The following is a 72,089-nucleotide window of genomic DNA, read 5'->3' on the forward strand; positions in this document are numbered from 1 at the left end:
ATTTATGAATAATTTTTAGAAGTATATGCCTTTTTCATTTTTCCAATGTCGTGCTAACACATCTAAAATATCTTTTAGTTTCTTTGCAATAAGAAGCCAAAAGTAGAAAACCTATGTTCAGTAATTAATGTTTTAGTATTTTATCTTATTTGGAAATGATCTGGATATTTAAAGAACTTAACTTATCATTTGACCTCATTCAGAAAAACTTTTAAGGTTTTAGGTTGCCCAAAAAGCTTTAGGAAAGCTATTTAAGTAGACATAAATATTGCTGAAAAGTTCCTTTTTAAACTTTTCTTGCTAACTTTTACTTAATTCACTTCTGTTCAGTAATTATGTTTAGATTACCTACAAAAACTTCATTCAACATTAGACAACTTCAGCCATTATCCTAAACTATTAATTTTTTGTTGACAAATCTTTTTTTTTATAATTTATTTATTTTTTTAAATTTACATCCAAGTTAGTTAGCATATAGTACAACAATGATTTCAGGAGTAGATTCCTTAATTCCACCCCTTACCCATTTAGTCCATTCCCCCTCCCACATGTTTATAAATCTTGTATGAGACAACATGAGCTTATTTGGCTAGTAAATTCAGGTAGAATAAAATTTTTGTATTTAATGCTGATAACTCTAAAGACATGTCTGTTTTAATTAAACCATCAACCTTAAACTAGCTTTACATATCAAATAATTTCCCAGGTCACATGCACTTGAAAAAAATTGGGGTTAATTTCTATCTTTTTGTGTATTTTAAATTGCCCAGTCATTACAAGTGCTTGTCCTCAAACCCACTGAATAGAGCTCTTTTTGAAATTAGTTTTAGCAATATCATCTGGGGGTAGAACAGTACCTCACATTTGTAACATAAACACAAACACACAGGCGCAAAGACCTCATAGTTACTAATATTTGTGGAGAAGATTTTTAAGATTTGTATTTGTCCCTGAAATTAATGTTAAGGGACCTGTGCTAGAGTTTGGGAACAAGTACCCTTTTAGCGGTTTGTATTTTTAAAAAAGGCCTCCTTCTCTTCTTTCTTTTAGTCTCAGGTGATTGTGGGCTATGTTTACATTTCAAAGACATGATAAGATGTTTAACTTCAAGGAACAATGAAAGAATGTAAGTTTCTGTAAGGAGGACTTTGGTTTCCTAAGGCCAATGATTTACTAACCTTTTAAGATGAACAAAAGGAAGTTTGGGGATTGGTAAGAAATAGATAAATTTAGAATTGCCTCTGGAGCTGATTTTTGTTTTCCAAAAGATTTGTAAGATAAGGACAGTTGCTCTTACTTAAAGAATTGAATTGTCACTTGAATGACATAGGTTGATCTACCTTTCCTACTATATTATCATCAATTTGTTTCTTTCCCTCTGAGTATGTAATTAGAATTTTAAATCTTTTTAGCGGTATTGAGTACCCCTCCCCCTCGCCCTGCTTGGGTGTAAGACAGGTCCTCAAAGAGGGTGCAAAGGATATTACCTTCCCCAAACTCCCAAAGACAGACAAAAGAAAGACCGGATGACTGGGGCTGTCCCAGGCAGGCAGAAAGCCAAGCCCAGTTATGCAAAATGAGTCAAGCAAGAAAGCAACTGCTATCTCTGGGAGAGAGAGTGATGCAGGCTGCCTGGGTAGGAGGACCCAGTAGGGGATCTGCAGGACCAGCCAAAAGGGCCCTTGGCTTTGCACGGAATAGAAATCCAACTCCCAGGGAAAGTGAGAGCAGAGTTGGCATAATAGTCTAAGTGATGGGGCGTAGCAGATGGAGCATCTGGGAGACACAGAGAGGATAGGACACTCTTGTTTCTGCTGGGGGTCTGGGGTTTTTATTGAGGATGCTGGTCTTGTGAATGTGTCCTCTCAGACATCTAGGAATGGTCAAAACAAGGACAAGTGCTCAGGCGTCCTCCATAAGTCACTGATGGCCTGGAGCCGTGGGTATTGGTGTCTAGGTGTGTGGAGTCAGTGGTATTGGGAAATGGTACCTGAGGACTCTGCCTGGTCATTCCTTAGATGTTATCTATTGTTCTGGAAGACTCCAAAGAAATCATTAATTTCTTGACCTTTACAAAGAGGACATACAGTATCTGAACTATAAGGCATGTGAAAAGTTGGGGTGCAGGTCCTAGCAAGAATAGTAGCAGGAAAAGGAGCAAAAAAAAAAAAAAAAGTGTTTTTCATGGGGTCCTTCAGTTTCCCTGTCCCAAAAGGATCAATAACCAATGGGTCTGGATTTGGAAAGGCAGGGGCAGTGTGAAATTTTATTTTCGTCTCTTGACTGAGCACTACAGACAGAGATTCAGAAGAACTGATTCTGTTAAGAGTTTTCATCCTTTACTGGCTTCTGCCAATTTTTCCAGGATCTCCTCTGCAGGCTCTAGTATCTCTGAGTCTCCCCAAAATGTCTCAGTGTCGTGAACTCTGAGGGGCCCATATTGGGGGGGGGCTCCTTTGAAGGTAGATATGGGGGTATCTGTAAGGCCATTGACTTGCAAGCATTTTGTTTATATTGTGTAGTCTTTTCAGGGTGGAAAAATAATTCAGATTAGGATGAGTACTCAAAGGAAGAAAAAAGAAAGCAATAGTTCTGTCAGTCTTATAGTCTTTTAGGTACCTCCCACATCTTTAATTTTTCATTAGCTTTTTGCAACAAAACTTTCAATGAAATGATTTTGGAATTTTGAAACCTTTCGGAGGTTTTGCTTGCCAACTAAAATGGGTACACTGTTCAGTTGAATTGGAGAACGCTTTCTCTCAAATGAACTTCTCAAATGAACGATTTTGTCTAATTGGAATATTCCCCATAATGGTCATTGTGATTCCAGTTTGCTTTTAGTAAAATTTTGCCATTTTTATAGATATTCACAGCTCCCTGCCTCAGTTTTTGGACATAAGATGACTTCCAGGTGTGCTGGGAGGCGCTGTGCCAGACTCTTTTTTTTTGTTTTGTTTTTGTTTTTTAAGTTTATCTGTTCATATTGAGAGAGAGAGAGAACATGAGCAGGGGAGAGGCACAGAGAGAGGGAGAAAGAGAATCCCAAGAAGGCTCTGTGCTCTTAGCACTGAGCCTGATGTAGTGCTCGATCCTATGAACTGTGAGATCATGACCTGAGCTGAAATCAAGAGTCAGACACTCAACCGACTGAGCCACCCAGGAACCCCTGCACCAGACTCTTTAGAATTTAAGGATCCCATTAGCTAAGACTTCATTTACACAATACAAGAAAAACAAACATATGCACCTTAACACACCAGCAGTAACCAAAAGATGTTATTGCAGACTGGCCAAGAGAAGGTTGTGTGCACCATCAGCAATTTCCAGAATAGACTAAGTCGGCAAAGTCCAGCAAATACAGAATACAGGTGGGAACTGGGGAAGGGACTCCAGTGTGGAACTGTGGACTGAACCAAGGGCCAAGGGCAGGTGCTCTGTTAGAGGCTCCTATCAGTCTCCACTGACCCGTTAACCTTAGACTGGAAAGCCAATTAAGTTGGTAGCTTGAATTCAAAAAGAGCAGAGCTCAAACCAAGAGGGACTCACCATTGGCCCTCAGAGATGGTGAAAAAGACCGTGAACTCAAAAGGGTTTGCAAGGCATCATGTTTGTTTCTTATTGTCCCTGAATGCTGTCAAAAGTTCACTTTGGATCCCATCGTTGCCACCAAATCTGTTAAAAACCAAAACTGAACCAAGCAAATCTGACGGTCTAGTTGGTTTTATTAAACGACTCATGAATTAGGCAGCATTTCATCCAGCAAGCAGAGGGTAGCTCCAGTGAACTACACAAAAGGCAGAGAGAGGGCAAAACAAAAAGAAGGAAGGACTATATTAACAAGGAATGTGTTGCTTTGGGAAGGTTGCCCTCCTAAGGGGACCCAAAGGAGTGTTTCAGTAAATTCTCTAATATTCACCAGGGAATTAATTCCATCCTGACTGGTTAAAGGTTACATTCCTGGGGAAAGCTCGCATTAAGATATTACATTAGGTATTAAGATTAGGTTTTAAGGTTAGGTATTAAATCTCAGCTTACTGACCTGGGGTCTTAACCTAAGTGACACCATTTTGGGCCTGTGGTTTTCTCTTAAATACAAGCTTAAAGCTTGAAAACTAGAGTGTAATCTTCTCGTTTCACAGATGGACAGAGTGAGTCCCAGGGAGGTAAAGTGACTTGCATAAGGTTTCACAACTAATTCTAGACTGAAGGGCAGCAGAAATGTGACAGTAGTTCAGGACAGGCTATCCCAGTATGCTTTATTATGTTCATCATTGTGAGCTGTAGTCACTTGAAAAACGATACATGCAGGAAAAGGCTTTCCCTGATTTCCCCTTATCTGCCAGAGGACAGGTCAGGCAATAGGAACTGGGTTGTCCTCAAGCCCCTCCCTCCCTAGGAATGTCATTAACTGGGGAAGATTGATCACAGGAGAAGAGACTAGAAATTAATACCAACCCTAACAAACTTTGTCGCTGTCTTATCTCCCATCTATACGTCTTTCCCCCAAGAGTAAATGATCTGCCTCTCTCCCTCCTCTTTCCCTATTAAGATAGTACTTAATCCTGAGTTCTAAAGCCACCTCTGGGTCTTACTCATTTTCCTTGCATATCTCCTGTGAATGCATAAGGTATACATGCTAATGATATATTTCTCCTGTTAGTCTGCCTTTTATCTCAGCTTAGAACTCAGAAGGGTAGAGGGAAGATGGTGTATTTCTCCCCTAAAAGGCAGATCTAGATTTTTATTAAAAAACAAAACAAAAACAAAACCCTGGTGTGCCATTCTCTCCACAGATGGATGCATCCTCCATTGTAAGAGAAACCAACGCTGTCCCGTGTAGCACACCCGACCTCCACCTAGCGCGGGTCTTTGTGCCCGTGGCTCCCTCGGGAGGGGTTTTACCCTGGAACAGGTTGACAAAGAGATGGAATTTAAAATGGCCCTTGCTCTTGGGGGGGGGGGGGGGAGGGAAATGTGCTGTGCGGGGGGCTTCGGGTTGTTTGCCTGGAAGTGGCTTCCACGTAGCAGGAAGTTTCTTTGCCTTGCTGCCTCCTTCCCTGAACTCCAGATTCAGCCGCATTTATTTTTCCTCGGGGTCCTTTCAGTTTCTGCCTAATGAGACCGGTGGCAGCTGAGTGTGTGACTGACACTCGGTATGTACAGCTTGTATTCATCTTCCTGAGAAAGGGCATTGCACAATAAAGGATTGCCAAGGGCAACAGCGGTGGCATTTCGGAGAGCCCCAGCCGCCGCCGTGCACCGCCCCGGGGGAAGGAAACAGCGCGCGCAGAACCAGCGAGCGGCTGGAGGGAGGCGGGACTTCTAAAGTAATTAAAATATTCATATGCAGGGGGACCTTGAGTTCCTTTCTCTTTGCCCATTAGACCTCTTTACTTTTTACCCACAGACGGTTCTCCTGATTTCCAGGGCACAAAAGCCAAGTCGAGGCTGGAGGGAAATACTTTTGGAGTAAAATCAAATCAGTTGCAAATGAGTTACAACATCTCAATTGCCTTAATAGATCAAACAAAACTTCTCTGTGTTACTCCAGGCACCAGAACCGAAACTCTCCTTGGAGTTCCCCAGCTAAAAAACCCGTAAATCTTTGGCCTGCCTATAGCAAGGTCCCCAGCAATGCCCTTGAGGGCTCACCCAGGGCACAGTGACTTGGAAACAGAGTTTGCTGAGCACGTGGCCTGCCAGGATGGTGTAACTAGCAAACTAGCTGGAATGAGTGCGCCAGTTTCAGGCCAGTGAATTCTTCTGTCAGGCCAGAAGTAGATTTTACTTACTTTGCACCCCGTGTATTGCCTGGGGAGAGGGTGGGCAAGTGAAGCGGGTTTTTTTTGTGTGTGTGTTGGTAGCTCAATTGATAATTCCAGCCAGGCTGGCTGCCCGTACCCTCCCTGTTCCCCCATTCCACCTTCTCTCCCGGTTCTGTCTTCAGAACAGAATTCTGTGTACTGCACATAAACGAGCATCGGATAGGCACACACCTCCTTGCTTCAAGTGGGCCCCTTTTTAAAAAGAGCTGGCTGGTGCTTTAAAGTCTAACTTTAAAAACAGGTGGATTGAATTGAGATTTATAGATTTCAAGTTGAAAAAAACAAACTCAGTTTTATTGATAAAAGTAATTTACCAATTGGCATAAAATAAACTGCATGTACTTAAAGTATATAGTTTGGTAAGTTTAGACATATGTATACACCCATGAACTCATCACCATAATCAAGATAATGGACATATTCATCCCCTCCAAGAGTTTCTTCTTGCCCCTTTGGAACCCATCCCTCTCCCCTCTTCCTGGCCCCTGCCCACACCGCTCCTACACTTCAAGCAACCACAGATCTGCTTTCTTTCCTAATAGATTTGTTTTCATTTACTAGAAACTTATATAAATGGAATCACACATGTGTACTCTTTTTTGGTCTGGCTCCTTTTACTCAGCATGATTATTTTGAGATTTATCTATGTTGAGTGAACTTTTGTTTTGTTTTATGTCTGATCTTATTTATTTGTTACTCTTAGAAAATCTCATTTTTGACTAGACTCAACTTAGAGGTAGAAGCTTCCAGAAAGAACAGCCTCTGTGTCTTGGCAATCTGTTCCTGGTGTTTCTCTTTGGCTTTCTTCATTCTCTTGGTCAAAAGTTTAGTATATTTTGCAGCCTCTTCCTTTTTTTAACCTAGTATGCTATTTCTTCAGAGAGAAGATGTTTGTGTCACATGACATGTGGAGGAACAAGATGTTGAATCTTGGGCACTTTGTTTCTGGGTTTCTTACTGTCTTTGTTTAGGCTCTTTCTCACAATGTACTGGTAGACATAATCTTCTTTAGAGAGATTGAAAAGATTTCTGCTAGCTCTTTTGGGTCCCAGGAGACAAGGCACAGTAATATCAGTGAGTCTAGGAATATCGCCTCCCTGTTTTGTTTTGTTTTTTTTACAATAATCAAGTTGAGAACACTAAGATTGACATCCACAGTCCAACGTGGAAAAGATTTGCGCTTTCTTTCTTCAGTCCTCCTTGGTCTGTAATGGGAGTGCCCCTTACACAGTAGCAGGCAGACACAGTCATGGGTCAAGACACCATGCCTCAGGGAGAATCCTTGTCTACAGTTCCCACCACTGATTGGGACCATACAACCCTTCCATTCCTCAATCAGAGCATCAGCAGCAACTTCTGTGGTCATATGCTTCTCATAAAAGGTACGAAATTTGCATTTATTGTCCACTTTGATGAGTTTCTGGCAGCCAGTAGCTGGGAAAGAGAGGTTCAGCTTCACCCTGAAGCAGCCGACCACCTCTAAGGTGCCCTGAAAAAGAGCTGTGTTGGGGCGCCTGGGTGGCTCAGTCGGGAGGGCCTCATGACTTTGGTCGTGATCTCACAGTTCATGGGTTCGAGCCCTGCATCAGGCTCAGCGCTGACAGCTCAGAACCTGGAGCCTGCTGCAGATTCCATGGCTCCCTCTCTCTGTGTTCCTCCCCTTCCTGTGCTGTCTCTCAAAAAAAAATAAAAAAAAAAAAAAATAAATAAATAAATAAATAAATAAATAAAAAAAAAAAGAGCCATGTTGAGTGAACTTTATTAGTCTGTAACTTTCAAAGAATTGGTCCATTTTAAAGTTGTTAAATTTATTGGTATAAAATTTCTTGCTCATTTATTTTTTTAAGTTTATTTATTTATTTTGAAAGAAAGCACAGGTAGGGAGGGGAAGGGAGAGAGGGAGAGAGAGCAAATCCGAAGCAGGCTCTGCACTGAAAGTGCAGAACCTGATGTGGGGCTTATACTCATGAACCTTGAGATCATGACCTGAGTCGAAGTCAGACACTTAACTGACTGAGTCATGTGGACCTGGCATAATATTTGTAGAATTTAAGATACATTCACCTCTGTCATTTCTAATATTATTAGTTTTTGTTTTCTCTGTTTTTTTTTTTTTTTCTTGATAATTCTATTTGGAGGTTCTTCAGTGTTATTGATATTCTCAAGCAGCTTTTGGTTTCATTGATTTCCCGACTGTTATTCTGTCTTCTGTTCATTGATTTTTGCTCTGATATTTATTCCTTCCTTCCTTCTACTTTACTTTAATTCCTTGGTTTAATTTGCTTTTCTTTTTTTAAATTTCTTTAAGTGGAAGCTGAAGTCATTGATTTGAGAACTTTTTTCTTTCTAATATAGATAGTTACTACTATACATTTATCTCTAAGTACTGCTTTAGCTGCATCCCATATGTTTTGATGTTATTTTTCTTCTTCTTAATTAATTTTTTTTAATGTTTATTTATTTTTGAGAGAATGAGAGACAGAGCATGAGTGGGGGAGGGGTAGAGAGAGAGGGAGACACAGAATCCAAAGCAGGCTCCAGGCTCTGAGCTGTCAGCACAGAGCCTGATGTGGGGCTCGAACCCACAGACTGGGAGATCATGACCTGAGCCAAAGTCCGACACTTAACTGACTGAGCCACCCAGGCTCCCTATTCTTTTTAATTTTTAAATACTTCCTAATTTCTCTTTGATTTCTTTTTTGGCTCATAAGTTTAGAAGTTTATTACTTCTACACTTTAAATATATACAATTTTGTGTCAATTAAATAAAACTGTTAAAAATGTGTATTACTTAGTTTCCAAATATTTGGGAGTTTTCCAGATCTTGCTATTATTGGTTTCTAATTTAATTCCACTGTGGTCACATGAAAAGATGCTCAATGTTGCTCCTCATCAGGGAAATACAAATCAAAACCACACTCAGTTATCACCTCACACCAGTCAGAGTGGCCAAAATGAACAAATCAGGAGACTATAGATGCTGGAGAGGATGTGGAGAAACGGGAACCCTCTTGCACTGTTGGTGGGAATGCAAATTGGTGCAGCCACTCTGGAAAACAGTGTGGAGGTTCCTCAGAAAATTAAAAATAGACCTACCCTATGACCCAGCAATAGCACTGCTAGGAATTTACCCAAGGGATACAGGAGTACTGATGCATAGGGGCACTTGTACCCCAATGTTTATAGCAGCACTCTCAACAATAGCCAAATTATGGAAAGAGCCTAAATGTCCATCAACTGATGAATGGATAAAGAAATTATGGTTTATATACACAATGCAGTACTACATGGCAGTGAGAAAGAATGAAATATGGCCCTTTGTAGTAACGTGGATGGCACTGGAGAGTGTGATGCTAAGTGAAATAAGCCATACAGAGAAAGACAGATACCATATGTTTTCACTCTTATGTGGATCCTGAGAAACTTAACAGAAACCCATAGGGGAGGGGAAGGGAAAAAAAAAAAAAAAGAGGTTAGAGTGGGAGAGAGCCAAAGCATAAGAGACTGTTAAAAACTGAGAACAAACTGAGGGTTGATGGGGGTGGGAGGGAGGGAAGGGTGGGTGATGGGTATTGAGGAGGGCACCTTTTGGGATGAGCACTGGGTGTTGTATGGAAACCAATTTGACAATAAACTTCATATATTGAAAAAAATAATAATTCCACTGTGGTCAGAGAAATACTTTGTATGACATGAATCCTCTTAAATTGACACAGATTTGTTTTGTTCAGAATATGGTCTGTGTTCTGCATGCAATTGAAAAGAATGTGTAGTCTGTTGTTGTGTGGAATGTTCTAGAAATGTCAATTAGGTCAAGATGATAGTGTTATTCAAGATGTCTGTATCTTACCTGATTTTCTGTCTACTTTTCCTATCAATTATTGAGAGATAGATAGTGAAATCTGCAATTATAATTATAGATTTGGAAAATTTGTTCTAAAGTTCCATCAATTTTTTGTTTCATGCATTTTGAAGCTCTGTTATTGGATACATTCATTTTTGGAATTGTTATGTCTTCTAGAAGAATTGACAGACTCCTTTATCATTATGTAATGAGCTTCTCTAACCCTGGCAATATTCTTTACTTTAAAAACTGTCTGATATTAAAATAGTCACACTATCTTTGTTTTGATTAGTGTTAACATCGTACATCTTTTCCCATCTATATTAGTTTCCTATTGCTGCTATAACAAGTTACTACAAACTTAGTGGCTTTAAACAACACAAATTTGTTATGTTATAGTTCTGGAGGTCAGAAGTCCAAAATCAGGTTTGTTGGCCTAAAGTCAAGGTATCATCAGGTTTGGTTCCTTCTGGAAGCTCTGGGGAAGAATCCATTTCCCCGCCTTTTCTACTTTCAGGATGCTTTAACTTAGGGCCCCTTCCTCCATCCTTACAGCCAACAGCATAGCATCATTATATTCCCCTTAATTATCTCTGCTTCCATTGTCACATGGCTTCTCTGGCTCTGACCCTCTTGCCTCTCTCACATAAAGACTCCCATGATTACAATAGGACCACTTGGATAATTTCCTCATCTCAAGATCCTTAATCACATCAGTGAGATCCCTGTTTCCATGTAAGGTAATGTGAACACAGTTTCCAGGGATTAGGATGTGGTTATCTTTGGGGAACCATTATTCAGCCAACCATGCCATTCTTTTCCTTTTAACCTATTTGTATTTTAACCTACTTGTATTTAAAGTAGGTTTATGGTAGGCAGCAGGTTCTTTTTTTAAAAAATTCTTTTAATTATAGTGTTTAGGCAATTTATGTTTAATGTAACTATTGATAAAGTTGAGTTCAAATCTTCCCTTTGCCATGTTTTCTACTTGTCTCTTCTGTTCCTTGTTCTCTTTCTCTTCATTTGTGCCTTTAGTCTGCTATAACAAAATGTCACAGACTGGGTAGCTTATAAACAATACAAATTGACTTTCAATGATTCTGGAGATTGGAATTCTGAAATAGGGTGCCTGCATGACTGAGTGAAAGCCTTCTTTCCAGTTGAAGACTTCTTGTGTCCTTACCTGGTAGAAGTAGATAGAGATATCTCTAAAGTCTCTTTTCTAAGGGCACCAATCCCATTCATGAAGGCTCTGCCCTCATGATCTAATCATGTCTCAAAGGTCTTACCTGCCAATACCATCAACTTGGACATTAGGATTTCAACACATGAATTTTGGAGGGATACATTCAGACCATAGTATGCCCTTCTTTGGGATTAAGTATCTTTGATGATTGCATTTTAACTCTGGATTTGGATAATGGCTATAAATCTGTTGTATTTTTTTAGTGGTTGCTTTGTGGTTTATAGTAAACATCTTTAACTTACCACAATATATCTTCATGTGATATCATACCATTTCAAATACAGTATTAGAACCTGATTCTGGTGTACTTTCATTTCTTCCTCCTGATCTTTGCACAATTATTATTTACATTCTACTTTAAATACATTATAAACCTCACAACAGGTTTTTCCCCCCCTTAAAGTGAATTATCACTCAAAGAGGTTTAAATAATAAGGAAAAAATATTTGATTTATATTTACATAGTTACACTTTCTAGCACTCTTGTGCTGGTAATGTCTTCTTTCAGCTTTTATATCTCTGAAAAAAATAATTATTTCACACTTTTTAAAAAGATATTTTTGCTGGGTATAGAATTCCATTTCGTTACTTTGAATACATGCCCTAGTCCCTTCTGACTTGCATTCTTTTCACTAGGAGTCTGATATAATTATCTGATAAATTATCTTTGTTTTTTTGCAATAGGCCATATGATGATGTCCCTACATGCTTTTTTTAAAAGACTTTATTTATTTATTTATTTTGAGAGAGAGAGAGTGGCATGTGCACACAAATAGGAGGGGGGCAGAGAGAGAGGGAGAGAGAGAATCCCAAGCAGGCTTCAAGCCCTACCTGGGGCTCGATCTCACAACCAGAACTATGAGATTATGACCTGATCCAAAATCCAGAGTCTGATGCTTAACCAACTGACTTAATCATTTAATCATTTCTTCTTGTTTCTTATACTTGGATTTTGTTGAATTTCTTAGATCTGTGAGTTTATAGTTTTCATTAAATTTCTGACCATTATTTCCATTATTATTATTATTATTATTATTATTATTATTATTATTTCTTCTTCCTACTTCAGGAGCTCCAATTCCCTATATATCAGGCCGCTTGAAGTTGTCCCAGATCTCACTGATGCTCTGTTCGTCTTTTTCTTCAGTCTTTTCTCTATTTTTCATTTGAATACTTTCTATTATAATATCATTAAGTTTACTAATCTAACAGTATGATCCTTTTGGGTCTTTTAATTTTGTTAGGCAGGATCAGAGCAGTTTTTAGTTTAGGGCTAATTTTCCACCATTACTAAGGTAAAACTTTTGGATATATGCTAGCTGACAACTCTGAATTACAAGGTTTTCTTCTCTGGTTTGTGGAACCAGGAACTTTTTTTTGGCATTGTGTGACCTTTGGTTATTCCTTCTACTCTCATTGGATATCCCCTCCCCCCAACTTCAGCCTGCCTCAGGGTCATTTCCTGACATACAAATGTTGCTCAGCACTCTACTGAAGACTTGTGAGTCATCTGCAGATCTCAAGAGCTCTCTGAGTCCTGTTCTCTCCAGCAGTCTCCCATACAGTCTCTAGCTATGGGGAGACCAATCCTCTCAGACTCTCAGCTCTCCTCACTCAGGGATGATGCTGGCTCTAGTTAGGTTTTTCCTTTCTCTTCCACATCCTGGAAACTGCTCTAGGCAGTAAGATGGGACACATGTAGATTCATTTCATTTGTTTCTCCTCTTTTACTGTTCATTGTCTTTCAATACCTGATGTTTAATGTCTTGAAAACCATTGTGTCATGCATTTTGTCTGGGCTTTTTAGTTGTTTCAGGTGAGAGAATAATTTAGTTCATGACATTTCATCTCAAATCACAGAAGTTCTGCAACCCTTCACTTAATTTTTTTTAAAAACTATTGTGTTTATTCAAGTAGGGACTCTACAATTAGATTTTAAGTGTGTATTTCCTTGATTAAGGGCCTTTCAGAGAATCAGGTAGCTAGAACCTGAGAGGTAAAATAAAAGATATCATTTCCCAAAATGCAAGTGAAGTGCCTCTGAAATAAAAATGGAAGTCATTTAGAAATTAGAGTGCTGTTTATAAGAATTAATGTAGTCATCTACATTTATCTACCTATTACATAAATATTGAGAGATAATTATCTGATTCTCATGTTTCTGCATTTCTTTATTTTGGACTATCTTCTCAAAGATGTTTATGTAGCAAACAGCTTGGAAGTTAGAGATAGAATCTTGTAGAGCAGAAGACAAGATTGCCTATAAACCTGGTATAAAAAAGATTTCTCCCGCTGGAGCCAAGGTCAGACTTTTTGCTTTGTTTGCTTTTTGGCCATTATAAAGGATTCAGGTTCTGTAAACTCCTGTAAAGCAACCCAATGCAAGCGTGGGTGTCACTTGGTCATCTTTTCATTGCCTGTGGGAATTTGGGCCTGAAAGACTGGTACAAATATTTTGATGCTTATGCCCTTTGCTGTGCTGTGAGTAATAAAGTCTTTTGTCTCTGACCCAGGAATCTCATATCTTCTGCCAGCATCCATGGATCTGTGTAAGGTTAGTTTGTTTGCTTGCAAAGAGGGTAACATACCAGATTCTTTACAGAGTTGACAGTGATAAAGAGCATATTTACCTAGGCTGCTGGCAATTTGACTATGTTTCCTTATACCAACAAGAACCAAACTTACAGAAAGTGGCGGAGATGGAGGGACGAGGACTATATGGGAGGAATCAAGATGAGTGGCAGCTATGGTATGACCATGTTCTGTGGCTTATAAGAAGTAAAGCATCATAAAGAAGTAAAGTAAAACACCAGGTGGTGTTACTGTATTATACTTATTAAGGGATCTGAGGATATTCAGCTTGGAGAAGGGAAGACTAGGCAGAGCAAGATAGCCATAATCAACTATGTGAAGAATTTTGAAATAAAGAGTAGAAGTATGTTTACTTATTAGTGAGACCTAATCCTCTTTCTAATCTTAGGTGGGTGCTGCCCCTATAAGAGATGTAATCCACAGTTAGTGGGAAAGGAACTATTGCCAAAGACAAATCTCATGTGCATATCACCAATAGGCATTCTGTTTAGGATAAGAAAGATAAAAATGTACAAGTTCAAAGGAAAGAATCCCCAACCTTGGGCAAAGGGCCTTCCTTGGGGCTTCAAGGGGTTACTCCTGTTGTGCTGTCCTATCCCCTCTGGCCTTACAACTGCAGTGTCAGACTTCTTACATCCTAAGGCTTTCTTTCCTTAGGTGAGAAGTGCCTGAGGCTTTATTTAATCTCCTACACCCAGCAGTCTTCAACCATGACTGATGAAAACTCGTTCATAAATCTTCAGCTCCTTTGCATCTTGGGTTTGGTAGCTTCAAAGCACACGTTCTAAGTGATTCTTTGTGTTCCCAACTTTATGCTCCAGTTACTTCCAGCAGAAATGGACTCTATCATGCACTGTTTATTTGCTGCCTTCTTTTTCCTGTCTCATTTCCCATCTCTTTACTGGAATCACCTCTCCCCCGCCCCCTCCCCCCGAACTCCTTGTACTTGAATCTTTTTATCAGGATTTGTAACCAAACTAAGCAGGTAAAGGGAAGGGGATATGGACACACTGAAATAATTACATTTGACGAACCATCCCACTAAAATTTGTACATCAGAAAGTTGATAATCCCCTCAGTGAGGCTCTGCAGCTAAACTGTAATGCAGTTATTGGCAAGAGGAATGGGTTTTTTAAATGTCCCTTAGGACATGTCCCCTTTGAAGGAGAAAAATGTCCTGAAAACCGTGGTGCAATGCCTGCTCAGGAACATAAAACAGATGTCTTTAAAACCCTATCAGTGAGGTTGGGAGTCCAGAGGGCTTTGATGGCTCCAGCCTTGTGCTTTATTTGCTTGCAAGATATTTTACATTTGCCAGAGCTTCTGGGGTTGCCATAGTATTTGTAAACAAAACTCTGTGGTCAACAGACTCTGGGGTGGTACAACAATGCTAAGGGAAGTTTGGGGAAGGCAGGGTGCTCTTGCTGGGAAAGAGTCTTGAAAAATGACATCTTGAAAAGGTCATAGAACACAAAGCAATGGAACTGGCTGCCTCCAAGATTGGGATCAGTCACATCGACTTGGTTCACTCCCTTTCTTTCCTCTTCTGGGTTCTTCTCAGCAGATGCTTCCATAATGATGGGAAAGAAGTTAAAATCATATGAAGAAATTTCCCAGGTGCCATGGAGGGTGTGGCGAGAGAGACCTCTGGGTTTCTGATAATTAATAATCAAATCTCTGCTGAGGAGCTCATAACTGCCTGCTATTCTCTCTTCTTTGAAAGATATTAGTTGCACAAACATTTATCACACAATTGCAAAATGCTGAACTCTGCAACAGATAGTGGGGAATATAAAGATGATTAAGATACAGCTCCTGTCCTCAGGAGGCCCCTGACCAGCAGGGGACACTATAGGGTGATGAATACGATCACAGCAGCACCATTCACAGTGGTCAGCAGAGGAGAGAGTGGGTAACTTGGTGGTGGGTTGCATCCTCCTTGGAGGGCAGGGTGGGCCAGAGACCATAGGTTTTACTGAGTATTTACTATGTGCCAGGCACCATTCTAAGTATATACATGTATTAACTAATACCAAACTGCACAAGTACTTTTATCCCCAGATAAGTGAACTGAGAAGTTAAGTAACATGCTTAAGGTCACACAGCTACGCCAGAATTCAGTGCCCCAGACTTTACAGTCTTAACGACTACATGGTGCTGCAAAAAAACCATTTCCAGGGCTCAGCATAGGAAAAATTGATGTATATTAGTGATCTTTTTCTTTTTAAAGTTTATTTATTTATTTTTAGAGAAAGAGAGAGTGCATGCAGGCAGGGGAGGGGCACAGAGAGAGAGAGAGAGAGAGAGAGAGAGAATCCCAAGCAGGCTCCATCCACACTGCCAACACAGAGCCTGATGAAGGGCTTGATGTCATAAACCGTGAGATCATGACCTGAGTTGAAATCAAGAGTTGGACACCTAACCAGCTGAGTCACCCAGGCACCCCAAAGTTTGTGATCTTTAACACGTTTTACAGGTGCTCTGGTGGACTATAAACTAGAGTCCCAGATGTGAGACTAGGATCTAGGATTTCCCAGGGCATTAGAGTCCCTATCAGCAAAATGACCACAAAGTTCCTATTTCAGGAAACTGCTTCTAGAACCTGTTTAGAAATCCCTCTTCTCCCGGGGCGCCTGGGTGACTTTGTCAGTTGAGCGTCCAGCTCTTGATTTCAGCTTGAGTCATGATCTCAGGGTCATAAGATCAAGCCCCACATCAGGTTCTGCACTGGGCACGGAGCCTGTTTGGGATTCTCTCTCTCTCTCTCTCTTAAAAAAAAAAAAAAAAGGAAAGAAAGAAATCCCTCTTCTCCCAAAGATGGCGACTAGGGTTCAGGCAGGCTGCCAGAGGTTTATGCATTAAAATGCAAACACGACAGGATCCTGAGAGTATAAAGAACAGCTTTATACTGTTCTTTATACAGTATAGAGAACAGTCCATAAGTCTTCCCAGAGCCAGATCATTGTCATTATCTTGATCAAGATCATTATCTTGAAAACAGAGACCCTTAAGAGTTTTGGAGCAGAAGAGTCCCAAACAGGACCTAGTGTGCTAGGGCTGGCCTGAGGCAGAGCCAGAAAGAAGCCATTTTGCAGAAGGAAAAATGCCTAGAAAGAATGAACATATACGTAATCCAGAATAAGCTTTGTGATGATGGGGAGATTGGGTGGACCCCAGGCAAGAGGAGTCTCGATAAGAGCAAACAGAAATGACTAAGAAAAAATGGGCTTCTAATACCTAGGTGGTGAATACTCTGACTTGGCTGACTTTGGTTTCAATGAGGAGACCTGGGCCAGAGTGGGAAAGGGCCTTCTCCTTCAGGACCAGGAGGAGCTAGAGGAATGACCTCAGCCTTTGCTATAGGTATAGAACTCAGGTGTGCTGGACAGCAAGACAGTAACCTGGAGGGTAGAGGCCTTGTGCCTGGCAGGAAGAAGGAAGACAGAGAGAGCCTGGATGGACCTGTTTAAACTCTAGCCAAGCTACTGAGTAACATGCCACAGTGTTCAACTGTTCTCAGCGTGAAATTTCCTCATGCTGTGGCAGAGTTCATTTGGGATCTTGAGCTGACTGCATGTGCTAGACTTTGAAGGGCTAGATTCAGAGAGGAGAGGAAGAGGGGAAAACTGGCCCTGGACATGCTTGTTAATAGAGAATGCCTTCTACCCTCCTTCCTTCCCTACCTTAATTAAGAAAAAAAAAAAGTAGTAAAATGCACATAGTTTTAAAGGTCACAGAGGTCTATAAGATTAGTTAGGAGAGGGGCACCTGGATGGCTCAGTTGATTAAGCATCCAACTTCGACTCAGGTCATGATCTCACAGTTTGTGAGTTCGAACCCCGCGTCGGGCTCTGTGCTGACGGCTAGGAGCCTGGAGCCTGTTTCGGATTCTGTGTCTTCCTCTCTCTGTGCCCCTCCCCTGCTTGTGCTTTCTCTCAAAAATAAATAAACATTAAAGATTAGTTAGGAGAAAAGCAACAAATTGTATAACATGACTGTCCTGGGAGGGACGTTGGGGGTCTGGCTCTAAAATATAGTCTTCAACCAGTCCTGTTTATTTCAGCTACCCTGTCTAGCTCCCCTCCTTCTAGAGGTACGTGCTGCTAATTTCCAAAACTTTTGAGGATTTCTTGGTGCAAACCAAATTGTTTCTCAGCTTTCTGGTTTAGGGAATACATTCATGTATTTTCTGTCTTCCAAATTTTTGCTCTTAGTTCCTTCTATCATGGACTAGTGGCCTTTTAGATTTATTAAATTTTTTTAATGTATTTTTTAAATGTATTTCTGAGAGAGGGAGAGATGGCATGAGCAGGGGAAGGGCAGAGAGAGAGGGAGAAAGAGGATCCGAAGCAGGCTCTGTGCTGACAGTAGACAGCCTGATGCGGGGCTCAAAGTCACTAACTGTGAGAGATCATGACCTGAGCTGAAGCGAAAGCTCAACTGACTGAGTCACCCAGGAGCCCTGGCTTTTTAGATTTATGTCTTAAGAAAAAAATAACCCTTTATTGGCATTTTTAAGTGTATTTTGGGAGGAAAGTAGACAGTTGTGTTCCATCTGCGGATTTTGTCAGAAGTAACTTACTTCGATTTTTTAAATCTTTATTTGGTGACTATGAAAAATCAACTGTATGAGTCACTATGCGTGGGAGTCTCTCTAGTTGGTTAGTCAGTCAGTCAGTCAGTCTGTCCATCAGTGTCTTATCCCATGCCCAGGAATCCATCGTCTGTGTTATCACAATGCTTTTGGCTGATCTTGGTTTCAAAAGAGATATTAAATCAGATGGGAGGTGGGAGGGCAGAAATAAGATCACCTCATCATCTTTTAGGAGCAGATGGTAAATGCCTAGGCTCTCTTGTATTTTGAAGCAAGCCTTCCTCACTGATTATCTAGATCCATACCTGAAGATTCATATCATCAAAGAGACAAGCCATGGAATCTCCAGGATGTAGAGTAGTGGAGATAAAGCTATCCATTGGATAGATGCCTCCAGCTGGAGACCCAACAGGAATCTCCCTTCCCCAGGGCACCTGAGTGGCTCAGTTGGTTGGGCGTCCAACTCTGGATTTTGGTTTAGGTCATTATCTCACAGTTTGTGGGATGAAGCCCTGTAGCAGGGTCTGTGCTGTCAGCCTGCTTGGGATTCTCTCTCTCCCTCTTTCTGCCCCTCCCCTGTTCTCTCTCTCTCTCTTAAAATAGGTAAATAAACTTAAACAAAAAAAAAAGAACCTCCCTTCCCACATTGATAAACTGACTCTCTGTTATCACTTAGGCAAAGCCAATGAGTGGTGACAAGAAAGGGGAAGCTTTTGCTTCAATATATTGGAGAGAGCAGAAATTCTCATCTGTGTGCTGACAGGAACTTAGGGAAAGGAAGAAAATGCCTCTACTCTCACATTTTCCATTACCAATAGCTTCTTGTTTGGGGACACAAATATACTTGAGCGAGGACTACATTATGTGCCCTGAAGGGTCCTAGTCCATAGTGGACTCTTGGTGGTCAGTCTGCAGGTCCCGCAGGCATAGGATCCAAGAAGGTGGTGGGGGAGGGTGCGGAGAGTATAGATGCCAAAGGAAACTTGCCTAGCTTCCCAGGTGTGTTGACAACTGGCAGGACCTATTAGGTGTCCATAGTACCAGGGCAGGGAAGCTTTTCTTTGGGGCAGTGGCATATGTGATTTGATTCACAGCTTAAAGAAGTGGAACCCCAGGAAGCAGCACTTAGAATACAGCTTCTCTGGACACTAGTATTCCTTGGCTTGTCTTAGCCCCTCATGCCATGTGCCCCGCTTTAGAGCTTTCACTGCCAAGACTTGGAACAGCTTAGGATTGTCCCTTCTCAATGAGTCAGTCCTTCTCAACAGCCACCAGGAAGTTCAAGCAAGAGTGTTCATAGGAGCTGGAGTAACACTACCCGGGACTTATCCTCCATTCTCTGAGATCATTCCAGAGATTTGGGACAGCATTTCCCATGGAGTAGCAAGACTGGAGGAACAACGGAGGGTGCTAGTTAAAAGTGAATATGCCAGGACTCACCCCAGGTTTTCCAAATAGATAATTTCTTGAGTTAGAGGGGACACGCCTAGCCATATTCATTTCTTAGAAACAGAGTTCTCAGTTAATTCTTCTATACGCTAAACATTTGGGAAACTTTAGGCTGTTTTCCAACTTGATAAAAATCTCCTATGTTTTAGGCTTTTTCCCCCAAGATTTGATCCAGAGCATCTGGAATGGAGTGTGGGACTTCGTATTTCCAGCAGGTATCCCATGTGATTCTTACCAGAAAAGTTGGAGAAAGGCTAAGGGATGTAGGAGTAATGAGAGACAGGCCCAGGTCTTCTCTGCCTGGCTAATCCTCAGAATTACCTGAGGAGTTTAGAAAAGGTACATACAGGTGTCCCTTACTTTTCGAAAGTTCACAATTGCACCCCCTTGGTGTTTATGAAAGACCTACATTAGTACCGTATTTGTTTTTGCTACCTGGAAGAAATCCAGAGATGATTTGCACTTTTATGATAAACAACAAAACCAAAAATAGCGTTGAGCATTTATTTCACAGCAAGTCGTTATAGAGGCAGTGCACCCCCAGCAATGAGGGTGGCTTCACCAAGCTCCTTCTCTGGTAGCTATACTTAGTATTTCAGCATCAGGCTGCCAGAGCTTTGGACTGTGCGAGCATCTGTACTTGAGCTCTATTTATTTTGTGTATCTGTCAGCAAACTGTGTCCTAAGGTATCAAAAAACCCTAAGGGAGGTTATTCTTTGGATCTAGGCACTAAAAATTTTCCATATAAATTAATGATACTTGCTTCTTCACCTTACACCATTTTGGCTTACCAAAGATTTCATTGGAACATTCTACTTTTGGACAGTGGGGGAAATGGGTACATTTAGCCCATTCCTGATGATCGATTCAGTAGGTTCTTATCCATATAAGTATAATTATTATGGACACACCTAGGCTAGAAGTACCACCTATGCTCTCCGTCAAGCTGGCCCAGTTTCCATGAATTCCATGAATGCTTCCAGCAGGAAGCATTTGAAAAGAGTGTCTTTTCTGGAAAAGGAGTTCACTCAAGAAATGATGATGGAAGTTTACAATTGGAAATGGAAATGATGGAGATGATGATGCCAATTTACAATTGACATAGCACTTTTGCATGCTTTATCGAGTTTGATTGCCACATTGTACGGTTATGACGTAGATATTTTTACTCTGTTACCTTATGGATGAAGAGCATGAAGCTCAGAGAGGTTCTATAACCTGCCCAAAGTCCCACAGTTTGTGTGGGAGTAGGTGTGGGAGCAGCAATTTGTCTCTAGTCCCATTTAAATAAGTAGATGAGGCAAGAAAATTAACAAAGGAGTATTTGCCCAAGGGATTGGGGTAGCATTGGTGTGGGTCTCCTCTGTGGGTGAAAGGCTCTGTGGGGCTTGGCCAGAGAAGAGGAGGAAACAGTTATGATGCTAATGTGCTCACTTTTATTTGTTCCTGGTGCCACTGGTAGCCTTCAGTGAGATGTTGCCATTGAGGTCTCCCACTTCTCTGTCTCCCAGAGTCAACATGACCTAAACTGGCCTACACTCTGCTGTGGCCAGACCGAAGGCCACACTGCAAACCTTGACCGAGGGCATGGGGAGTCAGGGCTACACAGCTTATTTTTCTTTATACAAAGGCTGCTGGCCCTTTGAGGACTAGTCCTTGTTGTCATTAGTTCCAGTGAATGTGACCAAGTGGACCTACCCGCCCTGACCATAACGACAGTGACATAACAACCGCTGACATTTCACAACTTGTGAAATGCTCCAGAAGTTAGCAAGCTTTGTGAGAGGTGGACTTCTTTTTCCTGTGGCTCATCATTGGAACCCCCACCAAACAACTGCTAGATAAGTATTTATTAACAGGAACAGGGACTCTAGCAAGATCCTGTGCTAGGGCCTAACTCACAAGGGTTAAGACCAAGGGATAAGAAGACCCTCTTGTTCACATGACTGAGACTGGATTCCATTGGACCCCGCCTTGTAGTCTTATTCACAGGAGAACAATCACATCCATCCCAGCCCTCGAGGTCCTGGGGGGAAGCAAAAGGTTCAGAGAAGAAAGAGGGACAGGGGCCTCAACACCCTGCTTGTTATCTGAGCATAATTTGCTTGCTGTTGTAATGAAGAAGAAAACAAGAGGAAGGGGTGAAGTGTGAATAGGAGCAGGCTGCAGAGTGATCCAAGAGTGGCTGGCTCCCTGGAAGGTTCGATTGTATTGGCCTGTATTTCACTGGCTGCCAACTTATTCTGATCCAAAAATGGCATGGGATTGTTGGCACTAGAATCCTCCTTACCACACACTAGGAAATAATCCCAAATAGTTGGAGCAAAATGTGAGGGTGAGGTTTGGCTAGGTAAGGGGATAGAAGGAGCAGAAGGGTGCAGGGCAGTGAAGGAATTCAGAGTCCGGAAGAGACCATATTTGTTTTCCTATCTCTTTCATCAGTGAAGTCACAGGCCCCGGAGTCGGCATGACAAAGGGAAGAATGAGGGTAGAGGCAGAAAAAGAGAGTGAGAGCAGAAGAAGAAAAAAATCTGTAGTAAGGAAACTGACCCTGAGGAGAGAGAAGGACGTGGCTCGGCTTCTGGGCATGTCTTGAGTGGATATGTGTGTGCACGTGAACACACACACACACATTCACACACACCTACCTCTTTGCCAGCTCCAAGCCTGCTGCAAGTTAGCCAAGAATGAATTTTTAGATTACTCATCTTAACCATCCCTTTTATTTTATTTTGAGATTTTTAAAGTTTATTTATTTATTTTGAGAGAGAGACAGCGTGAGCAGGGGAGGGGCAGAGACAGAGAGAGAGAGAGGGAAGGAGGGAGGGAGGGAGGGAGAGAGAGAGAATCCCAAGAAGGGTCTGCAGGGTCAGCACAGTGCCTGACGAGAGACTCAAACTCACGAAGTGTGAGATCATGACTTGAGCCAAAATCAAGAGTCAGATGCTTAACCGACTGAGCCATCCAGGTGCTTCACCATCTTTTAAAGTATAATTAGCATTAGGAACATTTTTTTTGCCTTTATGAGTCCTTTCCCTTAAACCACATTAATGTATTTGTATCACATTAATAGATAATTTCATGTTTACTTATTTTTTTTAACCTCACAGCCACACTTCTGATCTCTAACGTAATACTTTTCATGGGCAGGCAAAGTATCCTTTCATTTATTTCCTACTCCACGCCCCGGAGAACCTGCATGCTCCTCAGCATATGTCACGTGCTTCATAAATGACTAATTGGTGACATCTTCACAGGAAGGAAAGATTCGTGGCTTTCCTGGGCGGTGTCAACCAGTAGCTGGGCTTGGCCAGGGCCCAGTAGCAGTTCCGCCAGGGTGATTCTTACTCTGTATTCTGGAATGTTCAGCCTACTTTACAGTCACTTGGTCCCACAAGGTTCAGCATCTTTTCTCATGGCTTTTCTCCCAACCCAGCATGGCTGTAGCTTGGAACCCTGCTATATGACTGGCCTTGCGATATCCTTTCCAGGACCGTGTTCTCAGTGACACGGTGTTCTCACACAGTACTTCTGGTACTTCGGCTAATCTGACTTCTTTGGCTGGGGCCCAGTGACGGCCTCTGTAACCCTGTTTCTGAGCCAAGGAAAGTCATGTTATAGCAAAGATCTCGTGAAACAAGAATACCCAACTACTCTTTGAAAAGAATTTCAGAAAATTCTGAGTCAAGCTTGCCATCTGCTGAAACTTTTTTTTTTCACCAGCCCCACCCACATCGATTAATGAGATCCCTAATCCACTCAGAACCTCATCCCAGCCTCCTCTCCATCTCCTAAGGGAGAGGGAACATTCACCTGCTTGGAGTTTATACTGCAGAGAATTCCTAAGGAAACCTAACAAAAGGTAAATGAAAGGAGAGGCTCAGGCAATTGGATCCTTTCAGACTCACCACTGAAATTCTTCTAACCCAGGAGATGGCCATATTGGTGCCTCTACAGAGGACATGGAGAGACCAGGGTTGTTGGTTCTGGGAAATGAAAAATCCCAGTGCTGCTGGGAGAAAGCTGAGTCCGATTGGCTAGAATCCTGCTCCTAAAGATTCTGGCTCAGTAGGACTGAGGCCCACCTGGGAATCTGATGCAGAAAGTCTATAGACTGTGCTGTGAGAAACCCAACATTTGTAAATCCCAAGGGCAGACGTTGGTCCTCAGCTCCTTCCATCACCCTCACTGCCATCACTACCACCATCTAGGAAATATTTATCATCTGATGGCCCAGGTTCGACTCACTGCAAAGCTAGCACATTCCTTGCTAGACCACATAAAATTCCAGGGACCCCAGCAGCTGCAATATACATGTATGCATGTGCACCTGAAATACGGTAGTGAGACTGAGGAACTGAACATTTCATGTTATTGCTTTTTAACTAATTTTAGTTTAAATGTAAATAGCTACATGAGTCCAGTGTCTACCATGTTACATAGGGCAGAATTAGAGGCAGGGAGGAAGAACCTGATCAGCTCCTGGCTTTGGATCAGGTCACTGTTTCCAAAATCAACCCATTGGAAAGTACCAAGTGTAACAGCTGGGAGAATCTGGACATACTTAGAATAACTTGGATGATATGTGTGAATTGACCATTTCTCCCACCCCTCCCAGTACACAGCATGGTATGACCTTGATGATCACCAACCTCCTTCCACTCATGGAGGTCCTATACTGGAAGGGTTATGTTGCCTTTCTCAGTAATCCTAGGAGAGCAAGGATGGGACTTTGTGCTACTGAGAATGGGGAAAATTGAGGGTGATAATGAAGCCAACCCTTTGCGCTACTATAGCTGAATTGTTTGACCAAACCCCAGCAGTGTGGTATAGTAGGGAAGGGTCTGGGCCCCAAAGCTGGAAGCCTGGGTTGAATCTTACCTCTGCCACTTGACATTTGCATAACGTTGAGCAAATTACTCCTTAAACTTCAGTTTCTTCCTCTGTAGAATGGGGATGATAACAATAGTTCCAACTTCATGAAGTTGCAAAAGTTTAGCAGTTCTTATATTCTTTAGTCTTCTGACCCTTTTCCACTCTGAAAAACTGATGACGACCCCCCCCAAAAGGACATTTTTTGAGTTAAATCTCTACATAGTATTAGAAATAGAAATAAGAACATTAAAACATATTAATTGATTTAAATATAAAACCATTATATATTAGCATAACTTATTTTTGTGTTATTTTCTGAAACAAAAGTAGTGAAAAGTGTGACATTGTTTTACATTTTTGCAGATCTCTTTCATGTCTGGCTTAAGAGAAAACAGCTATGTTCTTATCTCTGTGCTTCTGTGTTCCTTCTGTGGAATGGTTATGTTATGTTTACACTGTGTTGTTTTGGTCAAAGTATATGGTGAAAATTTGGCCTCACTCGGGTTTTTAATTGGAAAAGAGAGAAGTATTTTTATAGTGTTTTCAGATAATTGTGGGGCTTTTTCTTTGCTACATAAAACTTGAAAATTGAATGGTTTTTAAAGATTAATTGCAATGTGGAATCTGAAACCATCAAACTTTCCATATTTTGCACACTAAAATCTATTGTTTTCGCATGTACTTTTAATGCATCTTTTACCCATGAGTAATTTCGTAATATCATGAATTAGTCATTTGGGAAATATTGGCTCATTAAGTTATGCTGATTTTCGAAATGTTATATTTTATTATGCAGTATCAAAAAAGCATAGTTGATAATCTCACCTCCAATATCATCAGAAGTTTTTAAGTATTGGCAATCTTCTAGGACAGTAGTGTTTGCATTCCTCTTGTGGCCCACAGATCTTAGGTTTATCCAAAGAGTAAAACAAGATGAAGATGGCAATTAATGACATTGTATTTTTTTTTAAGTTTATTTATTTATTTTGAGAGAGAGAGTGAGTGCAAGTGGGAGGGGCAGAGAGGAGAGATGGAATCCCAAGCAGACTGCACCAGTGCAGGGCCTGATGCAGGGCTTGAACTCACTGACTGTGAGATCATGACCTGGGCTGAGATCAAGAATCAGACACTTAACCAACTGTGCCATCCAGGCACCCCTAGGGTTTTTTGTTTTTGTTTTTTTAATCTCTCTCTGATTGTTGTTTTTTTCCAGTAATTAATTTTGTTATATTTGGTATGTTTACATTTTGAAAAACCTTATGGGAAGATTGTCCATTTTTTATTCAGTAACCCGGGATATTGGAGTACATACTTTTGTCATTTCTATACAGTCCAGAGATGAAGGATTCAATGAAGAATAATCAGATTTATTATAGAGGATATCTTGGCACATAGTTAGAATGATTTTGACTTCCATGTAGAAAAAGAAGTAAGATGATTTGTTCAGTAGCTAGGTAGGTGCTATGCCCAAAACTTTAGGCATAACAAATCACCTCAGATCTAAGTGGCTTAGTACAAGGAAAGCATTTCTCATTTCTTGTGCTTTCTGTAGGTCAGGAATTTGGGAATTGCGCAGCTGGGCAGTTCTGGCTAGGGGGCTGTATAAGGTTTCAGTCAGACGCTGGCTTTCAGCAGGAGGCCCTAGTCCTTCACCATGCAGACTTCTCCATAAGGCTCCTTGAGTGTCCTGATACATGCCAACTGGCTTCCCCCAGGGCAAGTGACCCAAAAGAGGGTAAGACAGAAACCACATGTCTTTTATGCCATAGCCTCAGAAGTCACATGTCATTTCTGCAATATCCTATTGGTTATACAGATCAGCCCTTTTTAATGTAGAAGAGACTCTACAAGGGTGTGAATATGAGGAGAGAATTGTTGGGGGCCATTTTGGAGGCTGACTATCACAGGCTATTTTAGGTATAGGGTTGCCTTTTCCACCTGTAGAGGCTTTATTTAGGCTTCATTACCAAGGAGCTTACAGAATACCTATTCAGGAGCATAGAAACCCACACAACTTAGTGTCAGACCAGGGGACCCATTTCCTAGTGAGGGAGATTGGGAGCAGGGCCATGATAATGGGGTCCAGTTTTGTATTGCATACTGCACCATCCAGAAGCAGCTGGTGTCTTAGGTGGCACCACAGTCTTCTAAAATTGCAGCAGACACTCCAGCTCAGAGCTAATACTTTGGGATGATGGTCTGTCATCATTCAGCATGTGGTATGTATATTAAGCATAAGCCTCTATATGATGCTGTGTCACCAACAAGAACAAATGGGTCTAGGAAACAAGCAGTGGAAACAAGAGTGGTCTCACTGGTGATTTTTATGTTTCTTGTCCCTTTAAGTCTATTTCTGTAGAATTGAAGGTCTTGATCCCCAAAGTAGGAACATTTTTGCAGGGTACACAGCAGGGTTCCCATTGAACTACAAGTTACAGTTGTGTCCAGGTTCCAGTAGGCAAGAAGGAAGTCCTCATACTGACAGTGGTAATTTACTGTTAGTCTAGGTCCTCTGAAAAGCAGACATCATGGCAGGATTAGACATGTAGGGATTTTATTGGAGCAAACGCCAAAGGAAGAAAATGAATCATGTGAGGTTGGGAGAGTGGTCAGACTGTGATGCAAGTCTGATCCGAAGGAAGTGGAGAGGAAACAAAGGTTGGGTAGGAGGGTCCTAGACCGCTGTGCAGTCTTCAGAAGTCTCAACAAGGCCACTGGGAGCCCTTAACCCAAAGTCAGCCACCAGAGGAGTCCCATGTCTCCCAGGAAGGGCCACCATAGTATCCCCACAGTGCCCATTCATTGGCCAGGAGCAGCCTGTGGGAAGTGCAGCCTCAGATTTCAGAGCCAGCACCTGGGGCCCTTGGTCAGTTACACTCCCTATAGTTGGAGTTCTGCTGAGTGCATTCTCATGGCTGCCATACTGATCCTGGTTCACAGGAAATGGTAAGACTGCTTTTATACAAGGAGGAAATGAGGAATGCCATGTATAACCTCCTGGTGCTTCCTTGCCTCATTACAACTGTGAATATATGAATATGTGTGCATATTATGTGCATAGGATTATAAGAGCAGGAAGAAAAATATGGGAGGATACAAATTAACTTGTGAACATGGCATGGAAGATAATATTGATTTGTTGATGGAAGCCATTCTTGATCCCCTTTTCCACAGCCACTTTCCAGTCAGGGATGGCCATGTGACACAGTTCTGGCTCGAGAGACATAAGCACAATTGTACTGGTTGTCATGTCTCTACCCCCCTCCCCCCCCCCCACCCCCAACACTGGCTTCCTCATCAGGATATGTGCTCAATGCGTGAAGCTGGAGCAGCCATTTTGAGGCAATGAAAGAAAGGCCAAAAGGATTGCCAGCAGTAGAGTATCTTTAGAACTCATTATGAGAACAAACTGGACACCTATGTTTTAATCACAGTAAATATGTATTCTATCATATAGGATACTTTTGGTTATGTGAATTCATGTGGTGAAGGGATAAGTCAAGGCTTAGAAAAGCAAATATAAGTAAGACCCACTTAAAAAAATCATACATATGATCACATGTAATCATTTACATGCATAGGTCTATATATGTTTTGATAGATGTAAAAGCCAATAAAATGATTAAATATTAAAAAAGTAATAATGTCAATTTAATCTATTTTTAAACTTTACTGGCATATAACTTATATATTTAAATTTTCATTATTTTAGTTATACCTTATTTAAACATTTTTAATATAGTACATATTTTTTCTTTGCCAGATCTTGATTTTACTCATCTTAAACAAAACAAAAACAAAAACTTAGATTCTGTAGACCTTCTTTAGTGTTTATTTTCTAATTCATAAAGTCTTTCCTTACCTTTGTCATTTCTTTCCTTCTACTTATTTTTGGGATACTGTGTTCATTTTCTAACTCTTTGAGTTGAATGCTCGGCATTAATTTTTAGCTTTTATGTATTTATTTTTGTATGTAATAAATCCTGGCCAAAACATGAATGTTGGTCTAACGCAATTAGTGATGGGCTCCCATTTTCTGTCCAGCCCCTATTCTTAATCAGGAGGCAGATTGAAGTTCTCATCCTCTTTATAGGTGGGAGAGGGCTGGGCAAAGGTGAAATGGCAGGCAATGGAGACAGGAGGTGGGTCCTCAGCCAGTTACTCCCCCCAGAAGTCTTGTCAGTAGCAAGCTCCAGTAGATGATCACCACCAGGTGGTGCCCAACCTCAATGGGGACCATTCAAGAAAGGGGATCTCTAGATCTCCTTGCCCATGGACTTCTTTTTCTTTTCTTCTTTTTTTTATCCTTTCTTTATCTTATTGTATTGTTTTTATTACACTATTCCTCCTTATATTTCAAATATTTTACTGGTTACAGTAAAAGTTTTATTGTGCATACTTCACTAGTTATTCAATCTTTATTTGTTTTCCTTCCCCAAATACAAGGATTTAAGATACCTCCTCACATTTCCCACGCCATTGTTCTTTAGTATTTCCTTTAACTTGCTTTTGGCTCTTCCAAATTAGCTCTTATTTTTGTTACTGTTGTTTCAACTCAATGCTCATTTCTCTGCTCATTTGTTCCCATTTATTTTAAGATTCAACTTGTGTTTCTTTCTAAAATACATTCAATTAGTAGCTTTTCCAGCAATGGACGTCAGGGATAAATTTCTTTAGGCTTATTTTTAAAAATACCTTTATTTTATCCTCATTCAGGAACAACAGCTTAGTTGGGTATAGAAGAGAAACTCTTCTATTTTTGCTACTGATAATTTTGTGGTCAACCTACTTGTCATTTCTTTTAGGTTTTCTGTCTTTTCAGGAGCTGTTAAGTGTTTTATTTGTTTGTTTGTTTGTTTAAAAGTTTGGCTCCAGGGTGCCTGGGTGGCTCAGTCAGTTAAGCATCTGACTTCGGCTCACATCATGATCTCACTCTTCCTGAGTTTGAGCCCCACATAGGCTCTGTGCTGACAGCTCAGAGCCTGGAGCTTGTTTCCAATTCTGTGTCTCCCTCTCTCTGACCCTCCCCTGTTCATGCTCTGTCTCTCTTTGTCTCAAAAATAAATAAATGTTTAAAAAGATTTTAAAAGTTTGGCTCCAACGTGTGTATCTGTATGGCTTTTTTGTTTATTTTCTTTTATGCTACTTGGGACTCAATGGCCTTCTTAAATTCTGGAAAATTCCCTGCTATTATTTCTTTGAGTTTCCTCAAACCCCCTTCCCTCCATTCTCTTCTGTAATTTATATTTGATTTAGATTTAAAAATCCAAATATATCAGTCAACTCTCATGGTTTCTTAAACTCTCTTTGATATTTTCTGTTCTTATTTTTCTGTGTTTTATTCTGGATGATTTTCTCATCAATCTACCAGTTCACTAGTTCTTTTTAAGTGCATCTCCTCTGCTATTTAATTTGATTTAAAATTTTTAATGATTTTACTTTTCAGTTCTAGAAGTTCTACTTGATTATTACTCAAATTGCTCACTTAAATTTTTGAGTCCTTTCATTTTGATTTTTGTTGTGCTTTCTTTTATCACCTCAGTTTAAACATACTTATTTTGCTGTGTCTTTCAGGTTATTCTGTTATTTTAGTTCTTCGGCTCATTATTCTTCCATGTGTTGTATCAGCTGATACTCCTCCCTGATACATTTTCATCATGTGGTTAGTACATTTTTACTGTAAGCTTTTACTTTTCCCTTTGTTAAGAGTTCCATTCACCGTGGATTGTGGATAATTCTTTACACAGCAGTTTTGTATTTATTTCACTCCAGGTTCCCATGGTTTACACTAGCTTAAATTCATACCCCATACTCAGGTTTGGGATTTGGGTTTGGTATTTTTCACAAGATGAATATTTTTTCCCACTTGAGCCCAGAAAAGATAACTTGCTTCCTTGTTGTTGCTCTGGACAGTAGACAGAGTTCTTGAAGTACTCCATTCAAGTCCTGGGAGGATTTTTGGAGTCTCAGTTTTAATCAAAGATCTCAGTTTCAGCCTGAACAGCCTCCAGGCCAAATTTACTGTGGGACCTGTATCCAGTTCTGATTTTTTCTTGGTCCCTTACATGTCAGCTGGAGCCCCACATCTCTGGTTTTGAATTTCCTTTTGTTTCTGGCACCCGGGAACTGTCTTGGCCTTTTTGAAGCTGTGCATTTTAGAGTTTTAAAATATTTATCCAGCATTCCATGTATTTGTAGTGGGGAGGAGTCTTTGTTGTCAGGCTGCCATTTTACCAGCACTGAAGGCCTTCCATACTCATGTTTTGGTTATGCATTTCTCACTTAAATTAATCTGGACAAATTCCCCTGATCTGATCTCACACCCCAAAGAAGTTGGATGAACCAGGAACATAGAGTGGCCTACTTGAGTTTCCTTTTCCATTTCATTTGCATTATTTCTCAGAAACAATCAAAGAAGGATAGAGCTGGGAGGGACCTCTTATCTGTATGCTCATTATCAGATGAGGAAGCAGGGCCTAACTGGAACTCTGGATTTTGGATTCTATGTCTGGAACACATTCAAATTCGCTAGCTGGAGCTGAGTGTAGAAAAAGGGGCTCTGGACTTGGACTCAGAAAACGGAGATTTGCAGCCCAGGTTTGCCACCTAACAGCTGTAGGATCTTGGACAAACCACTTAGCCCTTTGAGACCCAGTATGTTATCTTTTAGATAGAATAGAGGCAGAGTACATGGGATTTTTGATTCAGCAAGTGTGAAAGGTTTTGGGATGTAGTAAGCATTAAAGAATTCTTTCTTCCTTATGGTTAAGATACCCCCATACCCTCTAAGAAATATCTCTTTGCAGCTGTTCGTTTTCACAGAATCTGCCTGGAAAAAGCAGATTTATCAAACTGAAGGTGTAAAATTGGGAAACAGGAGGTTATTTTTCTGTTTCTCTTTTTTTCAACTCCTGAAACTTCGTTCCTAAAGGCTAAGCAAATCTGTCTTAAAGAGTTATATACAGGCTATACAATTGTTAGTGAAGTCATTGCAATCTTAAAGTGATTTTCATTTAAAGTTTCACATTCACTGGTTTCCCATTCATTGGCCCATGGCTTTCTTGTGGTGATCACAGAGTGGATTCTACACCAGGGGTTGTTAGCAAACTTACTCTGTAAATGACCAGATAGCATATATTTTAGGTTTTGAGGGCCACAAATGTTCTCTGTCACATATTCTGGTTTTGTTTACAGCCCTTCAAAAATATAAGAAACATTCTTACATTGTAGACTGTACAAAAACAAGCCATAGGCTGGGTTTGGCCCACAGGACTGGCTGTAGTATGGAAGCCTGTTGTGGACTGACATAGCCTTCTGACCAAGTCCATGAAGACTTGACTTCAGCAAATCTCACTCAGCGCTTAGGGGCATTTAGCCTAATTACCCTACCAAGTTTGTGCAACCATCCTTTGTCCTGCACCCTCTTTGTCCTCTACCCCACCAGCTCCTGATTTTTTAGACTAGTTTCCTAGAGGAAAGAGAAGGACCGCTCATTGGATCACTCATTGATTGGATTTCTATCCGTCCAATCAATGACTTTTGCTTTTTGATCAGAAAGTGATTTCCTAGGTGGTTAAATTAATGCTTCTCAACATTTTCTATGACATGGCACATTTGGAAAATGATAGTAGTTTGTACAGCTCAGGACTGTGGGATTTGGGGTGGGGTGGGGGGAAGTGAACAGAAGAAGGTTGAACATGTCCAGAGACAACTCATGTCCAGAGACAACTGGGCTTCAGGACTCCAAATACCCCAGGAGATCTGACGGGGCCAATGTCTCAGCAAAGCTATCAGGAATATAGCAAAATAGTGATAGGCATAGTGAACTTGGAAATCAATCCCATATTTAAATCCTGGCTTTGCTTCTTGCTAATGATATGACCTTGGCAAACTTTTTAACGTGCTCTCTCTTAATTTCCTCCTCTGTAGAATGAGAATAATAATAGAAGTACCTATTTGATAATGTCTATTTTCATATAAAAATGTGTATTATATATCCATGTAATGCCCTTAGCAAGGTGCTCAGTTATTAATCCTAAGTAGAACGCATTCTTCTTCTAAGTCAACAGTAGTTTTGCATTAAATGAATTTTATTTATTGAAGAAAGTCTCTAGGAACTAATAACTTCTAGCCCTTTGAACTTTAGTTTAAAAACTAAATAGTTTAAAAACTATTGTTTTTATTATAAAGTTTTTTTTTTTTCACTTTGTCTTCCAAATTTAAGCCTTTGTGGCCTGCATTTTTTTTTTTGTGAATCTATTTTTATTGTTCAAACACTCAATGTCAAGGAGTTCTGGCCAGTGATGTACAGAGAACACCATGATAAGTAGCAATCTTCAGTTCTTTCAGGCCAGGCTCCCTGCTTTCTAGACACTTATGTACAGCGATCCAGAAAGAGTTAAGCAATCATATAGGGTAAGAATTAAACAGAAAGTATGAGATGATCTGAAAAAGTCTGGCACATGGCGTGGGTTTGCTATATATCAGATAAACACTTTAAGTAAAACTTTGGGTTGAGGAGTGTGCCTTTAGGGCCAGCAATCAAGTCATTAATAACCACAATTTGCCAATGGATCTGCAGCGGAGCCACCTGTGGGTAATCAGCCCTTGGCCATGCCTAGAGAATGTATCCTCTGTCTCTGAGGCAGCCAACCCTTCCAGGGCTCCTGGGATACAACTGCCGCCATAGCAGTAAGAGAGCAACAGTGTCAGGAAGTGAAAGATCACCTTACAAGTGGAAACCACAGGAATCCCGGGCAGGCAGAAGTAATCAGGAAAGTTGTGTTTTGGCAAGGTGACATGGGTCAGCTCTCCCGGCCTCAAGAAGAGTGCTCTGAGATCCGTGTGACTTTAATCACATTCAATCACTCTGTGGTTATGGGATGGCTGGTTGCAAAGTGTTCACAGTGCATTTTGCTTCATTATGCCTAGTACTTTGTGGGGGTGAAAAAGCAATGAAGAGTTCATTCCTTCACCTAAGACCCTAAAATTGGATGGTAGGTCAGACTTGACATATATACAGCAGTTAAAGATACAAGTGATGGGGCCCCTGAATGGCTCAGCAGGTTGAGAGTCCAACTCTTGATTTTGCTCATAGTCCCAGGGTCCTGGGATGGACCCCCATGCCAGGCTCTGTGCCACGTGTGGAATGTGCTTAGGATTCTTTCTTGCTCTCCCTCTGCTCCTCTCCCCCGCTTGCATGTGCTCTCTTTCTTAAATAAGAAAAAATTTTAAAAATTTTAAAAATTAAAAATTAATTTATTTTATTAAATTTTTATTTAATTTAAAAATTAAAATTAAAAAAATATATAAGTGAAAAATCTCCAGAAACAGGAACTCTAGGCTATAGGTCCTCCAAAGTTCTCCAGAAAAAACAGTAACAATAAGGATCTGCAATAAAGAAGGTTTGTGAAGCTCCAAATACTTCATTCTCTCCTGAAGAGTCACAAAGATGCAACCATGTTAAAGGATCTTAGAAGTCCCGCAGTAAAGAATACAGTGTAGCTATGTTTTTTTTTTTTCACATTAAAACACTCATAATTGAAGTATTTTTATTTTATGTACCATGAGTTGGCATTAAGATAGGTTATCTTGGATATCTTCAGTTAAGGTAGGGATCTTGGATGACCCATTCAAGGAAGTTCACTTAATCCAACTTAATGAAGCCTATATCCTTCGCGTATTGACGGAAACACTGGCGGCACATGTTGAGGCCGTATTTCCGGATCAGACCGTGCCGGTTTGAGCAGACGCGGCAAGAACGAGAACCCTGGCCAAATTTCCTCGGATGGCTCCAGTAGAGCTGCTGGTGACCCATCTTGCTCTCCCGGACGCAACGAGGCAAAAGGCCAGGGTAGCTATGTTTAACAGAGTTTCACAAATGTAATTGACCTTGGTACCCACCTTCCCACTGCCTGCAGTGATCTGGAGTTCTTTGATTCTTTGGTTGAAAGGAGATACCAACTCTAGCTAAGAAGAACAAAAGTAATTTTCTGGAGAGATCCTGGAAGCTTATGGAATTGTCAGGAAGACTGGAGAAGCAAGCTGCCTCCTCATGTGGTTTCCTGAGAGCCAACATGACTTAGATTTACTACTTAAAACTGGATCACTGTGAAGGCTGGAGGGAGCCTTAGATGTATGTCAGGGACTTCATAGAGGAGGAAGCTGAAACTGACAGAGGGGAAATAGCTTAATTCAAGTCACCTTGCTGGCCATGGGAGTGTGAGGTAACTGCTATTTCTACCATACTACCTCCTCTCTTTTATTCTGATCTTTTCTTTGGAAGGATAAGGGGTGTTCTTTTAAAGCACTGCACCCCCATTCCACATGAAAAGGAGGAGTCTACATCCTGAATGTTTATTTGGCAACCGAGAGCTTTTCACTGACATTTATTTCCACCTCTACCTAACCCAATGGGAGACTTGTATTCACAAAATGACCAAATAGATGTTTTAATTTATTTCTCTCTTATTTCCAAAATGGAAATATTTTGAGGTGGCTTAACACATTCCTAATAAAGTAATTGTGTTGGTCTTTTGAAAGTTGATAGTTTTTTGTGGTCATGGTTCATCTGAGGTTAGAGGTTCAACAGTCATTACTTCCCTCTCTTCTCTCCCCGTTACTCCAAATATGGAGTAAAAGTACTCATCTTAAAGACTCAACTTCTCCGTGAAACACATTCTGCTACTTCCTTGCTCTCCTCATCTAGAATTGCCAGATTAAATACAAGGACTCCCAGTTAAATTTGAATTTCAGATAAATGATGAATAATGTTTTAGTAGAAGTATATCTCAAACGTTGCATGAGACTTATACTAAAAAAGTGTTTGCGGTTTATGTGGAATTCAAAATTAACTGGGGATCCTGAATTTTTTGAAAGTTTACTTGTTTATTTTTGGAGAGAGAGAGGGAGAGAACTCTGACAGCGCAGAACCCGACACGGGGCTCAAACTCACGAACCCTGAGATCATGACCGGAGCTGAAACCAAGAGTCAGACGCTTAACCGACTGAGCCACCCAGGTGCCCGGGATCTGGTATTTTTACTTGCTAAATCTGACAAGTGGAGCAAGGTTTTCCCTGGGTGACACCGATGGGATTGCATCTTGTCTTGTCTCCCTTCTCTGACTGTGCAGGCAAAGCTCTCAGCACTGTGTCTGGCAAAGATATAGCACTCAATAAGGGTTAATAACTTTTGTTATCACTGTATTCTGCAGCTACTTTTGCCTTTGTTCTGGTAACACTTTTAACACTTTCTTATCCTTATGTGGTTTCATTTTGCCTTCTTTATCAGTCTGCAAATCTAATGACGGGAGGAACTGTGTTTTTATACCTTAGCAACTGGATGTTGTTGGTGCTTAATAAATGTTGAATGAAAAAAAGAAGGAAAGAGAGTCACTTGCACAAGAGGTGATAGAAGAAATGCTATAAAGGGAATATTGAAGCTACATATCAAATAAATAGTGTTTTTCAGTCACTTTTGGCATCTGACCGTCTTGATGTAAAATCTTAGGTCCGCCACTTAATATTCATCTGATCTGGGACAAACTGTTTGTCATTTTCGAGATTCTAGCTCCTTATCTGTGAAATGGGGATAATGCATTTCCCCAGCACTATGAGACTGTTCTTGACTCGGCCACTGAGAGAAGAATCAGTCCCAGTGCCCCTGGCAGTTTTGGGGGGACTTCCACACGTGTGGGACCTCACCTGCCTTTAGCCAATTCGCCACATTGATGCGGTATGAGCTGGATGCAGACTGATTCTTACAGGGTGGTTTCCTAGAGGAAGAGAACCTACCTTTTAAGGTACCCCTGCTTCTCTCTTTCATCCATTTCCGGAGAGAATCTTCATATACTTGCTTCTCTTTCTGTCTTTTTCTGTCTTCTTCTCACACTTGTGTTTCTTTTTAATTTTTTGCCTTTAGTGAGCAGTGACAGGCCTCAAGTTCCAGAGTGTCCTTTTTTTTTTTTTTTTTTTTTTTTTTTTTAGCACCAAGCAGTGTTTATTTCTTCTTTTCCCTGCCTGTGTGAGAAAGGAAAGGCTAGAGGGCTGAAGTTTTTCTGGCTCCCTCATCTGGGGGAGCCCTCTCTCCGTGTGTGGGTTTGTCACTGGGGTACACATCCTGCCTTCCAAAACATTTTGGACAGAATGCAAGTCTTTTTTTGGTGACTCCGAATTATCATTATGGACGGTGGCTTTGCAGAGACCTGGGACTTTGAGATTTTGACTAAAAAAATCAATTTATAACAGGAGGAGGAAGAAAATTTCCCTGCTTAACTAAGTGGGAGTTACTGTAGTTTAATCAGAGACTTTTAGCTCCCTTCACCAAAGGAAGACTTTCACCCAAGAGTGGGTGGTCCATAGGTAATGCAGGACCTTAGCTCAAAGAGACAGATTGTCAGAACACGGTCAGCACCCTACGGAAGTATCCCAGTTTGAAAAGGGATAGCTGTGCTCTGGGAATGAAATTTGCCTTGAATCTCCCACCAATGCAAAAAGGCAAGCCCAGAGGGAAGTGGTTAAAAGCTGCGAGCTCTCAAGAAACTCTCTCGGTCCCAATCCCAGCTTTGCCTCTCACTGGCCGTAATATCTTAGGAAAGATGCTTAACTGCATCTGTAAGATTTGAAGAATAACAGCACCTACCACACAGGGTTCTTATGAGGATTAAATGACATCATGCAAACGAGTAAGGATGGTGCAGAGGCATTTAATAAATTCTAACTCTTATGACTCTCATTCTATAAAGAAAAATGAGTAACTGGTGGAGTCAAAATTAGATTCCAACTCCCACTTTTTTTCCCCCCATTTCAGCACAGGGCCACTGCCCAAAGGAGACAGGGGAAGTGGAATGTGGGGGCATCAACAGGATCCCCAAAATTATACCCCTCGTTACAAATTTCACTAATTGGCTAGGATGTAGGTCTTGCTGCTAAAAACCAGAATATCAGTGGCTTAAACAAGACAAATTTATATTCTTATCAAGAATCAGACCAAGGATAAACAGTATAAGGTGATGTGGCAGCTCCATTGCATCAGTGACCAGACTCTTGTTGCTCTGTCATCCTAAATATGTGGTTGTTTGTCCCAGCTCTGGACACCATGTCCACACCCAAGCCAGCAGATGATGAGAACAGAGAGCATTAGACTTCCTTTCAAACACGGGCATGACCTGGAAGTAGTATATCACTTCCATACACACCCTATTGGCCATACCCAACTGGAGGGGAGAATAGCATAGTCTTTGTTTTGAGCAGTCATGCGCTCAGCTATTATACTAAAATAAAATAGGAAGGATGGCTACTGGGAGCTTAGGTAAAATAGTTCTTTCTTTCTTCATTTTTATTTATTTTTTTATTTTTAGGGAGAGAGAGTGCGAGTCGGGGAGAGAGGCAGAGGGGGAGAGAGAGAGAGAGAGAGAGAGAGAGAGAGGGAATCTGAATAGGTTCCACACCCAGTGTGCAGCCTGAAGTCGCAGGGCTTGATCCCGTGACCCTGAGATCATGACCTGAGCAGAAATGAAGGGTTGGACGCTCAACCAACTGACTGAGCCACCCAGGTGCCTCTAGATGCAATAGTTCTTTCAACTGATTTATTATCTTTGTCCTGTTTTGAAGCTAACTTGATCATTGGTTCCACTCCCACTCTAAGGTAGAATAAGTGGGTCTGTTTATTTCATCATTAAATATCCTAGACTTCAAGGTTTCTTGGATTCCCCTTTTATCATGTTTTTACTGCCTTTTTTATTTTCTATCTCCTTGCCAAGCTATCTGTTGGCATTTTCCTTGGCAGGCAGGGCAGCCATTGGAGGCTCCCCTCACCCAAGCCTGTTTCGTCCTTCCCTTTCTTTACACACTTATATGTTTGACATTTGCACTTGTTTTTTTTTCTAAACAGAACTGTATGCAGTGCAGAAGGAAACTGGTTTGAGTGAAGGCTAAGATATGCCCACTCTTGTCCTAAGTCCATGCTGGCTATTTGGGAGTGCTGCTTGCTTGCTTCCTGGTTCTCAGTTACTAGAACAGCTGAGATCACTAAGTAAGCAAGGAGTCTCTGTGTTAGAAGAAGAGAGGAAATGTGAGGAGACCAGTGATGGGGGAGAAAGAAGCAATCAGAAAACAGCCCTCATCCAGGGAATTTTGCCAGGATAAAAAAAAAAACAAAGTAAGAATAGAAAGACGGGGCAGATGAGGAATATAGCAGGCATAACTATGGGGGAGGTAAACAAATATCCAGAGATCAAAAGCAGCTTTCTTAAACTTTGAAATATAATGATAGTTCCTGAATGTGGATGTCTGGAGTGATCCTCGCTACCAGGGTTTGTTCTGATTTGAAGCACGGTCTGGGGGTGGGGAAGGGTCTCCGGTTTGTTAAGACTGTGGTTGTGTTGGGGAATGCAGGATCTGGAGCTAGCGCGGTTCATCATCATGCAGGCTGAAAAGAAGGCCATTGAGATGCTGGTCACCAGGGACTCTGGCGAGGAATAATGGGGGAGCTGAATGCTGGTCTTCGCGCTGGCCATTCTAATCACTGATCCTCTTTGTAACGGTCGATTTACATGTTAGAAGATCTAAAAGGCAGGAAGCATAGAAATGGGCTTTGAATTTTCTTCCTTAGAGTTTGTTTCCAATTAATCTTTCTGAGACAAGAATCGCAATCCACTGCAGACTGTTTTGAAGCTTTCAAGCGCAGGTTTTGCTACTTGGGACAAGATGCTAACATATTAAAAAGGAAGCAAACAACTTAGTGTTTGGTTGGGTGTCTTCCCCCCAAATATGAAAAACACCTCTCCATATCAATAAAGAGGCAGTACAGAAATCTCATGTACGCTGAAATTCTGGCAGCTTTCTTAGAATCACAAAGCTGGAGAGAACTGGCCAGAGTTTTTAGAAATGAAGAAACTGAGGTCCAGAGGGGCCAAGCCATTCTCAGAAAGTTGCTCAGCAAATGAGTGGTAGAGCAGGAACTGCAACTGTTTCCGGACCTTTCACCAAACCCTACTGGAGCTTCAGCAGAATTTATCTGTAACGAACAGAAAGGGTTGCATCCCAAGTCTGATTAGTTTCTTTGACATTTCTTTAAAGAGCCTACACCTTATATGAGTGGAAAGGTTTTGTGTTCAAAGAGAAACAGTGCAACCCGGAGAAGCTGCCCTTGATCCTACACAGAGACGATTGGCTATGATCTCAAAGGTGATAACAGGACATTTCCTGCCCCAGAGTCTTTCCTACTTCTCTTGCCTCTGGCCTGAAAACTGTCCTATTATTATATCCCAAAGCAAAGATATTTAACAGATGGTGGTTTCTCCTTCACACTTTGGTTAAAATGCAAACATTAACTGGGAAGAAGACCTCCTACAATTATCAGCTGTTGACATTTGCCATCAAGGGTTTCAACCTTTTCTGGGGTCATAGACATATTTTAGAATCTGAGGAAATCTATGGCTCTTTTCCGCAGAAAATACACAAGCAAAATTATAATGTCTTAGGGTCTTCACCGACCTCTGAAGCCCACCTTTAGAACCAGGTAAAAAACTCCTGTTTTTAAGTAAATTAGCTTGTCCTAATAGCTGGCTGGTCTTCACAAGCAGAGCCTATTGGGCATGGAACTAAGTTTCCATGGGAGAAAAGAGCCCCAAAAGGGCTTCCCTGAAGCAGTGAGTAGCCCAGATAGAGTCCTGAGCAAGTTCGAGGGAAGCGGACAAAGGAGAAGAATCAAAGAGAAGGGTTCTCAGGGAGGTTTGGAGAGAAGCCAAAGATAAACTTCTTGACTTCATCGCCCTGTCTAGGGTTGGCATAATTATGATTTCCAGGCTTATTTAACTTACTTAGCTGACCTCTGTAATTATTCTAAAGTCACACATCTTCCTGGAATCCTTCCCCAATACACACTGACTCAAAGGCAGCCCTGTGCTGGTGAATAAGATATCTAGCTGAGAGCTGAGTCCTTGTTTCCTGGCATCTTGCCATTTTATGCTGCTCACGGATCTTTTGGATCCCTAAAAGAGGGGGGAAGTTCCTTGCAATAAGCCATGGGGAGATGATGTATCACCAAAACCTAGACACGATCTTGGCAAGCTCACCAGGTAGTGATGTATTGATAAACATCAAAAGAAGTCATGAATTCCAAGAAAGAAAGTGATTTGGAGTAACTCCAGTGAGTCAGATTTTTTTTTTTTTTTTTTTTTTTAAAGACAGAAGTTGATTTGTATTGCCCGGCAGGACATGGTTGAGAAATGTGTTCAGGCTCCTCTGAGCAGTGGGAAGCCACAGAGAGGGACCTAAGCTGCCAGGACATATATGTGCCCTGGAGTCCCTAGCGGTTCCAAAGAAGTGAGTCTGGGATGAAGCTTAGGTGGTAAGCAGCCATTTCAAAAACTGTGAACAGTTGCAGCAAGTCATGGGCCACTTATCAGGACTCCACTGATGCCATTTCAATGGCAGGTTCTCACAGACTGGGAATCCTTACAGGAGGAAAGGCAGAGTGTGGGAATCCCAGTTAAAAGGAGCTGGGAAAGAAGACTGGATACTGGGAATCCAGGTGGCTGGCTGCTTAATTTATGCAAAATATTCTATAGTCTCTATGCCCAATGGGTAGCCAATAGCCCTGTATGGCTTTTAGTACTTGAAATGTCACTAGTGCAACCAAGGAGGATAAAATCTACTTTCACAAAGTGATCCTTCCTGTTAGGACACAAATAGTTTGGACGGACCATTGCTCCCAAGGTAACATGGAGGCAAAAGTAGATAAACTAAAAAAAAAAAAAAAAAATATATATATATATATATATATATACACACACACACATATATGTGTGTATATATGTATATATTTTAGAGAGCTGTGGACATGAATAAATCCAAGGGAATCAAATTCCAGAAACGGATGAGTCCTAGGTGAGAAGAGCTGGGGGGTGTCTAGGCACATTTGTAAATCAGGGTATGGCAGTAGGAACACAAAAGTGTCATGCACAGAGGGACTCTGTGGGGCATGGAAAAGTTCCCCAAGTTCTGCATGCAGAGGATTCTATAACATCTGAAAACATATCTCACTCTAGAGACATTTGCACAGGTCACAATAATTTATTTTAATTTTCTTAATTTTAAAAAAATGTTTATTTATTTTTGAGGGAGAGAGAAAGGCAGCAGGAATGGGGAGGGGTAAACAGAAAGGGAGACACAGAATCCAAAGCAGGCTCCAGGCTCTGAGCTGTCAGCACAGAGCCTATGTGGGGCTCAAACTCAGGAAGAGTGAGATCATGATGTGAGCCAAAGTTGAATGCTTAACTGACTGAGCCACCCAGGAGCCCCTTTAATTTTTTTTTAAGTTTATTTACTTATTTTGAGAGAGACTGATACATTGTGAATGGGGAAGGGGCAGAGAAAGAAGGAGGATCCCAAGCAGGCTCCATGCTGCCAGAGCAAAGCCAGATGTGGGGTTCAAACTCATGAAAATGAGATCATGACCTGAGCCAAAACCAAGAGTTGGACGCTTAACTGAACTGAGCCACCCAGGCACCCCAGTCACAATCATTGTTAAAGACCTGTGTTCTTTCTGAGAAACATAAAATGGGTGTATCTTCCAATAACTGACATTTCAAGGTATGAAATATAATAGTGGTCATGGCTTTTTCTTCATGTAAGAAAGAAATTAGGTATTGAGATCAAGAAATTTGAACAATTCAACTAAGGCTTTTCTCTTATTTCTTGAGACAAGGCTTTGAGAAAATGCTTTGATAGATTTTGTGGCACAAATACAGTGGAATGTGAAATAGCCACTACAACTCTCATTAGAGTATTTTTATAGTCTAATTATTATAAATAATTATGATAAGATGTTAAATGAAAATATAACACAAAATGCAATGATTCCTTGAGTAAACTTATATAAAAAATTATATACACATGGAAGGAAATTTGGAAAAATATATCAAACATTATTAAGAGGGGCAGAATATGATTTTTTTTTTTTAATGTGTATTTAGTTTTGAGAGAGAGAGAGAGAGAGCATATGAACAGGGGAGGGGCAGAGAGAGAGGGAGACACAGAATCCAAAGCAGGCTCCAGGCTCTGAGCTGTCAGCACAGAGTCCGACACAGGGCTCAAACTCGTGAACTGGAATATCACGACCTGAGCTGAAGTTGGATGCCTAACCAACTGAGCCACCCAGGTGCCCCTAGAGGGACAGAATATGATTTTAATATAGTCATATCTGTGTGTGTATATCTATCTGTACCTATACCTATATCTATATATCTGTATTTGTATCTGTATCTATCTATATCTATATCTATATATCATCTATCTATATCTATATCTATCTATATCTGTATCTATCTATCTGTATATGTGTTATGTTTCAGTAAAAAGCTTTGAGGGGTGCTTGGGTGGCTCAGTGGGTTAAGTGTCAGACTCTTGATTTTGGCTCAGTTCTTGATCTCACAGTTTGTGAGATCGAGCCCCACATGGGGCTCTGTGCTGACAGTGCAGAGCCTGCTTGGGATTCTCTGTCTCCCTCTTTCTCTGCCCCTCCCTTGCTCTCTCTCTCTCTCTCTCTCTATCAAAATAAGTAAATAAACTTAAAAAAAAAACCTTCTTTGAAAAACTTTTAAATTGCAATCAGATATTGAGGGGCACAGAGCGTGCTTCTGGGAAGGGAGAGCTCATGAGCAACGGTGCTCAGGGGGCAGTGTGCAAGGCATGCTCTTGTGCTAGCAAGCACAGGGGGACCCCGGTTGGCACTTTGGATGAGCTCAGCTGAACCAAGGGTAGGAAAACACATAATGTTGTCATTTTTCACCTGTGATCATCTGCCAAGCCCTGGGGGAAAAGAGTATGTGTCCAGTCTCTGGCTGAGCATCCCGAAGGCATGTGGGCTAACTGACGTTGCTAGAAGACAGCAGAAAATAGAGGACTTGTAACTGCATGAGGCACTCATGATAAAGACAACACTCTCAGCAGGGAAAAGCATCCCAAGTGTCACACCAGAGTCATATTGTAGCTTTGCCTTTGTCCATCAAAGTGAAAATGAAAGAGAAGAAAGCAGGCAAGTCAGATAAAGCAACGATCAATAACATCAACCATCAATGAGAAATACTTATCAAACATGTATCTTGTATCCGGCACCTTCTAGGCACTGGACCATCCCATAACTGATAAGTCTTCTGTGGTCCTCTTCCAGGATCAGAATAGCACCATCTGTTGTAATTCCTATTTATCTTCCAGCTATATCACTACAGTGCCTACCACATGGGAGGCAATCAAAAAATATTTTTGAATGACTGACTAAATAAATAACTCCATTAATGATTTAGTGATGAGGCTGGTCTTGTGTATCTCTCAGTGTCTAAACAAAAGGCACCTCCACCTCCCCGTGATGATGCTGCCCCTGTTCACCAGGCCCTGCCCTCAGCAGACACGGGGATGCTGTCTGGGCTTAGCCCAGAGAAGATGAGGACTCTGGACCAGAGCCCTTATACCATCTCCACTGGGAAAGCCTGTTGTGCTGAGGGTGGGGCTTCCCTCCTCCACTCCCTGTCCTCCCTGACACAGTTAGCACAGAAATTTTTGTTTAGATGTTGGTGTTCTATAGTTTCCAACGCAAGAATCAGGCAAGTCTCCTATACCTTCATGTGGCGGTCATTAGAGCTTTTCATATATATTCCCTCAGTTTTGTTGTTGTTATTATGAAGATTTTGGGGTTGTTTTTGTAGCATAATCTAACCTATCCAGATGTGTGTGTGTGTGTGTGTGTGTGTGTTTACATGTAAACACACTATATTTGTAAGTTTTGTGTAAATATTTTTAATAAATTTTTAAATTATTTTTTTTTTATTTGTTTTTACTATCAACCAAAGCTAAACTATGCCTTTGCCTGATCATTATGTACCTCTGCTTAGATAAAAATAGCACAAGGATCAGCCTCTCCTAATCGGCAAGAGCACACAGAAATCTGTGTCTACACAGATTTTTTATCAACTAACATTATGTCACACTGTTAGCTCAACTTAGGGCTCACCATAGTCTTTTGTAATTTGAAGGCAGTTATAGCTTATTTGTAGCTATAGCTTTGTGCTTATTTGCATTTTTTTTTTTTTTTTGCACCCTCCATATAATATATTCTTAAGATTCATGGGAATTCCATTCCCTGATTTCTCTTCCTTTTCCCTCCTGGTCTTAAGACACTAGGAGAGCAATTGATCAGTACATTCAAATTTATTTGTTCAGTTAATTCTTAATTATCGAGTATGAGAGGAGGTATGGGTTACTTCATACACAATGGAATATCATTCAGCCTTAAAAAAAAAAAGAAGGAAATTATGCCATTTGCGACCACATGAATGAACATGGAGGACATTATGCTAAGTGACATAAGCTGGACATAGTAAAACAAGTACCACCATGTCCCATTTATGTGGAATCTAAAAAACTAATTGAATCCATAAAAGAAGAGGGCAGAATTGTGGTGGCCAGGGGCTAGAGGAGGGCAGGGTAAGAGTAACTGTCCATATAAGGGCAAACCCTGGGACCTGGCAGAGCAACGAGATACAAGGAAGTTGGAGTCCTGACCCCTGGACAGGAGCCACCATACCAGGTCCAACCTCTCTGTGACAGAGAGATGAGTTTTTCTGTAGTGTAACCATTATTACTTTGGGTCTCCATCATAAGCATTTGATTCTGTCCTAACTCAGTGGTCTTAAAAGTGAGGTATAAGTTTCCCTGGGGGATAAATATCTTCCACAAGACATACAGACTCATAGTTTTAAAAGAATCAAGTTCTGAGGGTGCCTGGGTGGCTCAGTTGGTTAAATGTAGGACTCTTGATTTCAGCTCAGGTCATGATCTCACAGTTATGAGTTTGAGCCCTGCATCAGACTGTGTGCTGACGGCATGGAGCCTGCTTGGGATTCTGTCTCTGCTTTGGTATCTTAAGGAGACTTTTAGACATTTTTTTCCCAACCATTCCCATCACAAAATTTTAATTCCACGTATGTATGCCATATATCTGTTCATGTTCTATATGCATATGTGTACTTCATACACTAAAAAAGTAAGATTTTTATCCCTTAGGAACCAATTTTTGCCCCCGTCAAGAAATCATACCTTAGAATACAAAAATCTGTAGGGCACCAAAGGACTATTTGAAATACTGATATTGGTGTGAGAGATTAAATGACTCTGATTGCATATTGAATCTTTTACCACTCATAAAATTTCTGATTCTTTGCTTCAAAACATGCAAGAATGTAACAAGATGTTAGCTGATAAACCATTAAAATGAGCTCAGGAAGGATTCAAAGAATTGAGTGACATTGCCATAACAAAACTCCTTTCATTTCTATGTAATTATTTATATGAATAAGATATATCAGGACTTTCATATATAAAAATGGAATACAGTAATATAAGTAGGCTGAGCACTGACTCATTCTGATGTTAAGTATTGTCTATCTGTAGAAATGATTAGAATCACTCCTATTTATTTAGAGATGCACTTCTAATAAAATTCACTTTTTATATTTAATGATTTGTAATATATTTATGTTAGTTTTACCAAAATTACAGTGATAATGAAATTCAGAAGACATCTTTTGACTCTTAGATCCTTTTGGCCATAGGAAATTATAAAGAGCATATTAAATGTCAGGCTTTACATGTATCTATATATCTACATCTAAACATGTCTCTATCTATGGGTGTATCTGCTATAGTAGAGAAAGTATGATGGCATGGTCGTAAAAGACTATAAGAATAAAAATGTAATAGGTTAAAATTACATGGAGGAAGTCAGATGGAAATGTAAGTCCAAAAGGAAAATGAATTGCTATAAAATTTCTAACTATTAAAGAAGGACTTGTTCGTGTATAGTTTAAATAAATGAATGAATGATGGTAAGTACCAATGGTAATAGCTTCTAGATTCCATTTAATACACTTAAAGAGTCATGTAATGGTTCAATTAAAAAATGACAGGGGTGCCTGGGTGGCTCAGTTGGTTGAGTGTCTGGATCCTGATTTCAGCTCAGGTCATGACCTCACGGTTCATGATATTGAGCCCCATGTCTGGCTCTGTGCTGAGCACAGAGCCTGCTTAGGATTCTCTCTCTCTCTCTCTCTCTCTCTCTCTCTCTCTCTCTCTCTCTCTCCCCTCCCCTACTAGTGCGATTTCTCTATCTCTCTCAAAATAAATAAACATTTAAAAAATGTCAAAATACACAACATGCCAGGAAGTACATACTTTGCAACAATTTAAACTCACAATGAAAAATGTTAGATGTCTACTTAGAAATGAGTGAGGTTGCTTTAAAGTTTATTTTGAGGGCTGCCAAGCCAAAAATGTTGAGGATTCGAGGTTCAAGTCTGACAGGTAACTGTGACGATGTTACCAAGCCACCACGGGAGGAGCAGAGTTTGTCCCCAGCCCAATTCTGGTTGCTAGTTCTAGCAACTGAGAGTGAGCCTGAGCTCACAGGGCAGGCAGGAGATGGTCCTCAACATGAGGGGTGCAAGGGAGTAGAGTCTGGGAAGTCAGGTTACTGCTAGCTGCTTGGCACAATACCTGCTTCTCCCTCCTTCCTTGCTGCCTGGGTTCAAGTGGTGAACAGTAGCCCAAAGGGGAACCTGCAGACCTCTCCAGGGCTCTGAAGCCCTCCCCTCCACCGAAGGCCTCCAGCCCAGGTGGCTACATATCACCAAGTTCCCGGGGACCCCCTTCCCCACTCTAGCTGTTTTCAGCTCTTACTACGCTGACCTTCTCTTTCTCCAAAAATGTGGTCCACCTGTGTCGAATCACCTGGAGCCCTTGTTAAAAGTGTATGGTTTTTGGTCTCACAACAGACCTATTGTATTGGTATCCCTGGGGGTGCGACCTGGGATTCTACATGATTAACTCTTCAGAATAAGATTTACCTCTTTATGTTAGCTCTTTGTGTCCAGCAAATAATGGTAAGTTTCTTTGCTTACGATGGAAACTTGATGTTGAGAGTTTGGATTTTAAACACGAGCAAATGGACACATGGATCTGAAAAGATTTCAGCCTGTTTTATTCTTGGATGATAGCAGATACTGGGGACTTCTTGGCTTTAAACCTGAAAGAGCAGGAAGAAAAGAATAATGTTCGGAGCAAGATAAAATGCATGTTCAAAAGAGGAAAAAAAACGAACAGGAAAATCACAAAGCAAGCTGTCTTCTAATCTGATTCTTAGGACCATGACATTGGACAAATGTGCAGCACTGAGAAAAGAGCAGATGGTCTCCAGCACTGTACCTAACGCAGAGTTGGATGCCATCCCAGTCCTGGGGTTGGATCAGAGTTTGGACTAGACCAACACAATCATAAGCAGAGGCCAAGAATGGGTGCTCTGTTCCAGGGAAGCATAGGAAGGAACCGGGAGCTTTGGGGTCTGTATTTAGCAGGGTCAGATTCAAGGCCAGCTGATTCTGTGAGGAAGCCTGAAAGAAAGGCCCATGATAAACAGAGCTGGGCAGACGGATCCCTTTGATAGCACAGAATGGGGCTTACCTAAAGCGTCTGGAGAAATGGAGTGAGGCAAACAGGAGCTTTCTCCAATTTTCTACTTTTAAAATCCAGCAACTGTCTCTGAGTTAGCATGTTCAAATTCTCTGCTCAGCTACTTAAGCCAGCAGGCCACAACCCTTGGTTTTTCCTAAGTTTACTACATGGTGCCTTGTGGCATTGGCCATCAGAGTGATGTTTTCATTATTTAAAATAATTCAGGCAATGCACAAATGTTTGCTTTCTGCCAGACCCAACATGTTTGGCTCCCTTCTTCTAGCATAGAAGACTCACCTCTTTGTGCTATTGAGAAGGGAAAAATTAATCCCAGGAGGAGCCCTACAAGAATGGGATAAAAAAACTTTTTCCTGCGTAGTTGTAGCTTTGGGGAGGGTGGTATTCTCAGAAACAACCATCTGTCTGGACTACAAAGGAGTTTTGAATGTTTTTGGAGAATTATCTTTGCTTCTTTGATTTCACAACACTCTCTTCTCTTTTACCACCTTGGTTTTATAATAATTTATTGAATTAAAATAGGTTGTTTTGGGAAACCAGGGAAGAATTTTGTGACACTTCTGGGGGTGAAATGGAAAGCCTTGTGGCTGATAGAACCAGGAACGAGAGTCGCTACTCTTAGACTAGAAATATCTGAGAGTGGTCTACAAGGTTCTGAGAGTCTTCAGCCTTGAACCCTGGGAAGGTAATACTTGGGTTTCTAACCCAAACACACAACTTGTTTCTAATCTTTTTATTTTTATTTTTTTGTATCTCACTTGCATATGTAACATTCTTTCCATTTATTATGTTTACTTAAGAATTGTTTTCACCCACCAAAGCAAATGGGTAGATCTAGATATCTGCTACAATGCTTTATTTTTCTTGTTTGCTATTCACTTCTTTCCCTACTCACTTTAAGAAAAGAAAAATCATTGTTTTCTTACCTATTTGTCCTTCTCAGTCTGAACCACTTATGCCTTGTTAGATCATGGATTCATTTACTCAGTTGACAGATACGAATGGAGCACCTATTATGTTCTCAGAACCGGGCTAGGTCTAGGATAGAGGCAGATGTGTTTCCTACCTTCCAGAAGCTCTCACTCTCCTGGAATTCCCAACATGTTTCTCTCAGGACCTCTATACAGACTTCCTGGGCGATGACATTCTCTTATGTGTCATCCAGGCCTGCTGGGGGCACTTCTTGGCCTGTACTTTTTTAATTCTGGCTCTTTTTCCAAGGACCAGAGGCAATGCACCTCAGCCCTTTCCTTTCTCCACCAGGAATGAGGCTTGATGGATCCTCACAGTTTTTTTCTCCCCTGTCTCACAGGGATGCCACAGAAGAGTTCTGGAATGCTTGAAAGCTGATGAAGCACCTTAAATAAACAAAAGCAATCATAGTTACATCCCTGGGGGAGATGGAGACATCTGACTACAGCCAAGTAGATAAATATGTCCTTTGGTGTTTAGCTGCAATCCTGGGGATTATTGAACAAATCTCCCTTTGTGGGAGTGGCTGTAAATCAAAAAACATAAGGCCTTCATGACACAAGGGAGATAACTCTGCGTTACCATATGGGTTTGAAAACATCCCAGCTCAACGGGCAATAAGAGGAGCTCGGATAGTCAGCCTGGCGCTACACGTTTGTGGGCCTTCTGGCTCCACACTCCTCGCCCTCATGCGGCTCTCCTCTCATGCGGCTGTGAGGGAAGGGACTCACTTGGCTGACTTGATGAATGTCTTTCCTTTCTCAGGCGTGGAGAGTTGAATCGATTATAATATTCAGCTCGTTGCGCCCCTTTTACCATTGTCAGTACAGAGCCCCTTTCACCAGTTCGGTGTTTGTTTCCCCTTATATCTCATTCCGTACACTCACTCCCCTTTCTCTCCAGGCATTTGTTCTTACAAAGTGTATATTGCTTGGTCTGCAGGTATTCTTTCCATCTTTTAATTATAACCATATTCAAACACAGTGGAAAGTTGAATGTACACGTACCCTCCTATACCAGCCGCCTAGAATCAAACATTGCCTAATGTTTTGCTTGCTTAACTCTATATGAGCATTTGAAAGTAAGTTGTAGATATCATAAGTCACCCCTAAATACTTCGGTATCCTTCTTTTAAAGGCCATTCTCCTACAGAAAGAAAATATCTGCACACCTACGAATGTTAATAGTGATTATATAATCTAATATCCAGTCCATATTCAAATTGCCCTAATTACTAAAAATGTCCTTATAGTTTATTTTTTAGTTTTTTTATTTGTTTATTTATTTGTTTATTTGTTTATTTTGAGAGAGAAAGAGCAAGAGAGTGTGTGTGCAAGCACATGAGAATGGGGAAGGGGCAGAGAGAGAGGGAGAGAGAAAATCCCAAGCAGGCTCCACAGTGTCAGTGCAGAGAACAACATGGGGCTCGATCCCATGACCATGCAATCATGATCTGAGCCAAAATGAAGTTGTCACTCAACTAACTGAGCCACCAGGGCATCCCTCTTACATTTTTTTTTTTTTAATCAGAATTTGATCAAGGTTAACACATGGTGTCTGATTAAATCTTTTTCATCTACTCTAGAATGGCCTCCTTCTTTTAAAAATAACATTGACTTTTTGAAGAGATGTGTTCATTTGTCTTGTAGAATGTCCTCCATTCTGGATTTGTCTGATTGCTTCCTCAAGGTGTTTAATTTTTTCCCTTATGTTTTGTCATTCTTGTAAACTGGAAGTTGGATCTAAAGACTTGATTACCTTCAGGCTAAGTTTCTGACAAGCATACTTCATATGTGATTTTGGGTACTTAACATTGAATCCTATCAGGAGGTTCATAATTTCAAAATAGTCCATTGTCTGACTGTAATGTTAAATTTGATCACTTGGTTAAAGTGATCATTGTGAGATCTTTGCATTGCAAAAGTACAGTTTACCCTTTGCAATTTAATAAAAAATGTGTAGGGATGGTATTTTGGTGCACTTGAACATCCTAGTCTCCAATAACCTCTCCCTTAATAATGATCCATCAATGATTCTTGTTTGGATAAATGATCTTATTGGCAGTTGTAGGATTGTGATATTCTACTGCTATGATCCTTTCTACACTTATTTGCTGTAATTGTTCTATAAAACAGAGCTTTTCTTTATTGACAGTGGATAAATTCATGTCTACTACTTCATAAAAAGGTAGAGTAAGATACTTAATTATTTACCTTTAACAACCAGATTTTGGAGTAATGGGTTATGTAATAGTTACCTCCAAAGATGAAAAATGAGCTTTTTCCTCTCCTTTTATTTTACTTCATAATTTGAATGTCAGTATAAGCTTATGGGTATTTTTTATTCAAGATTTTACAACCAATTACAGTCATTTTTCTTTTTAATGCTCAAATTTGTGTTTCTTGCCAGGATTCTGATTAATAGACAATATATCCTGGACATCACTCTACATCACTACATAGAGATCATCTTCATTGTTTTATATGGCTGTGTAGTACTTCATTGTGTGGATGGACCAGAGTTGGCTCACTTTTTGTGGGCCAACCTTGACATCTCATCCCTCCACCCCAGGAGTCAGTATGATTGGAATCACTTGCTTTTTCTTTTCTAGTGGGTGACATTAAGTAATGTCACTTAACCTCTCTGTGCTTAAAGATTCCTCATCTATAAAATGGAGATAATAGGGTTGTTGTGGAGATTTAATGAGTTAATATATGTGAAGCTCTCAGAATAACGCCTAACGTATATTAAGTATTCAATAACTCTTAGCTATAATAATAATAGCAATTAGGATAATGTGATATTTGCCAATTATTTTTTTAATGTTTATTTTGAGAGAGAGAGAACAAAGGGAAGGGTCAGAGAGAGGAGAGAGAGCATACCAAGCAGGCTCCATGCTGATAGTGCAGATACTTAACCGACTGAGCCACCCAGGCGCCCCTATTTGTCAATTATGATTATGACTATTATAACCTTCACGTATTCTCTTCTTCTGCTTGCTACAAGCCCCTGGGAAGTGTGAAGATGAACAGAAGCTTTTAAGGTGGGACAGTGTGATTTAATGAAAAGAGCACTGGGCTTGGAGCCCTGAGATCTGGATTCTAGTCCCTGATTTACTTCTAACCACTGGGGTAATCCTGGAGGAGTCCTGAAACTCTCCTGATGTTATCTAAATAAAGAAGGAGCTGGAAAAAGGAACTTAATTCTCTCCCTGCTCTCTGGTCTGTGTATTCTACTGGATGACTTGTTTCATATTGGCCAGAGGAGAGGAAAATCTTCTGCTCTGAAAACTGGGGACCCCCCCCCTTCCCCCCCACCCTGCCATCTGTCATTCAAGGATCCACAAGCCCCTGGCTTTCTTCCATTCTGTGGTCTTGTAATGCACCAAAATTAGAATAAAGATTTCTCAAGATCTTTAGTCCTGGAAGGAAAGGAGGGAAGGAGAGAGACAGGAAGAAAGAGGGAGAGAAGGTGGAGAGGAAGGAGTAGGAGGAGGAAAAAGGAGGAGGAGGAGGAGGAAGAGAAATTTAGTTTCTCTTCAGTTTCTTGGCTGTAGGGTGCTTTTATTTTTTCCTTGAATGGGTGCTATGCCTTCCTGTACACAATATGAACATCTCTGAGTAAAGTTACTGTTCAAAAAAACCAGTTAAGTCCTGAGCTTCTTATCTCTAAAAAGGTGCTTTTTGGAAAGTTAATCCTTGAGATTTCCCTAACATGCATGCGCCTGGAACATTCCAATCTTTTGGCTGTCCAGTCCCAGCAGTAAGAGCAAGGTTTGGGTTAAACTTTTAAACTGCAAGGAGTGTCTCAAGGCCGTCATTTTTGTGGTATGTGGAGCAGTGTGTGACCTCTATCTCTGGAAGCCCAAGCATAGAATTAATGAGAGGTTTCATAGGCGCCTAAAAGAAAGTCTTACCAAGAATGTATTACTCTCATTTTTGTATATTCTCTTGAGACCCTTCAAATTGGTGGTGAGATGGAAAACTTCAGAATTTCCTTTAAAAACTCTGCCTGGGCAATGAGAAAGAATGAAATCTTGCCATTTGCAACAACATGGATGGAACTGGAGGGTATTATGCTAAGTGAAATAAGTCAGTCAGAGAAAGGTAGATATCATATGTTTTCACTGCTATGTGGAATTTGAGAAACTTAACAGGAAGACCATGGGGGAACGGAAGGGGAAAAATAGTTTCAAACAGAGAGGAAGGCAAACCATGGGAGAGTCTTAAATACAGAGAACGAACTGAGGGTTGTTTGGGAGGGGGGTGAAAGAGGGGGAAATGGTTATGAGCATTGAGGAGGGCACTTGTTGGGTTGAGCACTGGGTGTTGTATGTAAGTGATGAATCATTGGAATCTACTCCCGAAGCCATGAGCACACTGTATACACTGTATGTTAGCTAAATTGACAATAAGTTATATTGAAAAACAAACAAACAAACAAACAACTCTCCCTGGGGCTTGGACACTTCTTTGTATGTGTGTTATACTTCAATAAAAATTTTTACGAAGAAAGAAAAACAACAACCCTGCTTAAGTCTTACTTTCTCTAGGATAAACCTAACGTACCCATCATTCTTTATCTTTACCATTTCCTCAAACACCCAGCACTTAAGAAGTCTTTACTTCGATTTCCAGAATTGACAAACTGTAGTTTAGTGAAAAGAGCCTTCAGTTATGAGTCAGCATCCCTAACTCCAGAACTTCTTGGTTCTTTCACATAGGAGCTGCCCATTGTTGGGCAGGACCCTTGACCTTTTTATGGCTCTGTTCTTTCACCTCTGAGACAGGTGTAATATGGATTGCCACGGATGTATTGTCATGAAGATCAAATAAGACAATGGATATAAAAAAAACGCTTCATTAACTACAGAAATGTAAAAAATTTATAATAAGGTGTATACGTTTTTGTTATTTTTTTCTGGTCTGTTATATTATTATCTGGTTTCCTGGGTTCCACCCCTTGCTGCCCACAGTTCAATTTCCACCCAGCAGCCAGAGGGATCCTATGAATCCATCATGTCTCTCTTCAGCCTCAGTGGCCCCATTTCTCTCTATGCCCTCTCTGCTCCTAATTGCCTCTCTGACTTCAGTTCCTATTATTGTCCCCCTGCTCATGATCTCCCAACACGCTGGATTTCCTGTGAATCCTCAAGCCTCCAATTTTGGTCCTGCCTCTGAGCCTTTGCAATTTACATTCCTGGGAATGCTTTTTTCCCAGACTTCCTTCAAGTCTTTGCTTTTCATTGAGGTCTGTTTTGGCCATTGTGTTATAGTTGCAACCCCAGCCCTCCCTAATCCTCCTTCCTGCTTTATGTTTTTACATTGCTAATAAGCTTCTAATATTCTATGTATAAATAATACACTTATTTATTTTGATTATCATTTGTCTTTCCCTACAAGACATAAGCTCCATAAGAGCAAGAATTTTTGTCTGTTTTATAAACTGATGCATCCTCAGCACCTAGAACACAGCTTGACACATAGTAGGCTTTCAATAAATATTTGTCAAATGAATGAATGAAGACAGTTTCAGGCTCACAATTGGACAAGGATGGAACTTAGATTTCTGGATAGTTTCCCAGACATAACTGGTATGAGTGAGCCCTATTGGAAAGTCTGTGTGCCTTCCGTACCTTCCCCCAGAATCTTGACCACCTGGAAGGTATTTGTATAATCTCTGCATGCTTCAAAATCAAGGAATGCTGTTTCTATTCCAAAGACCTGTGGAGAGGCAGTAAATGCCACAGAGATATTCTTTGGAGAAATAGAACCTGGACCATATGAGGCAAATTTGACCCGAGGCACTGATCTATTCTATGTTATTATTTCCCCATCCGGGTTTGTAGCATTTTCTTCAGCCTGTAATTTGGTCTTGCAGCTTCTTAGAAGGCAGAATGATGAGCTCATAGCATTCCCCAATGCATTCCCAATAAGTTCGAGGAAATGCTTATCTGAGTTCAAAACAGAATAAGGGCTCCACAGTTCTGATTCATAGTACATATTTGCGTGTTTAAGGCTCTGAGGAGTCACATAGCTTAATATAAATAAAGGATGGGTGGTCTGCTTAATACTTATTCATTTATTGGACTAGGGAAAAGCTTTTTCACTGTATACCTGTTAACACTCTACCCCACTCCTAGAGAATATAAAGGAGTACTAACATTTACTGAGTTTTACTTAATATTTTGTTAAAAGATGAGGCACTAAAATAACATGTGTACACCAGATCCATGACATCACGCCAGATTATTTTTAAAACCTAGGCAATATTGAATTCTGCTCCAGTATATTCATTTATTTGAAATAACACAGTGATATTAAAAGACCTTACCTATTTTGTGGCCATGATCAAAACCTTTCAAACTTTCATTTCCCACAGATCTCATGGCATCTCATATACATTTTATTTTGCCACTGAGTCCTGTTCAGTACTCTACAAGCTTACCTAAGGAACGAACTCCATGTATGGAGTACCTATTATGTTAATGATATATTGTCTGTGGCCCAGCGGTTCTTTATTTTTTTTAATTAACTTGTTTTATTTTTTATTTTTTTAAATTTACATCCAAATTAGTTAGCATATAGTACAACAATGATTTCAGGAGTAGATTCCTTAGTGCCCCTTACCCATTTAGCCCATCCACCCTCCCACAAGTCGTCCTGTAACCTTCAGTTTGTTCTCCATATTTATGAGTCTCTTCTGTCTTGTCCCCCTCCCTGTTTTTATATTATTTTTGTTTCCCTTCCCTTATATTCATCTGTTTTGTCTCTTAAAGTCCTTACATGAGTGAAGTCATATGATTTCTGTCTTTCTCTGACCAATTTCACTTAGCATAATACCTTCCAGTTCCATCCACGTAGTTGCAAATGGCAAGATTTCATTCTTTTTGATTGCCGAGTAATACTCCATTGTATATATACCACAGTTTCTTTATCCATTCATCTATCGATGGACATTTGGGCTCTTTCCATACTCTGGCTATTGTTGCTAGTGCTGCTGTAAACAGTGGGGTGCATGTGTCCCTTCGAAACAGCACACCTGTATCCCTTGGTTAAATGCCTGGTAGTGCAATTGCTGGGTCGTAGGGTAGTTCTATTTTTAGTTTTTTGAGGAAACTCCATACTGTTTTCCAGAGTGGCTGCACCAGCTTGCATTCCCACGAACAACCTGCAGTTCTTTTTTGGTTTCTTATCAATGAAGAATGTGTGAAGCTCTGCTCCTTACTTTATGCCAAGAATTCCATCAGGCACAGTGAAGACACCAGGGGAACAAAACAAGACTAGATCATGGTATTGCTAGGCAAAGACAAATAAACTTACCAAATAATCAAATGTTAAGATAAGGGTTTTAAAGGAAGAGAGGAAGTAGAATAAGGTGTGTGAGGGTATTTCCTGTTTGTGGTGAGGTGACCAGGAGACAAGGGTGCTCTGAGGTAAGGACATTTAAATTGAGGTGTAATGATGATAAGGAGCTGGACATGACAAGCTGGGGAAGAAGAACATTTGTTTTAGGCAGAGAGAATGGCAGGACTAATGGCTTAGCCACAGGAAGCAACTTGCTAACAATTGAAAGAAGGTCACATGGTTGCCCCCTAGTGTTCATGAGAGCCGCGTGATGAGGGGAAGGTGGCAGACAATGTGTAGGGGCAAATCACTCAGGGCTTTTGAAGGCCATGGACTGGACTTTGAGAGAGCAATATGCTCAAATTTGTGTTTTAAGGAACCTTCCTCAAAGCAGAATATACCCCAATAAACTAACATTTTTGCTAAGTGAACAATGGACATTTTAGAATGCTTTTAACAATTTAAAAAATGCAGATTATATATTTCTCTTTCTCTTTATTCCAAACACACAATATCCTCCAACCCTATGTGAACCACTGGGTCTTGGTGAAATGTTATTATTCTACTCTGTGTTTTATTAAACAAATTTTTTTTTAAATTATTTTTTAAAAATTATTTATTTTTTAATTTACATCCAAGTTAGTTAACATATAGTGCTATAATGATTTCAGGAGTAGATTCCAGTGATTCATCCCCTATGTATAATACCCAGTGCTCATCCCAACAAGTGTCCTCCCTAATGCCCTTACCCATTTAGCCCATCCCCCCACCCACATTCCCTCCAGCAACCCTCAGTTTGTTCTCTGTATTTAAGAGTCTCCTGGGGCGCCTGGTGGCTTAGTCGGTTGAGTGTCTGACTTCGGCTCAGGTCATGATCTCGCAGTCTGTGAGTTCAAGCCCCGCATCGGGGTCTGTGCTGATGGCTCAGAGCCTGGAGCCTGATTCGGATTCTGTGTCTCCCTCTCTCTCTGACCCTCTCCCGCTCATGCTCTGTCTCTCTCTCTCTCTGTCAAAAATAAATAAAACATTAAAAATTTTTTTTTTCTTAAATTTAAGAGTCTCTTACGTTTTGTCAACCTCCTTGTTTTTATATTATTTTTGCTTCCCTTCCCTTATGTTCATCTGTTTTGTATCTTAAATTCCTCATATGAGTGAAGTCGTATAATATTGGTATTTTCCTAACCAATTTCGCTTAGCATAATACCTTCTAGTTTCATCCACATAGTTGCAAATGGCAAGATTTCATTCTTTTTGATTGCTGAATAATATTCCTTTGCATCTATATACAACATCTTCTTTATCCATTCCTCTGTCGATGGACATTTGGGCTCTTTCCATACTTTGCCTATTGTCGATAGTGCTTCTATAAACATTGGGGTGCATGTACCCCTTCGAAACAGCACACCTGTATCCCTTGGATAAATATCTAGTAGTGCAATTGCTGGGTCATAGGGTAGTTCTATATTTGATTTTTTGAGAAACTTCCATACTGTTTTTCAGAGTGGCTGCACTGGTTTGCATTCCCACCAGCAGTGCAAAAGAGATCCTCTTTCTCCACATCCAACATCTGTTGTTGCCTGAGTTGTTAATGTTAGCCATTCTGACAGGTATGAGGTGGTATCTCATTGTGGTTTTGATTTGTATTTCCTTGACGATGAATGATGTTGAGCATTTTTTCATGTGTCTGTTAGCCATCTGGATGTCTTCTTTGGAAAAGTGTCTATTCATGTCTTTTGCCCATTTCTTTACCATATTGTTTGATTTTTGGGTGTTGAGCTTGGTAAGTTCTTTATAGATTTTGGATACTAACTCTTTATCTGATATATCATTTGCAAATATCTTCTCCCATTCTGTTGGTTGCCTTTTAGTTTTGCTGACTGTTTCTTTCACTATGCAGAGGGTTTTATTTTGATGAGGTCCCAATAGTTGATTTTTTGCTTGTTTCCCTTGCCTCTGGAGACATGCTGAGTAAGGAGTTGTTGCGGCTGAGGTCAAACAGGTTTTTGCCTGCTTTCTCCTTGAGGATTTTGATGGCTTCCGGTCTTACATTTAGGTCTTTCATCCATTTTGAGTTTGTTTTTGTGTATGGTGTAAGAAAGTGGTCTAGGTTCATTTTTCTGCATGTTGCTGTCTGTTTTTCCCAGCACCATTTGCTGAAGAGACTGTCTTTATTCTACTGGATATTCTTTCCTGCTTTGCCAAAGATGAGTTGGCTATAGATTTGTGGGTCCATTTCTGGGTTCTCTGTTCTGTTCCATTGATCTGAGTGTCTGTTTTTTGTGCCAGTACCATACTGTCTTGACTATTATGGCTTTGTAATACATCTTGAAGTCTGGGATTGTGATACCTCCAGCTTTGGTTTTCTTTTTCAGAATTTCTTTGGCTATGAGGGGTCTTTTGTGGTTCCATACAAATTTTAGGATAGTTTGTTCTAGCTCTGTGAAGAATGCTGGTATTATTTTGATAGGGATTGCTCTACTCTGTGTTTTGTACATGAGTCTCCACAGCTAGGCTTTCTATGCCTCTCTGCTTTAGAGAACACTGATAGCCTGGAGCACATGTGAGGATTTTGAGGTCAAAGTCTACCTTCTACAGTCCTGGAGCTTGTTTTGGGGATCTACCTGTACCATGACCTTTCCTTATTCCAAGTCCCCAAACCTTCCTCAGATCTCCATTTTACCCATTCTTGAGCATAGTTCATGTAGAAATCCCGTTAAAGTGTTAATAGGTAATGATCATGTTAAATGAAGTACATTGAAGTGTGATCTTGACCAAAAGCATTTGTAATTTCGAAGACAATTCTTTAGGGCAGTCTTGGCACCTAAGGCATAGAGACAAGAGCCATAGGGTAAGTGGGTGGGGCAAGGGGGACTCCTGCTCTGGGTGCTTTTAGAGGGTTCCCATATTAGAACGACACACAAAATAAATTTATTAAGTCATACACAGGTGTCAATGCCTTGGGATTCTGTGCTCAGTGTTGGCACAGTATGATCCACTATCATTACTGACACCATTCAGGCCCCAGGGAGATACTTCTCTGCATTTCTCACCCTGTGTTCCTGAAACATCAGCAGCTAGACCTAATGTTTGTGGGTTATTTCACTGCTGAGGTCAGAGATAGACACTGCTTTCTTATGTAGGAATGATTTGAACAATGGAAGAACTGAAGTATGGCAAAACAAATTAATCAACTTTTCAAATCTTTGCTCTCAGTAAGCATGAATTCAAGAGGTTTCTGGGTGGCTCAGTCAGTTGAGCATCTGACTTCGGCTTAGCTCGTGATCTTGAGGTTCATGAGATCAAGCCCTGCATCAGGCTCCATGATTACAGTGTGGAGCCTGCTTGGGATTCTCTGTCTCCCTCTCTCTCTCTGCCTGTCCATTGCCCGCATGCACGTGCTCTCTCTCTCTCAAAATGAATAAACATTAAAAAATGAGGTTTTACTTTTCTAAATATTTTGCATTTACTACAATTTATAGAATTTGATGAAAGCCTGTTTAAATTTTATAAACTTTGAATTTTAACTTAAAATATTTTAATCTTCTAGATTATTGAGAATGAGTGCAAATTGCAATTGTGATAAAAATTAAAAATACAAAACTCCAGGGGCACCTGGGTGGCTCTGTGGGTTGAGTGTCCAACTTTGGCTTAGTTCATGAACTTACGGTTCCCTTGTTCATGAGTTTGAGCCCCACATGGGGCTTTGCACTGACAGCTTGGAGCCTGCTTTGGATTCTCTGTCTCCCTCTCTGCCCAACCCTGGCTCTCTCTCTCTCTCCTTCAAAAATAAATAAGCATTAAGAAAAATACAAAACTCCACAAAAGTGGAGTTCAGAGAAGAGAAAAGGCTATAAAGGAAAAATAAGTAAATCTACAAAGAGGCCATCTGCTTAAATTTTTAAAAACTGTTAAAAAGTGAGCAGGCTTCTGTTACTCTGACCCACAAAAAATTGGCAAATAGGACATTACAAATTCTTTTTAAGTCAGGTTTTTGAGGTATAATTTACATGTAGGAGCAGTCACCCTTTTTAAGTGTTCAGTTTTATGTGTTTTGACAAAATGTATTCTATCACGTAACCATGACCCCAATCAAGATGTCGTGTTTTCCATCAACCCAGAAAGATCCCTTGTGCCCCTTTCTGCTCAATCCCTTTGCTCTCTTCTCCCAGCTCCCTGCTCCCAGAAACCTTTGATCTGATTTCTGTCCCTATAATTTTGTCTTTTTCAGAATGTCATGTAAATGGAATTCATACAGTATATAATCTTTTTTGTCTGGCTGCTTAGCATAATTCTTTTGAGAGTCATTCATGTTGTTGCAAGTATTGATAGATCATTTTCTTTTATTGCTGAGTATTATTCCATTACATGGAGGAACTACAATTTGTTTAGCCATTCACCAGTTGATGGACATCTGGATTCTTTCCAGTTGGGGAGATTATGAACAAAACAGCTATGAGCCTTCTACACAGGTCTTTGCGTGGATATTAAGTTTTAATTTCTCTTGGGTAAATACCTAGGAGTGGTTTGCTGGGTCATATGGAAAGTGAATGTTTAACTGTGTGAGAAACTGCCAAAGTATTTTCTAGAGTGGGTGTCCATTTTGCCCTCTGCCAGCAGTGTATGAGTGTTACCCTCACTGTGCATCCTTGCTGGCACTTTGTAGGATAAGATGTTCTCTCTCTCTTTTTCTTTCTCTCTCTCTCTTTTTCTTTCTCTCTCTCTCTTTCTTTCTTTTCTTTTCTTTCTTCCTCCCTCCCACCCTCCCTCATTCTTTCTTTTTCTTTCTCTCTCTCTCCCTCCATCTCTCTCTTTTTCTTTCCTCTTTCTTTCTTTCTTTCTTTCTTTCTTTCTCTCTTTCTTTCTACTTGGCCATTTTAATAGGAGGAACATTCTGTAATTACTGATCAAAACAGTTAAATTGAGCAAAAAATGATTCTCATCAACAACACAACTCAAATAGGGCAGATGAAATCTTGCAGTTTCGTCATAATGGTTGAAATGATAAGAGAATATGTGCAGGCCTCCACTTGTTTTGTTGCCCAGGGCCCACAAATGGTAGCGGTGAGGCCATACTCCTTATACCCTTTCCTTTCCTTCCAAAGTTGACCCTTAGAGGAGGCGTGTTGCTCTGGGGTCTGAGACCCTTCCTGGTGAAGGACAGCCACCACCTCACTCTGCAGCACCCCCTGGTGGAGGTGGAGACGTCTGGATTGAACCTATGCTCTCACTGTCCCCTCTACACGAGGGGTGAAAGAGGAGTCACTATGCCACTCTGAGAGGCTGTGCATAAACTTAGACATAATATTTGTCAGTTAGTAACTTACAATTTATCTACCAGAATATTTTATGCAAACCAGGCTTTGAAACAGCCTGAGAAGTATTTGGGGAAAAAAAAAATCGAATTCTTATCATTGTGATGTAAGCAAGTAAAACCAGTTTTCGGTCATATTTTTGAGACGTGAAGTAGCAGAGATCTGTACTTATGTAATGTGACAATCGAAAGAATATTAAAATTAAATTTTTGTGCAAGGTCACAAGTATCACTGGAAGTTTAGGTACACATCAACCAGGAACTGCTGTCTTTGGGGTGGCCAACACGCCATGCCGAGAGGCTGCCGGCCCCTGGTCTAGAAGACAGGACTTGTGTTTAGGTAGCTCTCTGTGGAGAATGCAGTGCATGGCTCCATGGGCCACCTAACGGAGTGGTGAGTGATGCTGTGAACAGTCGGCGAGCAGTTGAGCCTCCATTCCCCCAACTGTCATGAGAAGCCTTGTAGGATGCAGCAAATGGTAGCATGCTCCATTTTCCCATCACTGGTGAGACCTTGAGTAGAAGCTTCCAGTCAGTGAAGAATTCAGCTTTAGGATCCCCAAATCCTGGAAGCATGGCATTGGAAAAGGCTGGCCTGCAGTGGACATTGGTCAGCCTCTTTTAATACGGGAGAGGAGGGGAGTCTGAGGCTATCTAATTTACCCTGACTCAAGACCTTTTAGTAGATTATAAAGAACAACACTAGGAAAAAAATGTACTTCCTTCATTTTCAGATTCAGCAAAAAAGGCACTCAATAGATCAAGATGTTGTCTCTTCCTGACCGCAAGAATGTGTCCCCACAGGAGCCGTGGTGTTTTGTGATCTACCAGCAGCAGACTGAAGTATAATATCTCTTGACTTGGCATTTGGGGAACCTTCACATATTTAAGGGCACTCGTCTCTCCTCTCAGTTATTTCTTCCTTTGGGGATCACAAAACCTTGAGAAACGTCAAGCTTTCTTTTCCTATTTTCTTTATTGAATGCAAGATCGCAACTATTTTTTAGCCCTTCTAATGCATTTGGGCTATCATCTAATGTCCATTACACTGGCAAGCCAACTTTTCTAAAGGGCACTCTGTGTGTAAGATATTCTCAGTCGACTAGGAGTTACTTACATATTTTGTATTCATTTAAAATAATTTAGAAGTTGACCATGCAAGCTGTGGAATCAGACAACGTAAGTCCAAACTGTAAACTCAACTGCTTAGCCAGCTGTTATACCCTCTTAAAATTCGAATGTGCTGTCAGCCCACTTTCTTATTTATTTATCTTTGGCAGTTCTGTTTGTGTTATTACCTTCTTGTCCACAAGCAGGACTTATAGACAAGTCCTTTGAAAGTTAAGAACTTTCAAACGTTAGTGAATTTACACAATTGGTCTCAAGCAACTTTTTGCTGCATTTTATTCTTGCAATAAAATGCTGCACAACCTTGGGCAAGGAACTTCTCAATGACATTTTTTCTTAAAAAAAAAATAACTTTTGAATTGAGAGGTAGCAAACATAAAGGGTATCAATCTTCATTGCACAGCTTGGTGAGTTGTTGTATACACCCGTGTGATCGCATTAATTATTGTTACGTTTTTTTCTTGGAAAAACAAATAAACATTTAAACCTCAACTGGCTGGGGCTCAATATGCAAAGCACACAAAGAAAGTGTGACTGTAAGTCACATCTAGAATACTTAAGTATAAATGAGAGTGAATATTCAGATACTAACAAAATTCCCTGTGACAAATTTTGTTTGTATGAGTGATAGTGTTACACTAATTTTATGCGATGTTAACTATGTGATCTGGCGACTGAGTGTACTACAAACTTGAAGTAGCTCTCTTCATATTTGTCTGTGTTGTCCTGCTCAAATATGTGATCTACAGTCCTAAGTGCTACTACAAAGCCATTGTCACATCAAATGACTCAACAGCTCATCTTACAATGAAAAAAAAATATAAAGGATTGTCTTAAGTCCTCCCCTCCAAACAGCCACTTAATCAATGGGACTTAGACAATCCAGAATCTTAGAAATCTGGATTTCACAGAATAATGTGAAAATATTCAGGCTGATCTTCTCATTGTTTAGGCAATGACGGAGGGTGAGAAAATAAAAATTAGCTTGGATGGTAAGATTCTGTCTTTCAACTGACTAGAATAAAAAGCACAGATAAAGCTAGTTGCAGAGTTAATAGAAAACACTATTTCCTCCAAGCACATGCTTCAAAGCGTCACAATAACTCCTTTCTTTGAGTGACCACTGCTTTCTTACTTACTAACTTTACTGTGTGAACTAAAACTGGTTAAGAATAGTTTTATTACTCTTGACCAGAGGATTTAAGTCACTTTGACACAGAGGAGTAGTCTTGGTTTCCAACCCAGGAGCAGAGCTTGAGATAAGAGGGTTTAGATCCAGCATTTCACATCCATCTTAACTTTGTAGTTGCCAAGGAAACAAGACCCCGCTTTCACTTTGCAACCCACACTTGATGTTGACTTCTTTGAGTCTATTGCCATACTACTTCGGTTAAATTTTACTTACTTCTACCTTTTCCCCAAACCCTAGAATAAACCTATCTTTTCCTTTGTTTGGTGAGATATCCCATGATTCTCTGGTGTGTGGTTTCCCTCTTTTGAGTGGACCAGTAAATCTGCTTTAGTTGGCCTACCTGTTTGCCCTTGGAATACACAAGCTAATCACGCTAGGACAGTAGGTTTTATTATTCCTGTTTTTCCAGGTGAGGGAGCTGAGGGTCAGGGAGATTAAATAAAATATATATGGGGTCATGGATAAGTGGTTGCAGAATTACAGAATTCAGACCAAGATCTGAATGAAGTGTGATGAAGTCCAGTCGTTTCCCACCATACCACGCTGCCCTCTACGTTTGCTTAACGCCCCCACCCGCTGTGAAGCCACATAACCCACTTATGCCACTTTTCTCTTCCCCATCATAGCTAGTATCCGATTCTGATACACACCTCTGTTCCTCAAAGTATGGCTTCAGCTTTATAGTGTTCCTCTTTGCCAGGAACCTGAATGACCATCCAATACTTAGTTTCAAGTTCCTTACTTTCTCCGCCACACCTATCAGCAAATATTTCTTTCTTTTTTTTTTTAATATATGAAATTTATTGTCAAACTGGTTTCCATACAACACCCAGTGCTCATCCCAAAAGGTGCCCTCCTCAATACCCATCACCCACCCTCCCCTCCCTCCCACCCCCCATCAACCCTCAGTTTGTTCAGTTTTTAAGAGTCTCATGCTTTGGCTCTCTCCCACTCTAACCTCTTTTTTTTTTTTTTTTCCTTCCCCTCCTCCATGGGTTTCTGTTAACTTTCTCAGGATCCACATAAGAGTGAAAACATATGGTATCTGTCTTTCTCTGTATGGCTTATTTCACTTAGCATCACACTCTCCAGTTCCATCCACGTTGCTACAAAGGGCCATATTTCGTTCTTTCTCATTGCCATGTAGTACTCCATTGTGTATATAAACCACAATTTCTTTATCCATTCATCAGTTGATGGCCATTTAGGCTCTTTCCATAATTTGGCTATTGTTGAGAGTGCTGCTATAAACTCTGTTGGTGGGAATGCAAACTGGTGCAGCCGCTCTGGAAAACAGTGTGGAGGTTCCTCAAAAATTAAAAATAGACCTACCCTATGACCCAGCAGTAGCACTGCTAGGAATTTACCCAAGGGATACAGGAGTACTGATGCATAGGGGCACTTGTACCCCAAGGTTTAAATCAGCAAATATTTCTAACGACACACTCTGAGTTTTCACACTTGCATGCCTGCCTGTCCTTGTGCCATTCCCTGACCTTGGAATTCCTTGCCCCCAATTCTCTGCCTGTACAAATCTTTTTAAAAAATGGTATCAAGGCTTTTACTGCAAACATAAGAAACCACACTAGTTTATTTTATTTTATTTTTATTTTTTATTTATTTATTTTTTTAGCGTTTATTTATTTTTGAGACAGAGAGAGACAAAGCATGAATGGGGGAGGGTCAGAGACAGGGAGACACAGAATCTGAAACAGGCTCCAGGCTCTGAGCTGTCAGCACAGAGCCCGACGCGGGGCTCGAACTCACAGGCCGCGAGATCATGACCTGGGCTGAAGTCGGCTGCTTAACCGACTGAGCCACCCAGGCGCCCCTCACACTAGTTTATTTTAGCAGACAAGTAATTTATAAAGACTATTAGGCACTTCACAGAAACTTCGGAAGGACCAGCACACCTGACTTGAAGCCTACTCTACAGGGTTGGTCCAGGGTAGCCTCCCTGCCACCACAGGACACAAGAAACAGATTTTCTATCTCTGACATTAAGGAGTGCTAGACCCTCTCTTGCTGCTGTTTAATAAGCTGGGTGTCTGCCAACACCATCATCAGGACTAGCGAGGTTGGTGCCTTATTTACATCATGAGCCTCCAATTACATGGCTGGATTTTCTAACCATTGTCCATGTATGCTTGCTTTCTCAAACATCAACCATCCAGGAGGGTTGTGGTCCGTTGTGGACACACACTACTGAATGATGCAATTACTCTGGGCCCTTCAGGGTTGAGTGACCTGCCAAGACCAAAGCCCTTGTACAAAATACCTCATGAAGAATGCTGGGCACAACCAAGGGGATCTGCCAAACCCTACAGTGGTCTCCTGCATCTTGGACCCCCAGATTGCATCCATACCTGAGTGGAGGAATCTCTTTCCTGGCCCCTTTCCTTGTCCCATAAGATGGGCTCCCGATGTGTAGGACCAGCTTTCATATGATTGGTCTTTTGCTTGTTTTATGCTTGAGGTTTTGGTTTTGAAAATAGGCCCAGTGTCTTAGGCCTTTGGGTATAATTTCAATGGATTTGATGGATTTGACAAATAAAAGGAATGATGAATATTATGTAACAGCTGGCAGACTCTGAATGGTTTTTGCTGTGATTCTGGAAAGAATGAGGAAGGGATGACACGAAAAGGTGAGATTTGAATGGAGCCATCCTAACTTTTCTTTGGACATCAATTTTCCAGCAGGAGGTTAAAGCAAGATGACATGGAGGCCAATGCAGTACTTCTTCCCCAGGCTCCTGCCTCTAGCACGGTACTGAAGAAATTCTCAGGCTTCAGGCATTCTTGCATGTTTCTGGCAGGACATCCCTTCTTCCCTATCCACCAACACCCATCTCAGTGGCATTATCTTCCTCGAGACCCTCTGGATTGACCTCCCTCCATGGAAGTCAGTTACCACTAGACACCCAAGACTGCCTGGTCATTCCTCGTCTCCCAGATTCTCATTTCTGAAAAATCTGAATATCTTAAGTGACTCCGTCTCTCATCCTTTTTCCAGAAATCAAAACTCTTCCTCTGTGCCCCTGGAACTCAGTGTATACAGACAGGAAACTCTTCTTCCTCATGTCCTTTTCCCTTTCATTTCTAACTGGCTCTTCCCTAAGGACACTGCTCCCACTGTAGTCGCTCATAGAGGTAGCTGGTTTCTCTCCTACATCTCTGGCACCCCTGGGCCTGGCATAGGATCGATGTCCTCTTTGCTTATTGCTGCTCCCAAGCCATTGTCCCATCCTTTTCCAAAAAAATAAGCAGCACTGAAATTCTTAATATTGGACTCTATATCATTTGCCACCTTCCTTTTGACAACCACTATGACTCCAGTGTCACTTCCCTTCATTCTTGGCTCACTGTCACTTTCTCCGACACCATGTCTACTCTGTTCTTGGTGATTTCAGTATCCACATAGGTGAATCTTCCAGTATACTGGCCTTTCAGCTCCTTTACCTCCTCCCCTCCAAGTATCTCATACTCCATCCTACCTCAGCCGTTCACTTGCATGGTCATGGCACATGACCCTGTCCTTACCAAGAATCTTATCCCCTCTGCAATCTTAATTTTAAGCACCCCAATATTTGAGCACCACTTTTTATTTTATTTTATTTTCATCTAACTATGTCTTCCTTCTCTATCCCATTTCTTGCCTCCTCTCCATGAGCATCCATAATCCCTAATTTTGCATTTTTAATTCCCCTGATATTTATTTATTTATTTATTTATTTATACTTCCCCTGATATTTAAAATGGCTTTATCATATATGCATGTATTCCTAAACAGCATGTTGCTTACTTATTTTTCTTGAATTTTATATAAATGATATCATACTGCATGTAGTGATTTGGAGTTTGCAATGTATTTACTATTCTATGCATAAAATGTCTCCATGTTGTGTGCAATGGCTATGGTGTAGTCTTACTACTGTATAATATTCTGTGGTGTGAATATACCAAAATGTATTCATTCATTCTTCCCAGCTTTTTGATGTCATTATTTCTGCTGCTATAAATAGCTTGTACATATCTTCTGGCACATATTTGCAAGAGTTTTTGTAGGAGCAGAATCGATGGGTTCAACTTTACATGATGCTATGATTTTTTCTAACGTAATTGTATATCACTTCCTATTATTCCTCTAGGTCCTGATTTTAAAAACTTTTTGCCATTCCTAGGACCTGTAACAATTGAGCATACTATCTTCTTACTTCCGTCAGTCTCTACTTATCCAGGCTATAGTCTGTGGTCTGTCATAATATTCATTCCTTTATATGTACCTTAGTTCCTTTGCCTCCGCTTTCTTTGTCATGCTCATCTGGCAAAACCGTGGCTCTGACCACAGCCAAACCTCTGTACATGTACCCCTGCACATGAATATGGTTGCAGACAACACAGCTGAGCTGGCTGTTCTTGCTTTACGTTCATATCACTCATCTCAGCCTGTCAGTCATACTGTACTTCCCTGGTCTATTAACTCTCCCATGCTTCTGTTTCGTACCTTCTCTTCTCTCCTCAAACCTCTATTATCTCTTGCTGCCTCCTCACTCTCAGCAGATAACCTTCTTCACTGAGAAAATAGAAGCAATCAGAAAGGACCCGCCATTGGCTCTCACTTCTGCAATGCTCATCTGTGCTCATTGTATTATCCATTGCTAGGTAACAAATCACTCTGAAACTTAGTGGCTAAAACAATGACATTTGTGATTTCATAGTGGGTCAGAAACCGGGCACAGCTTTGCTGGGTCCTCTGGCTGTAAATCATCTAGTATCCTCCTTTCAAGTGCTAGTATACCTTGATCAGTAAATAAATGGGCCAGTTATACCCTGGCCCTCAATGACAAGTACTTATATTACTAATAACGAGCTGGATGAGAAAGGCCACACACACCTTCCTCTTCCCATAGAACACACACTAGGCAAAATAAATCTTGTACTATTAGTAAATTGTAAAACTCTCCAACATTAAACCATTTTTTACCTTAAATTACCTTTATGGTATTAGAATAACTAGCAGACATCTGGAAAAAAGAAGATGGAATTCTTGGCTCACCTAAGACCAAAATAATTCACAGATGGATCAATGATTTAACTGTAAAGAAAATAAAATACCAGGAAAAAAAAGAAAATAATTTTTCTTATTATCTCACAATAAGAAGGAAAGATCTTGAATGGAGTGCAAAATCCAGAAGTCATATAAAAAAGATGGGGAAATTTGATTCTATAATAATAAAAATGTCTACAGGGTGAGAAAAATAAAATGAAACGACAAATTACAAACTAGGAAAATATCTTCAACTTATATCATAGACAAAGGATATATTATATATATATGTGTGTGTGTGTGTGTGTGTGTGTGTGTGTATACATAATTAAACTTTAAAAAATGTTTATTTTTCAAAGAGGGAGAGAGCAAGAGCACAAATGGGGGAGGGGCAAAGAGAGAAGGAGACAGAAGATCCAAAGTGGGCTCCACGCTGACAGCAGCAAGCCTAATGTGGGTCTTGAACTCACAAATCATGCGATCATGAACTGAGCTGAAGTTGGACTCTCAGCCAACTGAGCCACCCAGGAGCCCCTATAATTTATACTTTTAAAGCACTTGATAAATCAGTAAGTAAAAGATCAATAACTTAGTAACAAAATAGGCTTAATAACAAAAGATTCTCAAATTCACTCGAGAAATGCAAATTATAGCTACAATGAATACATATATGTTGTGTTAGATACCATGCTTTGCACAGATTATATACAAACATGTATTTATATATTATATATATTTGACTCTTTTACTCTCTTCTCAACAATCCTATGGACTAGGTACTATTATTATTCTCATACTGTAGATAAAGAAACTGAGGCTCAGCAGTTTGGCCAAAGACAGCTAGAAAGTAGCAAAAGCACGGTGCTTCTGGTTTATTTGCATGTGCAGAAAGTGATACAAGTGCCAGGAGAGTCACTGCAGAGCATGGCACGAGACAATCACTGGGTAAGTGTTGGCTCAATAAGGAAATAATAGCAAAGACTGGAAACAACCTACCTGCCCCAATAGGAAACTGATTAAGTAAACAGGGTACAGTTAAAAGAATGAAACACTAAGCTCATTGATAGGGAATAATCTCCAAAATTGATAATAAGTGAGAAAAACAAGATACAGAAAAGTATGGATGACAGGCATATCAACTACGTAATATAAGGGATAGATTTGTAAATGTGTGATCTATGTCTGGAGATATTCACAAGAAATCATTAAGAAGGTTTGCCTCCAGAGAGAACTAGGTGGCTGGCTGATAGAGGAGAAATGAAGAATACTTTTTATTATATTCCACCTCCTACTACCTTTTTTTGTTTTCATGTGTGCATCTGTTACCTATTTAAATGAATGAAAAAAATTAAAAGTGAGGTCGTGACAATTTTAAAAGAAATAAAACAGTCTATAAGCAACGGTATAGAAAAATATACTATTACCGAATGAGTTGTTACTTACTGAGTATATTTAAAAGAACAGGAAGGAGTGGTTTTATGTGCAAAAAATAGACATGGTCCAGGGATGTTAATATAGCGTAGAAGCCAGATAGTCTGGATTCATCTCTTGCTTTTGACTTTGGCTGTTGGTGCTGGAGGCAAGTGAATTAAGCCAGTCATATCTGGATAATAGTACTTAATGATCAACCTTACCTATGCATTGTGAAAACCACTTACTTGATGTTGGTGAAACGCTTTGAAGGTGCAACATTCCAGGGTGCAAGGCAGAGCCTGTTCAGACCTGTGTGCTGTCATGGGAACTGAGACTCCATACAGAGTCAGGTCTTTGAGGAGACTTCCAATCACTATTTAGTTAAACAAATGTTTCTAAAGTGCCAGTGCTTCCAAATGTTTCTTAAATGTGTGTGCCCAGAGAATCAGACTATTTCAGTTCAGTTTTTATATTCCTGTATTACATTCCTACAACACCGCCAGTAGTCCACTAGGTACATTTTGAATATGATGATTTCAGGAAAATGAATTCTTTTCAGAGAAGGGAAGTACAGCTAAAGACACATCGTGGTGTACAATTCAATAAGGAAATTGCAAAGCCTTTAGAAAACTAAAACGAGTTAGGGGCTAATAATGTTTTTTAACAATGTATATTAATTAATTGAGAAAAATATAACATCCACAAGGAGAAATGTATAGTCTAGGGGAAAAATAACTAATAGGAATGAGAATGTTGGTAGACAGTTCCCCATGGGTCTCTCTCACTTTTCCACACCTTGAAAGCAATGCATCAACTGTCGTTTTGTCTGGAGTATCTTTTCAAGGATGTTTGCATAGTTAACACCCTTGGAAGACAGAGATAGTGTTTTCCTCTAGAGCAAAGGCAGGTTTGCCAACTGTGCTTTATCAAAGATTGAAGTTCTTCAAATTCCAAGTTCCTCTCTGTTGGTGCAATACAGTATCACCTAGCTCTCTTCACATCATCCGTGGTAACTGGGGCTTGGTGAGCTCATGCCAGTATGCTGATACTTTGGTTACTGCTGTCACTGTGAGTAAAAAACTATCCTTTGGAGATATGGAGTTTCATATCTGCCAGCATCCATGAAACTGTGGCCAAATGACTTCTTAGCTTGCAAGTGGAGTAATATCTCAAACTCTTCGCAGTTCTTGAAAAAGAAGTGTTCTCTAGATCACTGCTATGCAACAGAAATGCATTGTAAGTCACTCATGTGAGCCACATACATAATTTTAAATTTTACAGAAAGCACATTAAAACGCTAGAAATGATCCCAATCAAAATTGCACCGGCATTCTTCTCAAAGCTAGAACAAACAATCCTAAAATTTGTATGGAACCACAAAAGGCCCCGAATAGCCAAAGTAATTTTGAAGAAGAAGACCAAAGCACGAGGCATCACAATCCCAGACTTTAACCTCTACTACAAAGCTGTAATCATCAAGACAGTATGGTATTGCCACAAAAACAGACACATAGACCAATGGAATAGAATAGAGAACCCAGAATTGAACCCACAAATGTATGGCCAACTAATCTTTGACAAAGCAGGAAAGAGTATCCGATGGAAAAAAGACAGTCTCTTTAGCAAGTGGTGCTGGGAGAGCTGGACAGCAACATGCAGAAGGATGAAACTAGACCGCTTTCTTACACCATACACAAAAATAAGCTCAAAATGGATGAAAGACCTAAATGT

At 40.6% G+C, this 72,089-nt stretch overlaps 1 protein-coding gene and 1 pseudogene across 1 annotated transcript; both read right to left on the reverse strand.

The window, feature by feature from the left end:
• Positions 1–6,524: 6,524 nt before the first annotated feature.
• Positions 6,525–10,914, reverse strand: LOC107180895 (annotated as a pseudogene).
• Positions 10,915–33,959: 23,045 nt separating this feature from the next.
• LOC122230450 (40S ribosomal protein S29) lies at positions 33,960–34,268 on the reverse strand. Its single transcript, XM_042960474.1, has one exon. The coding sequence runs from the start codon at positions 34,241–34,243 to the stop codon at positions 34,073–34,075; it is 171 nt and encodes a 56-aa protein (XP_042816408.1). The 5' UTR covers positions 34,244–34,268; the 3' UTR covers positions 33,960–34,072.
• Between the last annotated feature and the right edge of the window lie 37,821 nt (positions 34,269–72,089).

This window comes from Panthera tigris, chromosome A1, assembly GCF_018350195.1.
Source record: "Panthera tigris isolate Pti1 chromosome A1, P.tigris_Pti1_mat1.1, whole genome shotgun sequence".
Classification (NCBI taxonomy): Eukaryota; Metazoa; Chordata; class Mammalia; order Carnivora; family Felidae; genus Panthera; species Panthera tigris.

What these genes read in the sequence shown, in the direction of transcription:
- LOC122230450 (XM_042960474.1), bottom strand. Translation starts at nt 34,243, where the DNA reads ATGGGTCACCAGCAGCTCTACTGGAGCCATCCGAGGAAATTTGGCCAG.